At 37.7% G+C, this 72,089-nt stretch overlaps 1 protein-coding gene across 4 annotated transcripts; it reads right to left on the reverse strand.

The window, feature by feature from the left end:
- Window positions 1–30,642: 30,642 nt before the first annotated feature.
- Window positions 30,643–44,631, reverse strand: LOC136233070 (paired amphipathic helix protein Sin3-like 2). 4 transcript variants are annotated; one of them, XM_066022615.1, is made up of 24 exons: window positions 44,290–44,631; window positions 44,090–44,165; window positions 43,293–43,562; window positions 43,028–43,208; window positions 42,835–42,933; window positions 42,516–42,689; window positions 42,031–42,325; window positions 41,123–41,259; window positions 39,753–39,828; window positions 39,621–39,650; window positions 39,257–39,450; window positions 39,012–39,166; window positions 38,774–38,895; window positions 38,427–38,681; window positions 36,205–36,876; window positions 35,996–36,084; window positions 35,017–35,607; window positions 34,768–34,868; window positions 33,662–33,800; window positions 33,432–33,584; window positions 33,162–33,325; window positions 32,756–32,867; window positions 31,057–31,228; window positions 30,643–30,956 (listed from the first exon to the last, which is right to left on the reverse strand). In XM_066022615.1, the coding sequence occupies exons 2-23, from the start codon at window positions 44,161–44,163 to the stop codon at window positions 31,088–31,090; spliced, it is 4,224 nt and encodes a 1,407-aa protein (XP_065878687.1). In that variant the 5' UTR covers window positions 44,164–44,165; window positions 44,290–44,631; the 3' UTR covers window positions 30,643–30,956; window positions 31,057–31,087. The 4 variants fall into 4 exon arrangements, with proteins under 4 accessions (XP_065878687.1, XP_065878689.1, XP_065878688.1 ...); XM_066022617.1 differs by having other exon boundaries at window positions 30,643–31,228; window positions 39,765–39,828; XM_066022616.1 differs by having other exon boundaries at window positions 30,643–31,228; window positions 35,017–35,598.
- Window positions 44,632–72,089: the final 27,458 nt, after the last annotated feature.

The raw sequence follows: 72,089 nt of genomic DNA on the forward strand, positions 1-72,089 counted from the left end.
CCGCTTGGGCTCTCTCATTACAAAAATTATACAGGATAAGCAAATAGAGACGGTGAATGAAATAAGTACATTGGGAAGTGAAATCACTGCAGTTCTACTGGATGGACTGTTATACAATCAACCCTTGAAGGGATATGAAGGAGCTGGAGATGCTGAAGAAGATGAAGAAGCTGAGCAACCAGAAACTGAGCTTGAAGCTGAGCCTGCAAAAGATGTTGAGGCTCATGCTGAGTCACCTGAGACAGCTCAGCCTGAGAGAAGGAAGAAGAGAAAGGTTGTAGAAACCTGCTCCAAAGACATTCATGCTGTCCCAAAGAAAGTAAGGCTTTCATCAAAAGAAAAAGCTAAAGCTGACAAGGCTAAGGAGCAAGCTGAGAAAAGAAAGAGGCAAAAAGAGCCTGAGGATGAGGACGAAGAAACTCCAGAATCTCCTTTAATGAAAAAGAAAAAGGGTAACTCCTTAAAGATAGTGGAAGCTGTCCCACTAGCCTCTACTCAACCGGAAGGTCATGGAACTGACTAAGAAAAGGAAGCTGTAGAAGAGACTGGACAACATGTCGAGCACCAAGAAACTAATACTGAGCAGGAAGAATATCCCAATGTTGAGACATCTCCGGATGATGCTGAGCAGAGAGAGAAAGAAAGTAATGATGTTGAGGGTCCTTTTGAGCAACCTGTAGAAGAGGAGACAGTTGCTACTGAGTCCAGTGAAGGTATTCGAACTGACCATTCACCGCCAAGAGCTGAGACACGGCGAAGACTCAAAAAGAAAGCGCAAAAGCAAATTGATCTCATGGACGACTTTCCCATTGATGAGCCTGAAACTGACCTCTCTACAATCCAGTTCCAGTACTTCTCCAATGAAACTGAGTCACCACCAGAAAATCCAGTGGAAAAACAAGCCTCTGTTACTCAGGATGAGGAACAAGCCAAAAACCCTGCAGATCCAATTCAAGCTGCTCAAAGTAACACACTTCCTGTCTCCACTTCACCACTTCAAGATGAGCAGATTAACTTATCTAATCAAGTTCCACCCCCAACACAACATGTTGATGATTCAGCTCATCCAATCAATCAAAGTCCAGGTACCAATCAAGGTACTCAATCTGGCAGAGAACCAACTCCTCCACCACCATCAAACTCTGTACCAGCCTCTGAGAGTAATACATACTTGAATGCTACTGAGTCTGGCCGACGTGTCATTGCTTTTGCTCAGTCCTTGCTTCAAGATTTCCATACTACTCAAGCTGATGGTCACCAATCTACTCAAGCTGAGTCCTCCCACCTATCAGGTATTACTCAGCTTCTGAATGAACTTCGAGGACTAAAGGATCTGGTTAGCGTTATCACTGCGGTTCAAACTCAGCAACCAAATCAAGAGCAAATAGCAAAACTGACTGAACTAGTGCTTACAATGGCCACCCATATGAATTCTCTTGAAGGCAAAATTCACCAACTGTCAGAAGTCAATCCAGGGTATGTCACTTCCACTGAGCTTCAAAGCTACTTTGTTAAGCTAGCAGCGAAACTGACCACCTCTAGAGAAACTGCCAATCCTGAGTCTGTTACGTCTGCTGAATTGCAAGACTGTTTTACCAAATTGAATGCTGAGCTGACCAAATTAAGTCCACCCGGCAATGCTGAGTTTGCCACCTCTGCCGAACTTCAAAAATGTTTCACCCAGCTTCATACTGAGCTGACCAGTACACGTGATTTAGTATCCTCCTCTTCTCAGTGTACTATTGACCAATTAAGTGAAGCAGTCAGACTACTCAACATCGACAGAGCCCAGATGGATGTTGATCCCATCTCCAACACTGAACTCATGAGCTTTTCACAAGCTATCATGAAGGCAATGCGCATCAACAATGGCCAGCGCATGTTTTATGATTCTGCTTTGCTCAAACTGTTCCATCAAGCTTTTGGTCAGATCACAAGCTCCCTCACCTGCTTGAGCAAATCTCATGAATGCCTCCTCAGCATGATCAGTAGCTCTCTTCGGGTTCCTCGGCATATCCAAGACGATAGTGTGCCAGTAATTGATGGCTTGGGAACAAGCACCAAAAGGCTCCAGCGCTACTTTCAGTATCTCTCCTCCGCAGCACGGAATGAAACTTTCCTCTACAAACCCGATGATGGCAAAATGGGGGAGACAAGTCAAGGAGGAACTCAGCCTCAGCCTGCAGGTAATAATGCATCTGGAAGCAAAGGAAAAGGCATTGCTCACGCTGATCTCACAGCTTAGAGAAAGAAGAAGTAAAACCAGCTTAAGACTTAGCTTCTAGCTTAAGACTTAGCTTAATATCCCGTCTTTAAATCCTTGGTTGTTTGTTGTTTAGGTTAATATGTTTTTTTTGTTTTGTTGCTTAAACTCAATATAGCAAGTATTAGTTTTCTTCCTGATCTGACTAATCAAGTTTGAACAAACGAATCAAAAAGTTTAAACACATTAACACTAAAAATAAACTGAGAGACACCATCCTTCCAAAACTGAGTCAGTACACACAAATGTCTTAAATCTAATTAAATTAGATCTTGAAAGGTTTAGAATAAAGTTAAAAAAAAATGTATGCAACCCTTACGGGGGAGTCATATCAAAAATATCAATCAAGGGGTAACTTATAACTGAGTTCCGTAATTATGTATTTTGCCAACATCAAAATGGGGGAGTTTGTTGAAACACCTTTCCACAAGATTTTGATTTGACAAAATCATCCATGATTAAAAGGCAATAGATGCTTTGATTTAATTGTACTAATATGTTTGTTAAATATTGAGTGCAAAAATATATAAAGTAAAGACAGGACAAAAGTCAGCACAAGCGAAGTTGAGTAGAACGGAACTCAGCATGACAGAATGGAAGCTGGGTGGAGTAAAATTCAGAAGCAAAACGAAGCTGACTAAAGTTGAAGATTTCTTCAAGAGCGGTTAAACAAAACGGAGCTGACCTAGAAGGAACTCAGCATGAACGTTGAATACTGGAAGAGAACAAACGAAGCTGAGTGACGGTCAGGACAGCATAAAGGATCCGTTCACTAAAGGACAAAGTCTGCCAATCTTCTGCACCAATAATTGGAACCTCGAAGACACCTAAAAGACTAATTCCAAGAGTCATGGGATGTTGGATTATTGGAAACAGACAACTGGTACAAAAAGACAAACCAGACGCTAGAAGACAAACCTGACGCCTGAAGAAAACAGAAAAAGGGAATGGCGGTGCAGTCTGAAGCTGTCCAGAAATTGTTCCCCAAAAGAGCCATTTTGGTGTTAACGGCTAAGACATTTCAAAACGATCAAATCTACAGACTTCCTTCTATAAAAGGACAATCGATGAACTTGGATCATAACTGAAGCATCGAAAGAAAAATACAAAAGAGAAAGTTTCAAAAGCACTCAAATACAAAAAGGATCTTACACTAACTTTTCTATTCTATGTGTAAATGCTAGATTGATTTGTAATCATCTAAAGTGTTCTTTAGTTCAAAAAGAACAAGTCTGTGATCAATAGGAATATTGAGAGTGTTAAGCTGAGTGCTTAGCTGTAAGCATTTCAGTGGTAGAGAAATCTAGGTGCTGGGTTGTAGCACTTAGTAGGAGTTGAGTAGACGAATAGAGGAAGGTACTCTTGCATATTCAACTGCCTTGTAATTGGTTTGTGCTCTACCTTTAAAGAGCTCAGTATTGGATTCAAAAAGCCCAGAGGACTCTGGGGACTGGACGTATGAAGAGAGGCCGAACCAGGATAAGTGATACTTAGTAATCTCTAAACTCTCTCTTATAATTGCATGTGTTGTTTGCTTTATTTACTCAGCATATATAAATTGCCTAAGCTGATCTTGAGTAAGTAAGTGGTGCTGAGTTAGAAGCTGACCTCCAAGAGTGTCAATTCTTAACTCTCAAGAAAACAACTTTGGTCAACATCTGACTAAAGCTGTCCTGAGATATATCTCACCAAGCTGACCAAAGGCTAAGTTAATAAATTCTCAAAATAACTTCCTGTCAGCTTAATTAAAACGCGAAAAAGTTATATTAGTTCCTAACCCCCCCCCCCCCTTGGAACTAATTACCAGGGACCAACAAAACAGTCACAACACAAGTAAAACCCAGTTCGCTGCACCAAAATTAAGTAAAGCTGCAAGAATCTCACAAAAAACAGGAAAATCCCAGGACCACAAGAAAATCTCCAGATGCACCAACACCACCAATCGATTAGGATCCACCAAGGGAATTGAAAACTTACCAGGGATGAAACACGTCGACCGCTGGGATGAGCCGCCGTCGCCTCACTCTCACAGACTAGGTTGCAAAATCGCCGCCATCGCCGTCCTTTTAGCTTAAAATCCCAGTCACATTGACTTGTATATCCACAGAGACCTGGTCAATTGAAAGAAAGGGAATCGCAAGCCATTACAAAGAAGGAACACAAAGGTTGAGATCTTGCGCCGACAGAAAACTCTCACGCCGGAAACGCAACGGAGAGACCCATCTCAAGTTCAGGCGGCGGCTCCCTCTGCTGCTATTTTTTCTTTTTCCCTCAATCATTACTTTCTTTTAATTATTTCTCAATTAAAATGGTTAAGTTTATGGAATTTGCGCGCCAAAAACTTGAAATCTAAACGAGGCGATTGGTGAGGGACGCAAAGATTGAAAAAGTCCATCTTGGGTCTCTAGCACCGTTATAGAAACTTTGCTAGATAAATCGATTTTATTTAAGCCACCGCGAATGAATTAGAGATGGAAAAATAAAGGAAATTAAAGTGCGAAATTGACACGAGATTTTGTAAAAATTGGTATTTTATTGTTATGAATAAGTGTTTGAGTACATATATTCAAAGTAAAATAAAATAAAACAAAATTGATTACAATTGAATTAATTCTATATGGTTACTAACCATATAGATTAGTCAATTGAATTGAAAGACAAATAAATACATAATTGAAATGTAAAAATAAAATTGAAATTCAACGACAAACTCGGAGTCACAATAGCTATCTCGGCTGGACATTGAATTTTGATGTCGACGTGAAGTCACCGCGATCGGTTGGCATGAGTGGAACTGATTTAGAAAATTTCTAACTTGTAGTAGGCAAGAATGGGACAGATTCGACCTTTAACTTCGGGGGTACCGTATGAGTGCTTACGAACACGGAATCAAGTGAATCAAAAGGCTAAATTGAACTTCAGGACGTCAAGAACACATTGTAGTAGGCTAAATGAAGGCTAAAACGAACTTTAAACAGATGAAAATAGGCTTTGAAAATCACTGGACGAATTATACTAAGAGCTGGAAACAGATGTCTAAAACAATTTGGGGTGCAAAGATCAGCTTGTAAATGGAGTTTCTGGACACAGAATTGGGTGAATCTAAAGGCTAAATTTAATTTCATGGAGTCAGGAACAAATTTGTTGAAGGGATTGAAGGCAAAAACAGACTCTAAATAGATAGAAATAGGCTTAGAAAATAACTGGATGAATCTGAAAAAATTAATTTGGAAAGCTAATGAATTGAAAAATTTGAGACTTAGGAATGCTAAATTCAATTGAAAAAACTTGGAAAGAGACTATTAGAACTTGAATTAAAGCTAAAGTAAACTAAAAGAAGGAATTAAAACTAGAAAAAATGAAGAACTTAAGAACCAGTATTAAGAACTAAGCATTTGAGATTTGTGAGAGGATTTTGTGTGTTGAATGAGTGAATAATTATGAAGAATAGAGGGTCTATTTATAGTATTTTGAGATGACATTTTGAGTAATAATTAATCACCCGCTAATCCATATTTTTCTCTCTAATTTTGACCACTAACTTGTCACCTCACTAACTTCCTCAAACCACTACTAACCACCACTAACTTCCCTCAACTTCCATGCCACATCACCCCACTACCTTATGGTTAGAGAAACTTTTAAGGCTAGGCATAAGTGTGGGGATGGGCTAGACTTCATGGGTTAGCTCGTGGTTCCGTTCGGATGTGTTTGGAGAAGTCGGATGGACCGAAACGGGTTCCGGATGAGGAGTGGCCTCCAACTCGCCAAGCTGGAGGTTAGTTTATATATATGTTTTTTTTTGTTTTTTTTTCATATTTTTTTTTCTTTTATTTAGAAAAATGGAAACTATACCCTAAAATTACATATAAGCTTTCTATATATTTGAAAATAAAATTTATTTATTTTGGACCAACAATTGCATTGAAGATGCTCATTACATTTATTTACATTTTTCCAATTCATTCATTTTCCTTATATTTTTTTCATATAAAATCATTCAATATCAAGGAACCTTAAAAATTTACAGTCTTCTCCGGGTATAAAAATTTATCACGGGATCGGAGATATCAATTGGGGTGAAAATAGAAAAAAAAATTACCATTTTCATCTTTACTAAAAAAACGGGTAAATTACATATTAGTCACAATTAGACTAATTATTTTTAATTATCTAATATTTTAAAAATAATCTTTTAAAATGTGAAGTACATAAAAACCTAAAAGTGTTTAGCATCAAATAAAAAAACTGTTTTTTTAACCCAATAAAATAACGGTATATTTTGTTACAAAGTAGAATAAAAATTTAAAAATGATTAAAATGAAAATTTAAATGTAATTTCCTCTTGAAAAAACAAAACAGATGAGGATAATTGTTTCACCCATTCCCATGCCCTAGAAAAGGAAAGACATTCGATGAAATTAATGTTAGGGTTGAATGAGATATTAATGTTGACTAATATTACAAATTTCAAAATATGAATCAGGTCAACTTCGTCAAACATGGCGTCTCCCCCTCACATATATTCATAGTATTATTCAATAGAAATATATTATGGAGTATTATATATGGTTTATAACTTTCAAGTTGTTATAAAATATAATTATTTAATAAATATCTACCATATTAAATAGATATTTATCAATAATTATACACATGTTTACTATACCAGTATTCACATTTGATGATTATGATAAATATAGTTATAGCTATTCATTTATGCAAGTCCTCCATTATAAATAGACTTATTTTTTTATATTTCTTTTTTTTTTGAACCAGAAAAGAAGAAATCATATGGATGAAGGACTCGCGTCCATAACAATAGTGTTCAAAAGCCATTCCGGTACAACAGTTGAAAAGAAATCGCTAGTATTGGAACAGGAAGCCTAGCTACTAAATGAGTTGTACTGTTCGCTAAACGAGGAATAAAAGCTAATTTAAAATGTGGGTTGGATCCTAGCAACAATCGACAGTCCTGTATAATCATTCCGAACTCAGATATATCATGTTTACCTTCTAGAATAGCATCGACGACAAGTTTGGCGTCAGACTCGAACTCAACAGATGTATAACCCATATTAACAAGCCATATCAAGCTCGTACGAATAGCAAGAGCTTCAATGATGCTAGGTTCTTTGGTACTTGGGATAAAACTGCTGCTGCAGAGTAAGAAGGATCCCTTTTCGTCTCTGATTACCGCACCCATGCCGCTGCTTTTCAATTCTTTGAATATTGCCCCATCGATGTTATATTTGACAGAACCTGGGTTGGGTGGCCTCCATTTCTGAATCGATACCGGTTGTCTCGTAGCCCTGTTAGTCGAAGCCTCTCGGGTACCTGCTACTGAACTGCTACTCGAGCCCGGGTCATCCCTTGTTATCGGTCCGATGCGCGTCTGAGCTGTGTTGAACGACGCTAAACGCCTCTGCTCGGAACTGGGATCGAGTGTCGGCGTTTGTGCGTTGTTGGTGTCGTGGTGAATCTGCCCCTCTCTGGAGTGTGGCGATGCCGCTAGTGGTTTTCTGGGAGCCACTCGTTGTTGGTAAGCTGTCCAGTCTTGAACCGCCTCCAAGCCGGTCCGCCAACTAGTATCCGTCGGCCACCACCTCATGTGCCAAAGAACTCTGTTTCTATGATCCCAAATTGCTTTCAAGGCACAGCATATCCTGACAATTTTCACCTGGTTTGGGCCGCATAATTCTTGCAGGAGCCACTCAGCCAGATTCAAATTGCCCAAAATCGGAGAAAGAACACCTGCGATACGCCAAATGTCACCTGCAAAACAACACTCAGTAAATAAATGGTTATCCGTCTCCTCCTGCTCCACACAAACAGGGCATTCGGTTGTAATAGGAACTCTTCTCTGAGCCAACCGAGCTCTAGTTGGAATACATTTCGAACAAATGCGCCAGATAAACTGTTTCAGTTTAGGTGGAATCCTCAACCTCCACAATTTCTTCCAACCCTCCTGAGCCATATTAACATCACCCATACCCATACCAGCTAGGTAGCCTGAGTGCACATTAAAGTGCCCATCCTTTGACCAATGCCAGATTCTCACATCTTCCCCAACATTGTATGGCAAAATAATATCACTGATGGCTTGCACTTCAATTTCACTAAAGCACCCATTCAATCTCTCCATATCCCACCCTCTCCCATCCTCCAATAACAGGTCAGCAACTGTCAAGTTTTCCAATCCAGGGACTAAAAAGGAGTTTATGCAAAAGTTCTCTAAATTAGGTACCCAAGCATCCTCCCAAACCCTAATTGATCTACCATTCTCCACCCTCCATCTAATCCCTTTTTTCAATATGCTAAGACCCTCCCATATACTTCTCCAAACCATACTAGGATTATTGCCTAATTTAGAGGAAAGTAAGTCATCCCTAGGAAAATATTTAGCTTTGAACATTTTACTTACTATAGTATTTGGGAATTTTAGCAATTTCCATCCCTGTTTACCTAACATTGCCAAATTAAACACATGTAAATCCTTAAAGCCCATCCCCCCCTGAATCTTTTGGCATGCATAGTTTACCCCAATCAAACCAATGAATGTTTTTCCTCCCCTAAGGTTTCAAGCCCCACCAAAAGGAATTCATTAATTTTTGCACTTCATCACAGATAGATAAGGGTAAAAGGAACGTACTCATACAAAAGGTTGGTAAGGCCTGGGCCACAGACTTGAGAAGCACTTCTTTCCCAGCTTGGGAGAGGAATTTTAGACCCCACGCACCAAATTTCTTGCGCAATCTATCAACCAGGAAAGTGAAAATTCGACGTTTCGAGCGACCAATAAGGGAAGGTAATCCCAGGTACCGCCCAGTATCAAGCGGTGAACTCACCCCAGTATTGTTTTTATCTCAGTTCTCACTTCCTCTGACGCATTTAAACTGAAGAAGATCCCTGATTTAGTTAAATTCACTGCTTGCCCTGAAGCTGCTTCATAATCAGACAAGATCTCCATTACCTTCCTAGCCTCATCCGTAGTTGCCCCAAAAAACAAGAAACTGTCGTCAGCAAAAAAGAGATGTGTAACAGCCGGTGCCCTCCTGCAAATCCTACACCCAGAGATAAGCCCTTCATCTTCACCTTTCCTTATTAGTTTAGATAAGACTTCAGCACATAGGATAAAAAGATAGGGAGAAAGAGGGTCGCCCTGTCTCAGACGTCTTCCAGGTATTACTTGATCAGAGCAGTCTCCATTCACTGCCACTCTATACTTGACCGTTGTAATACATAACATCATCCAACCGATCCAGGTCTCATGAAAACCCATCTGAATCATAACTGCTTTCAAAAAGTCCCAGTCAACTCTATCATAGGCCTTGCTGATGTCAATTTTTAAAGCAACCTGACCGTTCCTTCCTCTGTTAAGTCTCTTCATAAAGTGTATGCTCTCAAAAGCCACCTGCACATTGTCAATTATAGACCTGCCTGGAACAAAAGCAGATTGTGTTTCACCAATGATCCGAGGAAGAATCTTTTTTAATCGATTGGCTAAGGCCTTGGAAATTATTTTGTATATGACATTGCACAAATAGATAGGGCAAAAATCCTTTAACATTTGAGGATTATCAATCTTGGGTATAAGAGCAATATTAGTATCATTGACCCCAATAGGAAATTCACCCTCTTGAAGCCATTTTGCACAAGCTTCACCTACATCAACTCCCAATGTATCCCAAAAGGCTTGATAAAAATCAGGGTTGAGTCCATCAGGGCCAGGGGACTTGTTGGGACTCATTGAAAAAAGGGCATGTTTAAACTCCTCCTGTTCAAAAGGGGCAATAAGAAGCTCATTTGTGGGGGAATCAATAAGTGTGTCAATAACCTGGACCGTATCTACCCTTGGCAGATTCGAAGCAGAGAAGACGTTCTGGAAGTATCTATGCGCAAGTTCCTTCAAATCAGCCTGACTTTCAATCACAACCCCATTCTCATCAATTAAAGAGGCAATCTGGTTCTGTTGTCTTCTTGCTTTGACATTTGCATGGAAGAACTGTGTGTTTCTGTCCCCCTCAGTCAACCAAAAAACCTTAGCCCTTTGTTTCCAGTAAATTTCCTCAGCTTTCAGGGTGTCATTAAGTTTTCTCTTGGCAAAGAAATAAGAGGCAATAGCTTCCCTATCACTGCTTCCATGTAATCTTTCCATTTGGATCCTCCACTTTCTGATCTGGCTTTTAAAGCACGTGTTGAAATCTTTCCCCTATACTGCCATTTTCTGAACACACAACTCCAATTTATCCTGAACTAGTCTACCTCCATGCCCTCTCCAGTGCCTTCTGACCAAGTTCTGAAACTCCTGCTCTTTAAGCCAGGATTCCTCAAAAAAGAATCTGTTTCCTCTTCCTTCTCTCCTCTCCCTCTTCAATTGAAGAGAAAGGGGAAGATGATCCGAATACCCTGTCATGCAAGATTTGAGATTGTAATCAGCAAACCTATTCAGCCAATTTGGTGAAGCAAAACCCCTATCAAGCTTTTCTCTCACCCACATCTCAGTACCCCTACCTCTTTCCCAAGTAAACGGATCACCATTCAGTTCCAGCTCACACAAACCACAATCGTCAATTGCTCTAGCAAATTCCTGCATTAAAAGGTAGGGGTAGCTAGCGCCCCCATCCTTTTCAGTACTGTTTAGGATGCAATTGAAATCTCCCCATCCTTTTTTTTTATATTTCTAAGATACATTTGTATTAAGAAATTTATTTTTTCTCTTCATCTAAATTCTAATTCTATTTATATATATATATATATATATAGGGTTAGGCTATGCTTACTTTGTTTTTAACAAAGTAAGTCTTACTTTGTTTGTTTTCACCATTAGATGAATTTTACACCCTATCATCCAATGGTGAAAAACACAAAGTAAGGATTACTTTGTCAAAAACAAAGTAACCATAGAATACACCATATATATATATATGAGAGATCAGGTATGACACATATCTTATGGTGTGACAATGACCAATTTTGTAATTAACCAAAAGGAGGTGGCAAATTTGTAAATAAAAGGAAAGAGAAAATTATTTTATTTTTTTCTTTAAAATGCATTTTTCCGACTTTTCCAACCTCGTTTTTCAAAAACTTTTATACCGTTGGACTCGTCTTAATTAAACAGTCATTTTAAGATCCATGAAGCAAGTAAAAAAAATTCCGGTGAACGGAATCCGGGTGGGCGTTTTCCGGCAAGAAAAAAAGTGTCCAGAAAATTCTCAAAACATTCCAGAACATGTAAAACATTATTCTAAGAAACTTTAATTCTTGGGTCGAAGCGAGATTTCTTACGGTTTAGTCCCAATAAAACTTTTTCCTTAATTTTATCCATTTTACATGCTTCAACAATTTGTTGGGTAAAAACTGTAAGGAATCTCGTTTTGAGCCAAAAATTAAAGTTTCTTAAAATAATGTTTTACATGTTTTGAAATTTTTTGATAATTTTCTAGACATATTTTTTTGCCTTACTTACGTTGTTCCAAATCAATGTACCATTTGTTCCAATATAATACTTATATTGTTCTAACAGAAAATTGTTTTATTTCTTTTCTTTAAAATACATTTTTCTGACATTTCTAACATCGTTTTTCGAAAAATTTTATACTATTAGACTCGTCTAAATTAGACAGTCATTTTAAGAACCCTGAAGCTCAAGTAAAAAAAATTCCGGTGAACGGAATTCGAGTGGACATTTTCTGGCAAGAAAAAAAGTGACCAAAAAATTCTAAAAAAATTCCAAAAAATGTAAAACATTATTCTAAGAAACTTTATTTCTTGGGTCGAAGCGGGATTTCTTACGGTTTAGTTCCAATAAAACTTGTTCCTTAATTTTATCCATTTTACATGCTTCAATAATTTATTGGGTCAAAACTGTAAGGAATTTCGCTTTGAGCCAAGAATTGAAGTTTCTTAAAATGATGTTTTACATGTTTTTGAATTTTTTGATAATTTTCTGGGCACATTTTTTGTCCTACTTACATTGTTCCAAATCAGTGTACCATTTGTTCCAACATAATACTTGCATTGTTCCAACAGAAAAATGTTTTATTTCTTTTCTTTAAAATACATTTTTCCGACATTTCTAACCTTGTTTTTCGAAATTTTTTATACTATTAGACTCGTCTAAATTAGACGGTCATTTTAAGATCCCTGAAACTCAAGTAAAACAAATTCCGGTGAACGGAATCCGGGTGGGCGTTTTCTGGCGAGAAACAAAGCGCCCAGAAAATTCTCAAAAATTCTAGAAAATGTAAAACATTATTCTTAGAAACTTTAATTCTTGGGTCGAAGCGGGATTTCTTACGGTATAGTCCCAACAAATTGTTGAAGCATGTAAAATTGATAAAATTAAGGAAAAAGTTTTATTGGAACTAAACCGTAAGAAATCCTGTTTCGATCCAAGAATTAAAGTTTCGTAGAATAATGTTGTATATTTTCTGGAATTTTTTGAGAATTTTCTGGGCACTTTTTTTCTCGCCGGAAAACGCCCACCCGGATTCCGTTCACCGGAAATTTTTTTACTTGAGCTTCAGGGATCTTAAAATGACTGTCTAATTTAGACGAGTCTAATAGTATAAAAAATTTTGAAAAACGATGTTAGAGATGTCGGAAAAATGTATTTTAAAGAAAAGAAATAAAACAATTTTCTCTATCATCTCTTTCATTTTATTTACCAATTTGCCACATTGCCCTTTTAAATTATCATCAAAACTACGTAGTTTTGATATGTCACACAATAAGCTCCTTGTCACAACTTAAGCCCTTCTCACGCTGGATCTCACCTATATATATATATATATATATGGGAGGGATCAAGTGAGAAGAGGACACTTTGTTATGTGAGAACTAGATGAAACGACGTAGTTTTGATACCTTTAATTAAAGATTAAATAAGAAAATGAGGATGGAGGAATTCGAACCTGGGTAAGGGCATAGGAAGAGTGTAGCGCCCACCATATACCACTGAGCCACTTGATTTTGTTTGTTCATTATACAATTCTTTTATTTATATATTATTAATTGTCTCTGATGCTAAAAAAAATATAATACTATATTTTTTAAATAAAAATACGTTTGCTTTAGTTTGTTCATTATACAATTCTTATTTATATATTATTAAATGCATCTGATGCTAAAAACTATATTTTTTAAATAAAAATATATTATATATTTTAATAAAATTTTATATTAATATTTTATTTATATAAGAAAATATATTTTTTAAAACATACGTTAGAACATATATTTTAACTTTTAAAACACGAACTATAAAGTTTAGAACATACGACATATTTTTTAGAACATACATTATGTTTTTTCGAACATGAGTTATAAATTATATTATAGAACAAATGCAAAAATGATCTAGATATCTACTGATTTTTTAGAAATTTATACTTAATTTTTAGAACACACACTATAAACTTTAGAACATACGTTATGTTTTTTAGAACATACGTTGTGTTATTTAGAATATGAGTTATAAATTATATTATAGAACAAATGCAAAAATAGTCCATATAATATTTTTTAAATAAAAATATATTATATATTTAATAAAATTTCATATTAATATTTTATTTATATAAGAAAATATATTTTTTAAAATATACTTTATAACATATATTTTAACTTTTGAAACACGAACTATGAAGTTTAGAACATACGACATATTTTTTAGAACATATGTTATGTTTTTTAGAACATGCGTTATGATTATATTATAGAACAAATGCAAAAATGATCAAGATATCTATTGATTTTTTTAGAACATTAGATTTAACTTTTAGAACACAAACTATAAACTTTAGAACACACGTTATGTTTTTTAGAACATAAGTTATGTTATTTAGAATATGAGTTATAAATTATATTATAGAACAAATGCAAAAATGGTCCATATATTTACTGATTATTTTAAAACAATATGCTTAATTTTTAGAACATCGTCCTTAACATTTTAAAACATAAATTGAAAAAATATAGAGGAATTAAATAAATAAGAAATTGGAGCATTTTCTTGGATTTATTTTTCTATTAATAATTCATTATTATGCACATTTCTTTTTTTTTCTATTAATAATTTATTATTATACACATTTATTTTTTTTTCTATTAACAATTCATTATTATGCAAATTTAATCGATATTAATAAGTGTATGCGTCAAATATTAAACAATAGAAGATACAAGGAGAATAGTATATTAAGCAGAGCGCGACATAATATATAAGTGAAATAATTGGCTTAGTGGTAAGGAGTATGGAGTGTGGGTATATATATATATATTAATCTACATATAAATATAGTTATAATTGATATTGCCGATTCTGTTTATGAATATTTTGAGGGTAAATTACACCCATGGCCACTGAACTTCATTTCTTCCCGGTATGGCCACTCAACTTTACACTTTTTAACACCGATGGCCACTCAATTTTAACTAACTTCTCAAAATGACCGTTAACAATCGTTAACGACCTCAAAATGAAAATATTCAAGAATTAAAGTTGTTCAGAACGTCATTTACTATAAAACCACATTTTTTATTTTCGAAAATCACATTTTTTGGAGCTTTCTCTCTCTACAAATTCACTTTCTCTCTCCTAACCAAACAACACTCAAATGACCTCAAAACGAAAATTTTCAAGAATTAAAGTTCCTTAGAATATCATTAACGCTTTAGATTTTTTATTTTTAGCCGTCAACGGTCGTTTTCAGGCGTTAAGTGGCCACCGGTGTTAAAAAGTGTAAAGTTGAGTGGCCATACCGGGAAGAAATAAAGTTCAGGGGCCATAATGTAAAAATGGGTAAAGTTCAGTGGCCATGGGTGTAATTTACCCAATATTTTGATGACCGATGTAGACTTTCTAGTATCTCAAATAAGACAGAGAAAAAGTCAGAGAGAAACCGTTGACAGGTGATCCCACTTCGATGATAAAATCTAATGAATATGGAGATGAGTATAGAGCTATTTGTGTATAATTTTTCACCCAAAAAGAATTTTTTCTTTAAATCAAATAAATCTCTAATTTTTTAAGTTTGTCTTTGAAATGTGGGGTAAATTTCATCAATGGTGTACAACCTTTACCTCATTTCACACTTTGGTGTACAACCTTCAATTTGTCTCACTAATATATACGAACTTATAGATGACCTCTCACTTTGGTGTATGACCGGTTAAAATGACTGGTCAATGCCTGGTCAACGTGCACCTCATCAGTTTTCAACTCCTAAAAGGTTAATTGACTCTTTTACTCTCTCCTTCTTCCTTACCCATTTTTTAATTTCTCTCTCTAGCCCCCCTCTCTCTCTCTCTCCATCTTTTTCATTTCTATTTGGGTTCAAATTTCTTTCTTTCTCTCTCTTCAAATTATTACTTTCTTTCTCTCTCTTAAAAAAAACCATAATCATAAAATAATTCAAATCTCTTTCATTTTGTCTCAGTATTAACAAACACTTTCCTATTTTATTTATTTTTTTCTCCAGCCACCATCTGCATATCAAAGCCACACAAGTCGCCACTGATCACCATCAACTCTTCCTTCGCAATTGTAGCTTACCCAATGTTCAGCCATATGATTCTTTCATCACGGGCGTTCAATCACATCTCATCTGGAAATCAAGACCAAATCCATGTTGGCGCGGTGGTCAGATTCCGGTGACTGGAAATTCCCTCCAACCTGTAGGCTCCACAAAACCAAAAATCATGATAATCAATGGATGTTCGAGCAATACCAAGTTTCCCCGAGTTGCCCCATTAGTCTTGAATCTTATACACGTCAAGGAAGTGATGTGATGAAGAAATTGGCAGCTTATGAGAACCTTTGACTGTTTAACTTAAATAATTTGAAGATTAAGCTTGTTCAAAAAGACAAAAAGATTTACTAGAAATTACCAATAATTGTAAATTATGTTCAACATTAATTAATAAATTGATATGATCATCGTTTTGAACAATTTTGACATTTAATGTTCATGTTATCCTGTGGAATTCCTAAAAGCTCTATAAACTTTACCTTGGATTATCTCATCTTCAAACTGCCTTTTAAAAATTAATCAGCAAAAAAAGGCCAAGCATCTTCGATTATTCTATTGACAAAGGTGTTTTTTTGCAGCCTCACCAATCCATCTCTCACTATCAATAATTATCTGTTTGTTGTTTGAATTTTTTTATGATTATGGATTTTTTTTAAGAGAGAGAAAGAAAGAAATTTGAACCTAAATAGAAATGAAGAATATGAAGAGAGAGGGGTTAGAAAGAGAAATTAAGAAATGGGTAAGGAAGAAGAAGAAGAGGGATAAAAGAGTCAATTAACCTTTTAGGAGTTGAAAAATGATGAGTTGGCGCGTTGACCAGGCGTTGACCAGTCATTTTAACCGGCCATACACCAAAGTGGGAGGTCACCTACAAGTTCGTATATATTAGTGAGACAAATTGAAGGTTTTACACTAAAGTGTGAAATGAGGCAAAGGTTGTACACCATTGGTGAAATTTACCCTTGAAATGTGTTAAAAATTAGGGTAATTAATTTATTAGTCCCTATATTTTGACAAAACACACTGTTTAGTCCCTGTATTTTCAAAAACACATGGTAAGGTCTCTAACCTTTTTCTCAGTGAACTGTTTAGTCATTCCGTCTGTTTGTTAGATTTTTTACCGTTTATGAATTCGGAAATGACTAAATTACCCTTTACTATTTACCTTCAAATTTCAGAAGAGGAAATCCAATTTAGAAGAAGAAACTATTTGTATGGAGAACAAGAAAAAGAACAGACCCAATGCTTACGAATTTGAAAGATTAAAAAGAAAATCAAGAAGAAGAACACTCAAAGTTGATTTCAGATGCAGTAGAGTTTAAAGGAAAGGAAAATAGAGGAAAAGAAGAATGCAAATCCAAATTGACTAACAGAATCTTCATGAGAGTCTAACGGCAGGGACTAAACAGTTCATCGAGAAAAACGTTAGGGACTAAATAGTTCACCGAGAAAAACGTTAGGGACTTTATTGTGTGATTTTTAAAATACAGGGACTAAACAGTATGTTTTTTCAAAATATAAGGATTAATAAATTAATTACCCTAAAAATTAAAATACCCTAAACTAATAGTCGATCCATGTGCTATTAAAAAAATTCCAGATAGACAAACTGAAAAAACCATTTTAGCGACGGATTTTTACGCGTCAAGCACTCCAAATTCATCGCTAAAATCGCACCCACAAATTACCGATGAAAATCACCGCATATTGTTAAAGTAAAACCTCTATATAGGAATACACTTGGGACTGGACTATCTGTATAACAATTGGAAGGTTATTACTAAATAGAGTTTGGTATAATAAAGTCTAATGCTCCTCCAGCCCCCTTAACTTGTCCAAATTGGTCATTTTACCCCTCAAACTCATCGAATGTTCTATTTACCCATTTAACTCCATAAAAATGGTATGTCTCACCCTTTTAACTTGTCCAAATTGGTCATTTTACCCCTTCACAACTCATTGAATGTCCTATTTACCCTCTTAACTCCATAAAAGTGGTATTTCTCACCCATTATGATCCTGTTTACGTCTTTAACTCCATAAAAATGGTATTTATTACCTATTTATAGTGCAAAATTAATAGGAATTATTCAAATGAATTTGAAAATATTTTTTTTTAATATCTACTTTTTATTTTGAAAAACATTATATGTAGGGATAAGGTACCAAAATAGGCCTATGGTTTTTGGGGAAGTATCAATTTAGGTTCTACGTACAAAATAGCACCAATATAGAATGTTTAAAAAAGGGTATCAATTTAGGCCTCGATAACGGATTGTAAGGGGTGAGAAATACCACTTTTATGGAGTTAAGGGGGTAAATAGGACATTTTATGAGTTGGTGACCTAAATGGACAAGTTGAGGGGGTGGAAAGTACCAATTTTATGGAGTTAAGGGGGTAAATAGGACATTCGATGAGTTGAGGGGGTAAAATGACCAATTTGGACAAGTTAAGGGGTTGTGGAAGCATTAAGCCTATAATAAAATTTCTCTAACACATATAATTTTAAATTTTAAATAATACCACTTGAAATTGGTTAAAATTATCATAGGCATGCATGGTTTATATATATTTAAAATTTCAATTTAGAGTTTAGGTTTTCAATATATAGATAATTGAAAGAGTTTAATGAGAAAATGTAAACATCAATGAGAATACTAAATATTTATAATTTCAAGTTGTAGTTTGGGTTTCCAACTCATAATAGTTTTTTTTTAATATTTTATGATTTAGTTTGAACTCTTAATATATATATATATATATATATATATATACATATAATTATTACTATATGGAGGCATAATTTCTAAAGGTGAGACTTGAAAAGTGTATAACAAATAACGTTTGAGAGGTTATTCCTATTTATAACCGGCCCAAGTTGGGACTGAGTTTTTTTTATAACAAAATAGAGGTTATTCCTATATAGAGTATTCCTATATAGAGGTTTTACTGTATTATGGGATTGCCACTTTTAACTGCACGGGAAGTTTTAATTGCTCCTATTCGTGATTTATTTATTTTTATATTATTTTTTTTTTTGTAGAATTTTTTTTTTTTTTGTATCTAATAAATTATTTGGGGCGCGAAATTTTTATACAAGTGTATACTCAAACTCAAAATGCATAAAACTTAACTCAAATGAAAGGATCTAAAGCAGAAGAAAACATGATTGGTAGATGATAAATTAGGGGTATTTGCTTTTATTCTTAAACCCCAAATCTAGTTTTATTGTTTAATACTAATAAACTATTATATATATTTTTTATAATTAAGTTAATTGTTGTAATATCCATATTGGATTCTATCTTACTTTCCATGCGTTTTTGGATACATGTAATGTTGGGTGAAACTCAATCAAAACCAACAAAAACTAACAAACCATGAACATTATACGTAAAAGTTACTAAACGTGTGTGAAAGTGACTAAAGTGGGTTTAAGTGACTGAAATTGGATCAAACCCAACCAAAATCAACAAAACATAACCAATATATATCATGTTAAAATCAATGAATGTGTATTAAAGTGGGTGAAAGTGGGTTAAAGTTACTGAAATTGAATGAAACCTAACAAAACATAAAATATATATCATGTGAATGTGACTAAAGTTTATAATAGTGATCGAAAGTAAGTTAAAGAGCAACAATGTTGACTGAAATTAATAGAAATTAGATGCAATCGAGTGAAATTAGATGAAGCAATTACGAAATTTTGCTAATTCGTTGAAGTACATTTATTAAAATTGAATTAAATGAGTTAAATATTATCTTTTGGCGGTTGAACAATTTATTTATTTATGCAAACACATGTTATGAAAAAATACATCTAAATGTCATTCTCTTTCTCATCCACGTAAAAAATATTAATAACTAATGTTTTATATTAATAAAGAATCAATTTCTTTATTAAGATATATTTGTTGATAGAAATAGAACAGTGAGAGAGAGAGAGAGAGAGAGAGAGAGAGAGGAAAGTCGAATTGTAGAGAGAGATAGAGAGAAGTCGGTTAGAGAGAGAGATTGTGATTGTGGTTGGGTAAATTCCCTTGATTAGGGTTTCATTGATAATAATGTATATGTATGACATGTATTATAAACCTAATATACTCCTGATAAGAACATGTATAATCCTACTATACTTTTAAGAGTATGATACAAGTATACCTCTATAGGTATTAGGAGAGTAATTATCCTGAAGATAATTAGTAGAGATAATACAGAAGATTATCTCTAACACCCCCCGCAAGCCGATACCGATCTTGAACTAATAGTCTGGAGTGAAGTCGCTCAAATCGTAGACTAGGGAGCGGCTTGGTCAGAATGCCAGCCACCTGATCATCAGTTAGAATGAAGCAAACGCTGAGAAAACCATTGGTGACTTGTTCACAAACAAAATGATAGTCAAGCTCGATATGCTTCGTACGAGCATGAAACACTGGATTGGATGTGAGATAAATAGCACCAACATTGTCGCACCATAGTTGCACAGGTTTTGGTATTTGAAAGCCCAAATCGTGTAAAAGCGATTGAATCAACAGAAGTTCGGCCGTAGCATTCGCAACTGCTTTGTATTCACTTTTAATGAATGAGCGTGCTATCGTTGGTTGCTTGCGAGTTTTCCATGAGATGATACTCTTGCCAAGCTAAATGCAGAAGGCACCCGTAGATCGTCTATCATCAGGACATCCACCTCAATCGCTATCAGAATAACAATGTACATTGTCAATGGGTTTGGATGACATCGTAATGCCATAATTCAGAGTGCCTTGAAGATACCGAAGGACCCTCTTAACACTCTTCCAATGTTCGTCCGTCGGGCAATGAAGAAATTGACATAATTTGTTAACATCAAAGGCAATATCAGGGCGAGTGAGGAGGAGATACTGAAGTGCACCCACAATACTGCGATATTCATCCCCAGATGGAAGGCTAGTGCCTAGTGATTTTGATAGCGTTGAGGTTGTCGCCATGGGTGTGGAGATCGATTTAGAATCAGCCATTTTGACCCTATCCAGAATGTCAGATGCATATTTGGCTTGGCATAAATGAATGCCTTCTTTGGAATATTGAATTTCAATGCCTAGAAAGTACTCGGTCTTGCCCAGATTGCAAATTGGAAACTCCTTTTCAATAGAACCAATTGTATTAATAATATGATCCGGGGTATTTCTTGTGATAAGAATATCATCCACATAACATAGTATATATGTTTGTGATTTACCCTGGTTGTGAACAATGAGAGGGTTATCTGCTAGAGACATTTTAAAGCCAAGAGAGACTAGAAAATTCCATAAACGTGTGAACCACTCACGAGGTGCTTGTTTCAGCCCATACAAGCTCTTACGGAGAAGGTACACATAGTTAGGTTGTTCAAGATCCCTAAAACCTTGAGGTTGTTCCATGAAAATTGTTTCTGATAGGTTTCCATGAAGAAACGCATTAGACACATCAAGTTGATTGATGAACCATCCATTTGCTGCAGCTACAGTAAAGACGATTCGAATGGTGGTTGCTTTAACCACAGGGCTGAATGTTTCTTTGTAATCAATCCCGGATTTTTTAGTGAAGCCACGCGCTATAAGTCGAGCTTTATATCGATCAACAGAACCATCACTTTTTCTTTTTGTTCGAAATAGCCATCGAGAGGTTATAATATGTCTTCCAGGAGGTCTAAGGACAAGTTTCCAGGTTCCATTATCAAGCAATGCCTTAATCTCCTCAGACATCACCTTACGCCATTCCGGAGATTTTGTGCTTTGCCAAAGCAAGTGGGATCAATAGTGCCATCAACATGCGAGAAAAGAAGTGCTTCGAATCTACCACGAGAATTCAGAGTAGTGCAGCGCAATTTCATGCCATGTCGACGAGGAAGCACATGTCTGCGGTGTCGTCGAGTTAGAACTCGAGGAATGCGAGGCATCATGCCCAAACCAGACACTGATACGGTCATAGAGCCAGGCTGCGGTGGTGCAGGAATTCGTTGATTGCTTGATTGATATTCAGGGGCAAGCGTCGGACGGAGAACCGTGGTGATGATGTGAGACATAAGGGCGTTGGATACTACCAATATTGACGCTGGGAGTTCAGGGCAGGGACGCTGCTAGAGGCGTCCAGAACGGCAGTAGATGCAGTGAGATTTTATGGAAGTGCATCCGCAGCAGATTTCGCGGTACCTGCAGCATCCCGACCATCAGTAGTTTCTGTAGCAGCCGTAGTGCAGGGATCATTGCGTGGAGAATCAGCAACCACTAGTTCGTGAAGCAGCCACGGGGCAAATTCGATGATATGCGAAGCACGAGGAGGTGAAGTTGTAGTGGGAGCAGTTGGGGAGTGAGAACAAGACACATGGAATATATTTGATGGAGGAGAAGAAGAAGTGGTTATAAGAGGTTGTAAAGGAATATTACCTGGATACGGTCCAAGTAGCGATGGAAGCTCATGAGTTTCAGCAGTAAATTCAGCGCTAGTAGTAGGTGACGATGCCATAGGTTGCACTGCTGGAAAGACGTCCTCCTAATGTCGAACGAATTTACATATGTAAATTCTTTTGGTTAATAGATCAAGACACAGTGCATCAGAGTGATTAGATGACGGACCTAAGTAAACACATAATTTAGAGCGAAATTCAAACTTGTGTCGATTGTAAGGTCGAACTAATGGAAAAATACCACTTCCAAAAATACGTAGAGATGAATAAGAAGGTTGTTTTTTGTGAAAGAGAAAAAACAGTGATTTATCACAAAGAAGTTTGGTAGGAAGAATATTAATCATATGCATGCTATGAATCATGGCATAATTCCAAAAACAAAGAGGTAGGGAAGCATTGGCCAATAAAGTAAGACATCTATCAACATGTCTAATTTTTCGTTCAGCAATACCGTTTTGAGCATGAGTATGAGGACATGCAATTTTATAAATAATACCATTTGTTTGTAGGAATGGTTGAAGTGCTTGAAATTCACCCCCAAGATCAGAATAGAAATTCTTAACTCTAGCATTGTACTGATTTCTAATCATGGCATAAATTTTTTGAAACATAACAGCAACTTCACTTTTATTTTTTAAGCAAAATAGTCATCCAAAACGACTGAATTCATCAATGATAATAAAAAAATAACGATGTCCATTAAAAGAAAGAACAGAAGCAGGGCCCCAAACATCCAAATGTAAATTTTCAAAGATGTAGGTGCTAGAACGCACAATTGAATGTAAAGAAGTTTAGGCTAATTTTCCTACAGGACAAAATAAACAACTACTAATTGGTGTTGTTGACACAAGCTTATTGTTCTTCAAAATTTTGCTAACTGTTTGATTCTGACAATGCCGCAACCGTGCATGCCACCGTTCAAAGGACACCTTCTTCCCTACTAGCGCTTCCTTTAAGCTTGGTGGAAGCACATAAAGTCCATCCTTACTCAGACCGCGTAACAGGATTTTCCCAGTTACTTGATCCTTGACAAGAAAATGATTAGGCCAAAATTCAAAGAAGCAAGAGTTATCTCTAGAGAATATTTGAATAGATAATAGTGATTTGGTTAGCTTAGGAACAAGTAAAATATCATTAATATTGAAATTATGAATTTTAGAGTGACCCAAATGAGAGATTTTCAAACCTTGTCAGTTGTCAAACTGAACTGTATCATAACTTGGGTATGTATGCATGAGTTGAAGTTGATGTGGATTAGCAGTCATGTGGTTTGTGGCTCCAGTGTCCGGATACCAGGGCTGGAGCGGACCATTAAAAGGATCCGTAGAAGTTTGCCATGCTGCATATGCATGTGGTCCAGAACGATGATGTGTTGCATACCCGTTTGGACGTTTACATTTGTTTGCCCAATGATCAAGATCACCACAATTGAAATATTTTCCACCCCTCCTCTTTTTATTTCTTTTTGCAGCAACATTAGGTAAAATAGTAATAGTCGATACATTTGCTTCAAGAGAATTGGCGCTGGGAGTGGGTAATAGGAATTCAGACTTTTTTGTTGTTGAATGAATCAACCCCTCAACCGTTTTCAAATTTCTCAATAATTCATAAAAACCAATATGCATGCCCTTTTGAGTGATGAGATTCTGGATAGATGATTTGAATGCCTCACCAACATTCTTGTATAGCAAATGAGGCAAGAGATGCATGGGATATGGGTTGCCTGCGGCAGTAAGGTCATCCAGAATGGTTTTTAATTTTTGCATATATTCACTAATTAACATGTCATTTTGTTCAAGTTCTTGTAATTCCAGACTTAATTGAAATTGCCTAGAATCGGTGATAATACCATAGGCTTGCTCAAACGCCACCTAAATACCCTCCTCAGTAAGTCTATGCAACAGTAAAGACATAACAATGTTCTCAAGATCATCCCAAACAGTGTAAGCAGGATTGAGTAGCAGATTATCAGGACCAGACATAAAACTACTTCGAGACAAAAAAAAAATTGGAGGTAGTGGATTGTTGCTAATAATATGCTCAAAGTAGTGATGAGATTTTAAAGTAGACATAATAGCCATTCTCCAAGCTTTGTCATTATGTGGTGTTAATTTTATATGAGTGGTTGTATGAGTGGGAGCTAGGCGAGTCATATGAATAGAATTTGTTGTGGAATTAGAATAAACAGGATTCATAGATGAGAAATGATGTTCATGATTAGGACGAGGTTGAAAAGTGGGACCAAGATTAGTAATAAAAGAATATGAAGCATGAGTATGTAATGAGGAGGGTATTTGATAACTATGGTAAGAGGGTGGGGGTCCAAAGCCAAGTCTAATAATTTGTTGAGAGTGATTACCTGGTGGAGGAAATAATGGAGGAGCCGTATGGTTCTGTCTAGTACGAGGAATAGCACAAGAATCCTTGTTATCAAATAAATATGTGGATGTTACGGATGATTGCTCTGGAGTAGTGAATGGAGACTCGAATTTCCATCCGAAAGAAGGCTGTAGAGACGAAGCGGAAGCAGCGGCCATTGTAAATTCAGTGCCAAAAGCGGACTGACCGGTGCCCACAGAAGTAGCCACAGAGGTAGCGACGAACGAAAAATTTCCAGCAGTGGCACCGTCGACCCTGTTGGACAGAGACACAGCGGAAGTGGCTGGTTGTGCAGAATCAGACTGATTTCCGATGGGCATCTGTGAGGGAATTGAGTCGGACATGGTTGGATCGGTTGTTGCTCTTGAGTACCATGTTGATAGAAACAGAACAGTGAAAGTGAAAGAGAGAGAGAGAGAGGGAGAGAGAGAGAGAGAGAGAGAGAGAGGAAAGTCGAATTGTAGAGAGAGAGAAGTCGGGTAGAGAGAGAGAGAGATTGTGATTGTGTAAATTCCATTGATTAGGGTTTCATTGATAATAATGTATATATATGACAGGTATTGTAAACCTAATATACTATTGATGAGAACATGTATAATCCTACTATACTTCTAAGACTGTGATACAAGTATATCTCTATAGGTATTATAAGAGTAATTATCCTGAAGATAATTAGTAGAGATAATACAGAAGATTATCTCTAACAATATCATCCAATATTAATCGTTAGTTGTCTTTCTTTTTTTAATTGAAATGAAAGCATAGTACATGTCACCATCTCTTTCTCTTTCGAATCTTACAACTTGTTTGCAGTATTACCTACTAGTAAGGTTGTAAAAAACGCATAAAAATTAATCGGAGATTTATTAAATTTGTATTTTATATTTTTTATTTATTAATAAATTGTTATAGAAATTCAATTAAAATAAGTATTATACTATTTAAAAATAATAAAATAAAATTATTTAATATAGAAAAACATGTATGTAATAAAAATATGCAAACATAACATTTCAATAACAATATGAACGAAACAACTGAAAAATAAATTATAATAAAACAAAAAAATAAATTCATAATAAAAAAATATTTTTATTCATCATTACTTAGGCGTCTAAGTGGCCTAGACAGAGCCCAGCCGGCTAAAAATCACTTAAAGAACAAAAACACTCAAAAGAACTATTCGGCAAAAATCGGGACGGATTCTCAATTTCGAAAACGAAATCTAACCAATCCATAAATGTGACACTGTGACATATAAGTACGAGATTACAATTTTAAAGAACATGTCTGTAATATATTCCAATAGGAATCCGATGAGAATGAGGTATGGACCCAAAACAGTTATGTCAAGTTTTCCATATGCTTTATTATTTTCGGACCAATTTACGGAGGTTAGTAATATAAATGTTTCAATACTTGCAAAATTTTGCTGTTCCTTTTAACTTGCATGGATTCAAGTTATCCTTTTTGTTCTTATTTTTGTTTATGTTATGATGAGGCATTTGAGCTTCGGGTGAGACCAAATTCGTATGATCAAATCGGACCGTCCAACTATTAGATTAATCACAACCTATGGGCATTATAGACTAATTGGAGGATCCAAAACCTACATAAAGGCTACAAGTAAATCAGGAAATGAATCTTTTCTCTTTACATTATATTTCTACCGATGGTTATCCTTACTAACTTGATCATCGGAGCTTACACAAAGGACCGTTCCCAGCGCAAGGAATCCAATTCCGATAGACTTATCATTTTTCAGTACTCATACCTCAATAATTAGTGTGGTGAGTGTGAACGACTAATAAGTCATTCTGCGACAATCTCTAAAAAATGGTAGGAACACCTTCTACCCATCGGACCTCCCCCCACAAAAGAAGTCGTTAAAACTAGCCAACCTCCCAAGTTGAAGGGAATGGACACGACTGTTGTCAACATCAACTTCGAGGACGGGATAACAGTAGAAATGGATTCTGAAGACGATTCTATGGACCCTATAGCAAGAATGGAGAACACCTTTCGGGATTTTCAAGCCGTTCAAATCTGGCATGCAAAAACACACGACAAATGATGGAAACTCAAAAAGCCATACAGGAAGATAATAGAAAGCTATGGAAACTCTTACGAGCCAAAATCCTCCTGCATAAGACCTTGCCTCCGTGGAACTGATCAGGATATCTAAAGGTAGCGACGTCCCCCATACGATAGGACAATCCTCAAATGAACACGCCAACATAGACAGTCAATAAGTGTCCAAAACAGTTGAAAAGGCCCCGATTGACCAACGGAAGAATTTGGAAGTCAAATTTTAGAGGTTCTTAACAAAAAAGCACTAAGTGGAGTCATTGGAAGAACCCCCCTAGTCCAACACATTATCGAAACCAGTTTCCCCAAAAATTAGTAAACCCCGCAACTACCGACTTATACAGGCATCGATGCCCAAATGAGAATTGCGCCACTTTTATAAACATGATCAATCTCTATTCCAATGAAGATCATGTCAATATGTAAACTTTTCTCCACAACTCTGGCAAAAGTAGCTCAAGAATGGTACAAAGGCATAAAGCCCGACTCTGTGGACTTATTTGACCTATTAAAAGACATGTTCGTTGCCTGATTCATAGGGGCGCTAAAAGCAAAAAGAATAAATTCAGACTTGAATAATGTGAAGTAGCGACTAATTGAGCCCCTATAGTGATATCTAACTCAATTTCACATGTCATTCCAAGTGAAGCCGATGAACTTGGAAGTGGTCATCAACGTCCTAGCCAAACGAATGACGGTGAACCTTACAGGCAGAAGTGTTATACCAACCCTCTCCAATCCTTCTAGAAGCTAATGGCCATCAGACAAAGCTTCACCCATTACGATGATAGCATATGACCCGTAGACTATGAGGAAGGAGTAGAAGACAAAGCCAAGAAAGAGCATATTCAAAGAGAGAAGGGAAAGCCAAGAAAGAGCATATTCAATGAGAGAAGGGAAAGCCAATGACTAATAAGAAGTAACCTCGAAATCATATTGTGGGACTGTCTGACATAGAAGTGTCAGTACTAGGTACGATCTCGCTCCCCCTCCTTTTTGAAAAAGAGGAGAAACTAATAGAAACATAGAACGATTGGATCGTGGTAGACAATCTCCTAACATATAAGATATAAAGATATCATATGTCGACTTCTGCTCTCAGGTATCAATGCTACCATCAACATCCACGACCTAACGATCACTATCCCCAATGTAAAGGGAATAGTTTGGCAATAGCTAAACTCAACCTTAAGCATTGGCAACATCGTCGATTTAGATAAGAGCAACGAACCAACGAAAATGACGATTAACAAGTAGGAGAGCAATGGTTTTAAGAAACTGTGGATATATCCAACGAATTAAGAGACATTCTATAGTGAGTTGAAATGTGCAATAACAAAGATATCCCATTAAAACCTATAAAGGCAAAAATCAACGAAACAAGAGCACGATCAAAATTGAATGAGGAAGATTTCAAAACCATCATTGAAAAAGAACCTCAGGATTTTTAATGTTGGGTTTCAACTTCAAACTCAGTTTAAGGGAGAATAAGGAACGACCAACTCATAGAGTCGAGACAGGAGTCATAGACAAAAGAGGCACGAAATGAAGCAAGATTGGAACTTTGAACGAACAAGACCAAGCATACCTTGTGTTTCCTCCCCAACTTTAACGATGGAAAATTGAAGAGATCCAATAGTGCGAATAAGAATAAAGAATTGCGAGCAACAACAACTTGAATTCGAGTACCAACAATCATCAACATCAGACAAAAATTTTGGTAAATCAAAGTAATTAAATACTTGAACAACAATGGAAGTGTTTTTACCTTTATCTTGTGAATAATGGTTATAATATTATTCTTTTCTTGATGTTTGGGTTCAATTGTGAATATTGATACAATTACATTTAATATATTAGGGTACCAACATTCACATTTTTATATTATAAATATTGTGGTATATCCTTTGTTTATTTTGCAAGGTGCAAATTTGAAAAGAGGCGTTTGAAGGGAAAGCTTAAAGTTTGAACAATGGCAAAGCATTGAGAATGTGAACAGACAAAAACTGAAGCAAATGTCGGGTAGTTGTTTGTGAAGGTTCCAATGGCAAGTCAAGGTTAAGGTCCTTCATCGACGTACTGAACCATTTAACCCCAATCATCGGGGACAACTCTAGTAGGAGAGGGGAGATTAGAGGGATTTGAACCCATAAAGACCCCATGATGGTATATTATGGTAGTTGTATTGAAAGACTTGATAGATTATAGAAGAAAATGGGATAAAAAAACCCTAATTCGAGAGAGAAGACTCGAATGAGGATCCTTAATAGAAAACAATTTTTCAAATTTCAAAAACTTTAAAGAATTAGTTTCGAGGAATGAGCTTACAATTGCAACACACAAAAAAGTTTTTCAGCCGAAGATATTCACGTTGCAAATTGCAGGAGCAACAGAGTGAGAGTTGAAGTTCAAACCATTTCAAGAGACAAGCAAACAACGTGAAAACTCAAGTAGAGTTGAAGTGCAAGCAGAGATCAGTTTGAAAAATATCAATGCACACAACATATACAGAACCTTGGTAGCAATCGATGGCAAAGTAGAACTCTCTAGAGGAGATGCATTAATCCTCAAAGTAAAGGGGAAATTTGTCAAGGACATTGATCTACTTAGAGTAGAGGAGAATGTAAGAAGGCAGTTTGACCATAGGCAAATATGGATACCGTGGTGTTAGGTCTCTGCCACCCCTTGGGTTAATAGTCGGTACTGACTTAAGCGATCTACCCAGTCTGTCATGAACAGTGAGAGTTCGGCATTCGATCTTTGTAAAAGGAGGTAGGTGTCTCCATAGAGTGTAACACTGTAGGCTCCGAGATAGCCCCAAGTGCATGCCCTTTATAGGGTAAAGTTTATATACAAATAGACCCTCTGAGACAGAATACCGACAGACGTATTGACGGAACACTTATAAGGGATAGATATCCCTTCGGCAGGAGTTGGCTGGTAGAGACTCAGGGAAGTCTTAGCGTCACACGAGGTTTTGGCCTGGCTCAGACCTATCCCCGTGACCCCATCGCCATGGGACACCTAACTATAGAGAGAAAGACATCTAGCCAAAGGAAATACATTGAGCATCAACTGAGCCAACCAAGACCGCACTAGTCATCAACACCTTGATAAAAAAGAATTGAACTCCATCTCTTTTTCTTCCTTAGTTTCCCGGTCAGATTACTTATTAGAAGTAAAAGCATCAAAATAATTAGAAATAACATGAGAATAAAAATCATTCCAAAAGGAAATACACAAAAACATTTTTCATAGCTACCAAGAGAAACCAAGCTGTGCTTGTTATTATGCTTCACTTTATAAAATCCACGAGCAGCTCATTTTTCTAACTAGGCCAAAATGAACATACATCAATAACAACTTTGGACTTAATCTTGCTCTTAGACTAGCAATTTCCTTATAAGAGTGTAGATATACCAACTGCTACTAATTAATACTAAAAATACAATTAAATCCCAATATCATAACAACGTATACATTTTGGGAAAGAACTTACTAGTAAGATGAATGTGTTGAGATCCTTTTGCTATAGCTCATTCTTCCCTGTCTTCCAGTTTATGCTTGTAAAAGACCGGTGGCGGATTTACTTCAGACTTCCAACAATCTGAGCCGGAGCATACACTATCTGCACTGCACAATCAACAATACATACATGTACATAGACTCTTCCCTATGTTTTGGGTGAGAGAACATGATTAGAATCCAAAGTATTTGGCAATTCTAGGTGCTTTCCTTGCACTGTAATTTCTAACTGAATTGTCATCTAATTTTACAAACTCAATCAACAAAAGAAACTGTATTCCTGAAATCTGCAAACAAAATCCGGATGGTTGTCCATGAGCTGGGAATCAGGAAGACTGTGAAAGAAAACTGGCAATTTTTTATATGGGTACCTCTGCCTATCACTTTACACTTTTACAGATTCAAGTAAGATCCACTATGAGAATTTGGTTGGGAAATTCATTTCCACAAACATACAAGAAGAGTTACAGATTGCTAAAGTGGAAAGAGAAAAAAGAAGAAAAATTCCTATCTACAAAAACATGAGGTCGATAAACAGATACATTTCTACAAAAATGTTGTCAACCAACCATATTTACACAATTAATGGCTCAATCACGCTAGCTTACAAGGTGTTACATAGCAGAGCTGCTAATGAGCCATTCTCTTTCTCAAGTCATCACTTGGCAAATTAGAACAAGTCATATACCTGGGAAATTGTTTCAAGAACATCTTTATACACTTGTCCCAAAGTGACTTCTATACAAGCAGAAAATGCCATTGTCAAGTCGTTCGTGTTGACGTAAAAGTATACAGAAATATAAGGGTTAATCTGATTAACAGATCAACTCACACCTACCTTGACTCCCAGAGCAAGGACATCAGAAATATCACGAATTTGATAAAAATCTGTGAAAGCGTTGTACTCTTGCTTGAACCTGATCATGACTTGAAGATTTCACGTGAGATAACTTTCTTTTTTTCTTTTTTAATCGAAAGAAGAAATCCTCCGTATCCAGAGCATATGAGATCTGCCAAAGTTGGTTGATATTTAGCAGTTGGAATTTTAAGTAGGGAGAAAAACAAATAAAATTCATGAAACACCAATAAAAAAGAAAGAATAAATGAATTAACTACAAAAGGATGGTGTGTTGTTATGAAACTATTTTAAAATTCTGTCGTTCAGAAAATATTGAAAAAAGAGCAAATTGCATACGTATACATCAAGCATAAGCATACCAATAAGAAACAACAGTTAAACCTTAACCACTGAAGAACAGAAATGATACAATTATCTATATGCAATACAATCAATTAAACTATCAGAGATGAATGCCAACATATTAGCTCAATGCAACATTCCATGGTTGCATTACTGTCTATCAATTTCAAAGCGAGTACATCAGCACAAAGTTTCTTCGGTTGAACAAATCAATATATAGCTACATATATTGGCATGTAATAATTATCATCCATAAAATGATATAAAAATCATTCCAAGAAACAATAAGGGATCTCTAGTTGGCCAAGTGAAACATGTTAATCCAGTGCTTAACTTGGGTGAAAAGTTATAACCCTTATCCCAGAACTTCAGACCTGCTGGATTATCTAGACCACAACAAGAGCCAAGATACATAAAAAGAATGAAAAGGCAGTGTTTGGCATAGAAAAACAAAAAGAATTGTCTCAATAAAATAAAATAAAATGAAAAGGCAGCGTTTGGCATATAGGGCAAATGACTAAAAAAACTTCAAACTTCCAATTTAATTGCAATTTTCGCTAATCATTTATAAAGTGTAACCTAGTATTTGGTATCAATTTTAGCTGAGCGCCAATAGAACAAAGTTAGGAGCACATGCACATGTCAAAAAACAAATGTGCTTATTTATTATAACTTTACATAAGCATATATATGGTAAAGAATGAAGGATAGGTGCAGAAGAGATGATGTAAACAACAATAGATTTTTTTCCCTTAAGTATTAGTTAATGAATAAATAATTTTTAATGGTTAACAGTTTTTGTTTTTATTTTTGATAATATAAGAATTGAAGATGCTAGGTTTTGAGTGCAGCACTTCTAAACTCTAAATATAATTTTATTAACACAATTTTCTTTTAAAATATTCAATGAATGAATTAAAAGGTTCTTAGCATTTACCAATTCGGAGTTAGGCAACAACTGACACTAACTCGAAAGGTTGCACATGATTTTGAGAAAATCAAATGGATTGATCATAACTGCAATATGACGAGGGTGTATGGATTTTCTTATCACTTAGCCAAGAATGAACTGATTGTGCCCGAGTGTTCTTCAGGCAATACAAGCATGAATTGAGAACATAAAATGTTCCTCAAACAGCAATTAGTCCTCTAGCACATCAAACCATTCCAAGAATAAGTTTCAGAAAATATAAATAAGAAAAAGTGAAATACGTAAACTGAAAGCAAATAACTTCTAGCAGGCAAATGGTAACATGCATTAGTAAATGCACACAATGGTTTGCAATAAAGAAAAAAATAATAAAAAATAAAAAGAAAAAAGAAAAAAGCAACACACCTTGTATGAATTACAGGAAACCTTGCACTCCAAACCATTGAATGTTTTAACACCTTCCATGGCCATGCTTAAAGCAGAGCATTCATCGAGGCTAGTATATTTCCGCTTGTTTCTGAAAATATCAATTAAAATAATATACATATACAAAAGAATGCAATCAATATGATATCCAAGTTCAGCAATGTATCTCTTCTTTGTAATATGATCAACGTGCATGTACAATTGCATATAGCTCAACCGAAGTAAACAAGGGAAAGAATGAAAAAAGCAGGAATTGCTTATAGATACTCATACATCTTCATACACTAGTCCAATAACAAAACTTTAAAAATAGTCTTCTCTTCTATCGGTGGAGAAAAACAAATGAAGTACTGAACTGTGAATATAGGAAGCATTATGTTGCTACCTCTGCAGTGAAACGCCATGTGATTCCTTTTTGCTAGGAAAAATGGACAGAAAGTCATTATGTAAATATGCTGCAAAATTAGGATCCACAGCAACTGCCAAGACATCAGGCTTCTCCGTTACATTATCCATCAGTTGGATGGACAAACGAGATGGAGCACATGCCTGTACAAAGGACCCAGAAAATTTTATGAACTACATTGCAGTGATGGTAAAGAAAAATGTGTAGGGAGAGGGTGCATATGTCATGTAGATAGGGAAAAGGACTCACAAATTCCAAGCGATAAATGTTCTCCTCATGAAGAAGGAAACGGGCATTATCATAATATACTGAGTCAATGAATTTTCCAGTTTTCCGGGTTTTTTCGTACTCATATAATTGAAATATTTTAGCGTCCATATCATCAGTCGCAACAGTTTGGAGCTGCAAGAAGAGCCATACTTCAGAATAACTACAAAATAACATTACTAATACATAAGAAGAGATTTTAGTAACCGAACCTGTTTGATCAATTTATATATTAGCTTATCCAGTGTGAATAATACATATGACTGATTTCCAATAATAGCTCTGCATTCATCCTCAAACTTGGAATTATCAGCAGATCCATCAAGCAAATTGTACAGTGCACTCATAAATCTGTGGTGTTTAAATCACGACAAAATAATTATGAACTAAACAAAAACTAGTTACAAACAAAAAAAAAAACTCAAACATAAGGACAAAAGAAAAATATTGAATTACTAAGTTTAAATACATTTATACACAGGATTTTCAGAGAAAATATAGCTACTTTTTCACAAGTAGAACTTCACAGTTTCTAGAAAGTCCTTTCTTCACATGATTTAATTATCTTCTTCATGCAGTAGATCTAGTTCTCAGACGCTGTGAACCACATGCAATCATGCCGTGCAGTAACAGAAACTATACTTTCTTTTAGGCTCTTACACAATAAATATACAGGTTTTACACTAACAAGTTGACCAGATCTAAGCTAAATGGAACTCGGATTGATAATGCCTCTGGAGTCGACCATTGAAAAGTTTAAGCTCGTGAGCCAGCTTGTTTCAAGTCTCTGGATTGACAGTGAAAATGAATATAGCCTCTCATAGATAATCTAATCCTAAGCTCATGGGTAACCATGAAAACAAGTATAGCCATTTTTGGTTTTTAAAGAATAAAAAAAGTTTAGTATAACATATACATATTCAATTAAAATCAAACACTAACACAGAGTCCAAATCTGGGTGCTTAGCAGAAAATATGTATGTTATTAGTAAAAATAATTCCTAATATTTTCTAAATAATCTACAAGCTTTCAAAATGAGTTAAAAAAAAAAAAAAAAACTATATTTTCCTCTCTTATGTAATCTTTTTTTATGTATATATACATATAATTATAAGACTGTATCCATATATTTTGTTATTTACATGTTCCCTCACGTTTTAGTTTATTTTATTTTAGAAATATTGTTTCCGTTTCAGTTTCCATGTAACACAGATTGACAGTATATAGTTTTGATGATAACCATTTTTAATAATTAAATACTATCTAAGCAGAAGCTTGATTCATTTGCAACCGCATTTACAGAAAAGGATAATATACCTGGCATATGGATTAAGGGAACAAGCATCCTTAGAAGTTCTCCATTTCGTTTCGCCGCAGGTTGAATTTGTCTTTGCTGATAAAATTCTTTCATAAAGAGTCTGGCATTAAAATAGAGAACAATATTAAGCACAGTTAAAGGTTATATTTAACTTCAGCACTAAAATACATTTTTGTTTCCAAGTATGGAGGAACTAAACATGCTATAATGATTAAAAGGGGAAGACGCATTTTAGTTAAGTTCCATACCTGATGAAGCCTAAAAAGCACATAGAAATCATCATTTCCATAGAATTTCCAAGACTGTTTCCTTTCTCCATCAAGTGAACTAGGTGAAACATGTCTCAGAAGAGGCTTGGCAGAAAACAGAAAACTTTCCGGTAATGGCGTGTCACCAAACTGTGCATCAGCCATGCCCTCGGCTTCACCTTCACTTTCAGGCTTCCCATCAGCATCATCATGTTCCACATCCTCTTCATGCTCTTCGCGAGAGCATTCATCTCCAGCAGACCCACTGCCAGATGCATCATCACTATCCTCATCATCTGCATCTGCTTCTACATCATTTTCTCCTCCAGTGTCTTGACATTGTAAATCTTCCATATTACCAGATTCATTCTGCCTGCTTTCAACGGTGTTCTTTCCTTTGGATATATCCTGGACAGCATTATCTCCATAATTGTCCTCCTCAAAGTCACCATTGGGGGATAGTTCACCCTCTTCCTTTTCCATTTTGGAGGGTCCAGTGGATTCTTCATGGCATCTGCTAGATTTAGTGCTATTCATCAACACTTCAATAGCTGGCAAAGCAGATTTAGGACCAGTTCCATCCTGAAGCACCTAAACACGTTTTTTTATTGGAAAACAGATAATAATCTGGGGGAGGGGGGGGGGGGGGAATAAAATGTAAGAAAAAAAAAAAAAGAATCTTTGTCATTCAAGTAAAGAGGCCAGTTCTACCATCAACGGAGGAAAACATAAAAGGGTACAGATAATAGAAGAAACAAGATTTGAGACCAACTGACGCAACTGCAATCAACTAACATGAAAGGAATCTAAAATAGGTACTTCTAATGGAAATCAAATTAATAATCAAGAGGAGAAAAAAAAAACGAAAATGATAATAAAAGAAAGAAGGTAGGAAAGTGGGGAAAATGGGGTGAACAAACCAACACATTTACAGCCATGGAAAGAAGGACCTGAACTTGTAAGCAGTTTAAATACGTACCTCTGATGAATTTCCAATTTCTATTGGAGCTTTAAGTTTATGATTCTCAAGAGTATCAACACTGGGCATGGAAAATGTTGAACCAGCTCCTTAAGATACCAATGACATTGCAACAGAATTATCAGAAGATATTACAGAGATCACTAACTAATAATAACCAAATGCCAAGAATCATGGAAAGACATTAATCAAGTGATGAAGAAACACACCTCCCCCACCGATGCTGGTTCTCACATGACTTTGTGCTGCTCCTACAACATGTGATGATTTGGCATCAGCTACTTCCTGAACAGATGCAACTTGTGGATCAAATCCAGATATTCTGTCTCTGACATCTGTGTCTCTTTGCTCTCTTTCTGACCCCAGGGTATTACATGTCAGATCATCTTTACAAACACGACTCAACTCATGTAAACTATCTTTAACCGAACTATCCCCATTTTCCACACTTGGCCCACAAAAGCTTGCAGGTTCTTGTGAAGGACTTTCAGCTCCATTCTTAGAAGATTTTGGCTGCTTCCCATTCACTAAAGTATGCTCAGCAACAGTTCCTGTTATGCTTGATGTGCAACAATTCATAGCGGGAGGCGCAGATTTCCTGTCAACTTTAGAGCTCTCTGTGGCATTAGCATGAGAAACAATGCCAAGCATTGGCTCCAAAAATGTAGTCCAGAGCCTCATAATTTTGTTTGATTGTTCTTTTTGGAAAAGCTCTTCACATGAATACTGGACAAGTTTGTACAAGTCTTCATGAATGCTCATATCAGAGAATTCATACTGCAAATGTGGAAAAACAGGTTTTCGGTTTCCAGCAGCAAAGGCTAATAGGACGTTATCCTCCTGTTGCTTCTCTTTCAATTCCTTGATCTCAGACACCAGTGCTGTATTTTATATTAAAAAGGCAAGCGAGAAATGAATGTTCTGATATAAAGAAGAAAATACAAGATACAAGCACTGATATAAAAAAAAAAAAGAAGCACAAATAGCAATTCTCTGTAGTACAAATGTGCTTTAAGAGTATGTTACATACAATTTATAATCTAAATTAGGTATGCTTCAATATTGTATAAGCTTCTTTTCGATTATTTCACTTGATAACAAAGCTATTATTTGAAAAGGGTAGCATGAGTAAAAGAAGCATGATGATACAAATTAATCTTAGCACTTAACTGGAAATTCCTACGTAATAAAAAAGTAATCAGTTAAACCTAGGATTACTAACCAAATCATCCTTCACTACTCGGTAGTTTCTTCATGTATAACATGCCTTTGAACATTTTACATTTGTTGCTGTAAACTGAGCTGAACAGATCAAACTGATTCATCTCACAAACAAACTAGATGGGAAACTGGGATATAGGTTTAGTTGAACAAAGTTGAATATGCTCCAGTCAAGAATTACGGAAAGAAAGATCAGGTTAATACCCAACCCAAAATATGTTCACAATTAAGTTAACCAAGCGAATTTATGATATTTGCTGCATAGTTCTCTCTAGCATAGTTGTTAAAGGCACAAGGCGCTAAGGGGTCCTAGAGCCTAGGCGCAAGGCTCAAGCGCGCTTGATGAACAGCAAGCGCAGAAAATGAAAAAAAATAAAAAAAAATAGATACACAATCTAATTATCAATATTTGAAACTAATGTCACTAATACTCTATTAGTAGTTAAGCCAAAAGTTGTGATGAGCTTAAAAACACACTTACAACCACACAAACAAGACAAAACCACATAAAAACATAATATTAAACGTCAAAATACCAAGTAGACAACAGAGACTAAGATACTTGAACTGCAGCAGACCTCTGCTGGTTTCTTGTGTCGCACTGCAGAAGGAGCTCCTCTCCTTCATGTCTCTTACTCTTCTTCCCTCCCTCGTATTTTACGTCTCTTCTGATTCTTTTTTACCTAGACCTACAGTTTAAATCTTCTTTTTTACTTAAACCAACGGTTTAGATTTAAGTTTACTAAATCGGACAAATGGTTGAGATTAATCAACCTTTTATTTTACTGAGTAGTAAAAAATATAAAATTAAAAACCTAATCATTAATCAAAACACAGAAGAGGAGCGCCTGAGGAGAGCCTGCAAAGCCCTGGCAAGGCGCACAAGGTGAGAGTCTTTTAAACAGAGCCTCGCCTAGGACTTATTAGGCGCACAAGGTGAGAGCCTTTTAAACAGAGCCTCGCCTAGGACTTATTAGGCGCAGGACCTTGAGCCTCACCCGAGCTGCGCCTTTAACAACTATGTTCTCCAGTATAGCTACAATACTTTCTATAAGTCTACACTTCATGGAAAGTATAAACATTAATGTCCATGCAAGTGAAGGAACAGCCATTTGCTCTAATGGGAAAAATATATATATATAATGAAAGATGTATGCATGGAGTACAGAACTATGAAACTGGTTGCATTTCAATATTAAATTGGACCTACCTCTTGTGCTCAAATTCTTTGAATCTTGTTGCTTAAAATAGAAGCTCCGGTGATCCAGTGATTTGAAATGATTTTTCACATAAATTTCAGCCCAGACCTTGTTAAAATCTACTCGACACCTTGTCCATTCTTCTTGTTTTTGCTTTAAGCGAGTTAATATAACAGGCAGAGCAATTGTAGGGTTCTTCCGCAATATATCCATGACATCAAGACCATGGTCACCATATAAACGCTCTATGCACCTCAAATTTAAAACTGCAATACAGAAGCAACAAATATAAAGCTCAAAATGAAGTTAAATTATACTCTTAAATGTGGGCTACTATGTAATCAATCCCAAAACTAACCAGTAAAATGGTCTTCGATATTGAATGGAATGTCTATTTTATTTTCATTGATCGTGTTTAACAATTCCTCAGCGCGTTTAGATGTAGATGTCACCGACTCCAACAACATGTCCAGCTCAAATCTAACATGTAAAGATAAATTTAGATTCCAAAATTTCTTTGGAGATCCAGAGAACTCACAAAATAAAAATCAGGATAATAGAAGAAAACAAGACTCGTATACAGTAAAGCATTTCACCTATCATCTTCACATCTAAACAAACTTTCTTCATATTGGTTTCTGCGCATATGTTTAAAAGAGTAATCCTCACTTCCTGAAGTAACAGACACCCAATTATCATTTAATACTTGAGCACCAAGTTCTGATCTCTGACTTGCTGAAGCTATTGGGTACTGCACAAAGGGACAATTACCAAGTCAAACATCACTAATGAACTAGTTAAAATATCAAAAAGAACAACATGCCTGTTCTAGATTTCATACATCATCAGGCAGAAGCCTGTAGCTGGGAGTACAACTTTGACAGTTAGAAAGGTCAAGCTCTTGAATAGATTTTGCCAGATACTTCTCCCTGTATCTTTCCTTATCTTTAGCTCCATCCAGATCACGCCTCAGCTCTTTATCTTTGTCTTCCACTTTTATTGATCTGGATGCATGTCCATCAGTAATTGGTGATTCTACAAACAATAAACAAGCACCATTATATTTTGCGAATCAAGATAAATGCAATGCCATAGCATCATCTCAAAACAATAACAATAATAATGAAAATAACCATATCAAGAAAGTGATGAGCTGACAGTTTTATATAAAGAATAGAACAAAGAAATATAATTGACTGACATACTTTTATTCATAACCCCAGCAAGGAAACCATCTGCATGAAATAAATTAATTAGAAACATTGGGGAAAGCAGTAGCACATTATGTGAAAGATAAAGCAAACAATTTCAACAAAACAGTAAATTTCAACAGTTACCGATATTCTCACATCGCTCAAAGAAATCATTGAATTCCTCCATAAGATCAGGATATTTCCCAAGCAAATCTGCAACCTGAAATGCAAATATATATGTTTTGAGAACTAAATGACTTTAAAGTGTGAACCTATCTTAAAAAATCAAGCAAGGAGCCCAATCATAATTACTTTCTCAGGTCAAAAATGTATGAAGTATCAGTGAATAATTCAAGTTAATACCTACATACTGCTTGAATATAACTGTTCAAGATTCAGAATGAGGTCAGCTCAATTAGTTTGAGGTCCTATCAAAGGAAGAACTGTAGATCTCTTTAATTGTTTTGCAGAACATTACTGACATCTGAACCATTGTTCCATAATCTGGGTTAGCTGACCAGTGACCACCATTAACACTGCTGAAGCAACTAAAAGAAAAAGTATATTCTACCGGAGATCTGGAACTTAATCAATCAGTTTAAGCCTAATATTCTAATTCTGAGTACCAGTAGTGCAAGTGTATAAATTCCTATGAAGCACCGATATGGGTACGCATACGGGTTCGGGTACGCGTACGGGTACGGCAAACGGCATTTCTGAAAAATATGAGATACAGGTACGGCCGGGATACGGCAAATTTTATATATAATTAATAATATATATATCATTTATAATGAAAATTCAAAAGATACATAAATATATAAATCACAAATCATATTCATAAAGTCATTATAAAAACACAAATAATACTCTCAAGTCATTATAAAACCACAAATACCAGCAATCTTGGATTATTTCATTTTAATCCTTCTATTTACTGAGTTTTTTTTTTTTAAAAAAACCTTATACTTTCAAAAATTTTTTAAAAAAACCCCTAAAGTATCCCCGAAGTATCCCCGAAGTGTCCCCGGCGTGTCCCGCGTATCCCCTCATTTAAAAAGAAAAAAAAAAAGGGGATACTTCCCAGGCGAATCCCGTACGTATCCCCGCGAATCCCCGCACCCGGAGTATCGGATACGCGTACGGTGACCTCCGGGAAGTATCGGTGCTTCATAGATAAATTCAGCAAGTAACAATGAAACATTCTAGTTTAAGCCTAATATTCTAATTCTGAGTACCAGTAGTGCAAGTGTATAAATTCAGCAGGTAGCAATGAAACATTCTAGTGATTACATATTTTTGGGTATACTGAACACACAATAATGTTATCATATATCCTTTGTTATATATTCAGTTCTCACTTATGAACAGCTTATGCACTTCCACTTCTAACTCTATAAAGTCACTCATCAACTGACATAACAGTGGAAGAAACTTAAAAGAAATGCAAGGGCTTCTTTAAATAAAGTTTCTCTGTAAAAGACTGGAGCAGATTCAAATGGTATATCACATACCAAGTTTTGCAAATCATTCTTTTTTATTATTCCATTGCTGTAAATATTAAGGCACTTCAGAAATGCCTGGTAATCATCCGAGCTGCCCAACTTCTCCTTGACCTTCTCACAGAACATGAATCCTTGATTATACATACCTGGCATAAGATTGTTACAGTTTGATCAGTTGGAGACATCCAGACATGTCAACTATTCCTTCATCAATGGAAGGAGTTATTTACTTACAGGATATGAGCAAATCATTACATACTTAATATGCAAGAGATATGCAATCTAGTTATTTCAAAACAAGACTGACAAATAACATTAACAAGCAACCTGTGTAAGAACGCCATGCAATCTTCAGCATCTAGCACTGTCAGGTGACATTATATAAAAAGATAAAACTGTCTTTATCAAATATAGACAACTGAAAATCTAAAAATGACCAATGTTCATCGCATTTTAAGAATATATATCATGTTTTCCAGATAGGTTTATTTGCCAATTCACAAAAAGGTTAAGTTAAATGTAGTTTCTTGTAACAGTGATCTTAAAAGATTCATGAGAGTAAGTTTTGTGGCATCTTTCCTGGCGTTGAAACACAAGTAACGCACTAGCAAGACCTATTCAAGCAAAAAAATATTAGCATTGGATAAATACATGTATACCCTCAAATCCTGTGCACAACTGCAAGTCAGGAAATCATTTTACTAAATGCATACTACTAAATCCAAATGCATGTCAAAATAAAATGCCTTTTTGAACCTTTTGGGCAATAGAAAGCCATAGCGGTCACACCCACACTAGAACATTAGTAAAACATGTCTTTTCTGCGACTTAGAACCAAGAAAGATTGCATAATTCGACTAAATGTAACATATAATTAAATACTTCAATATTTTTAAGGATAGGATATCTTAGCTTACTCTTCAAATTGTCTTTGTCTTCATAAGAAGAAATATGAGAGTCCACTCCAAAACCTTCAACCCTTCGGGCAGCTTTCCTTTTGTCAGGGAAACGCTGGGAGCTGAAGTCCCTATTGCTATCATGTTCAGGCTCCCTATCATCTTGATCACGATTTCTCCTATCCCTGTTTTCCTTCTCAACACGCCTTCTATGTTCTTTTTGGACTTTCATCATTGCCTTGTCATCATCCAGCTCAGGTCGATCAACACTAAGATCACGTTCAACATGGGAAACAATCCTATCCCGTCGACGTTGCTAGAAAACATATAATTTCCTCAACATTAACAATCAGTTAAACAAAGGTGATGACTTTTCATTTGTTTGAGGTAATCCAACAAATTGGCCATTCTGATTATCATAATTATAAGAAATAATGACAATCCACCAAGCCCAATCATCATGGATATGGAAGAAGGGGGAAAAGATCCATAATAATTGCGATTACCTTGTCCAAATGCATTTGCCGCAAGGGTAGCGTAGTAGAGCTCCGTTCATTGTACCGCTGAATAGAAGTTCGGCCGTATTGTGCATTTTGGGTTAACGGTGCCATTGAAGTATTTGGTAAAAATCTAGTGAACTCATCAAGCAAATCTGGATGGTCCTCAAAGAGAGAAGCAACCTGAAAGATAAATTAATAAAAACAACAAAATATACCTTGATGTTCAGATAATAATTAAAAAAACCCTTCCATGAAATGCACTTAGACATGAAGATCAATAAACATAAACAATCAAAGGTGACAACCAAAAATTCTGTATCTTTACCTCACTGTAGACCTCATTTATGTCCTTGTGCTCTTTCCGATACATATTCAAAATGTCTAAAAATGACTTGTACACATGTTCATCATTTTGGAAACGTTTCTGTAAGTGAAAATTCAATGAGCGAAACTCAAGAGTCAAGAAAAGACATCTACCCTTCAAAATGAAACAAAGGACAATTTAATTATTTTGCTACCTTTATTTTGTTCACAAAACTGATAGCTTCTTCAAATTCAACTGTTTTCTTTGGTTGAGCTTCATTCTCATCAAGCGTTATTTCATATCCTTTGGGTAAGAAAGTGTTAAATCCAAAGATTAAGTTGTTATGACCCTTGAATAAATCTTTCACTCTTGCAATGACACCTGAAGTGTCAGTTCTGTGAAAAACATAGAGAAGCATAGATCAGTTAGCAGTTAAAGCAACATCAGCCAATAAAACATGATAGGTTTGAAAAGCTAACCTTTGGGCCTTGAAATCTTTCATGACCTCCAGAAACATGTCATATTTGTCCTTCTGGTCCTGAAACATGTCTTTCACTTCCTTGAGATATGTTAAGGCATCTCTTGTAGTTAGTTTTTGTGAAGCAGTACCAGTACCAGTACCAGCACCACCATTGCCACCTCCTCCTCCACCTGCCCCACTCCCACCGAACCCAGCACCTCCACCTCCGCCTCCACCACCACCACCCCCTCCTCCTCCACTACTTAATGGAATGTGTGACTGCTCGTAGCTTTGTTCCCAGAAGAATTTGAAGGGGAAAAAGTTATTATCATATTCATGATAACATTAACACCAAACGGAAAAATTCTTCCCAACCTAAACCGCTATAAACACTATTTTCTTTTTCTTTTTTCTCCTCTCTTTTTCAATATTTTATTCCATAATTATGAAAGGATGTATTTAATGGTATAAGATCATATAGATGCAGATTCAACTCAAATAAAACTATAATACTCCTAGAGAAACTTCCCAATAGATTCTCCCAGAAAAAGCAGAACTATCGTGATCAGTTGAAGCATGATGGAAACATATACTAACAAACCTAAATGATATCTGATTTACTTATCTAATACATGAAATATAAAAGCATTACAGCCAAAAAAAATACCGAATATACCTAACACCACCAGCGTGATCAAATGTCTCAAACATTATGAATAGCCACCAAGTAAAAATATAAACAACGAAACGAAAAACAAATATTTGAAAAGCTGTAAGCAACAATAGAGAAGGAAGTAGAACAGTTAAGAAACTCACGATTCTCCACGAGATGAGGTAAAAGGTCGTTTAAATTGCGGACCTAGATAAACATCATCCCTTATTCTCTTCATACCTACAAAACAACGAAAGCAAAATAAATGATATAAATATAGTTTTCGTTCAACAAGTAATCCTTAAAACTGAAAAGTAAGGAAACAAAATAAAATCCGTTAATAGAAACTAAAAAAGGAACTCACTTGTCCTTCTTCCTGTTCTCTTACGAAGAGTGAACCAGATCTCAGAGGAGAGAAAACGAGAAGCAGGAACTATGCTATGATTGATCGCATAATTGAAAAATATGCACGCCGAAAAGAAAAGAGAAGAGAAAGAACAGTTTTTCTTCTGTGTAGAGGCTATAAATATGATATTACGTTCAGAAAAACAGAGGAATTGGTTACAGAGAAATAAATGATGCAAAGAGAAACGGATTTCATTTAAGCTGGGGGGAGGAGAAACGTAAAAACCAGATAGAAATCTGAAGTCTGGTTTTCGAAAATCGGGGAAAAGAGATGGCTTGTGTTTGGGGATTTTGCATCGGATTGTTCTAAATTCAGAAACGTAGTTTCGTTACCTCTGTTTTTTTTCCTTTTATTGGGCCTTAATTTGTCACTCTGGACACCGTTTGTACATTGTCCGGCCCATTCTTATTCCGAGCTCAGATCTGTTCTTCGTTTTTTCTGAGCTAATTACGCTAAACGCTCTTTTTAATACATTTGTTTACCCTCCATTTGACCCAATATTTTAACTTACCATAAATTTTTTAAAAGTTCAAATTACTCGTTATTTTCCAATTGCATTTAATATTCTTTATTTTTAGGGTTAAGGTGCAAAAATACCCCTAACGTTTTGGGTCAGGAGCAATTTTACCACTAACGTCTAAAATGGTGCAATTTTACCCCTAACGTTTGTAGCCAAGAGCAATTTTACCCCTAACGTTGGTAATTTAGGTCAATTTCAGACACTATTATAAAACACATATATTTTTGTTCATTATTTTGCACCAATTGCATATCAATTCATTCTAAAAAAACAGGATTTCATATTTTTTGTAATTTAATAATAGAATTGGAGATTAATATTTATAAATTCGGTGAATTTTTTGAATTTTTTGTCTAATTCGTACAAAAGACAGTATATTTTTTTTTCATATTCCAACATATGTTTATGATTTGTTACTGATAAAATGACGCAAATATGAAGTGTAGATGATAAGATTCATGACCGAGAAGACAGTTTGATGAATTATTTCTGAAATTGACCTAATTTATCAACGTTATAGGTAAAATTGCTCTTGGCTACAAACATTAGGGGTAAAATTGCACTATTTTAGACGTTAAGGGTAAATTGCTCCTGACCCAAAACGTTAGGGGTATTTTTGCACCTTAACCCTTATTTTTATTAAATTCTATTCAATAACTCTTTGGTGCCGTTTGGTTCGCGGAATAGAATGGAACTGCTATTCCAAAGGAATGGAATAGAAATTCTTTAGGAATAACTACAGGATATGGTCGGTGGAATAAGATATGATGGAATAGATAAAAAAAATTATTCAAAAGATAATATTACCCGCAAATATAATTTCTTATTTCTTTTAAAATTTTAGTTATTATTAAAAATTATTCAAATATTTAATATATATTATTTTAAAAATATATAAAAAAACAGAAAAATGCGAAATATGAAATACGGAAAAAGAACACGAACAATAGAAAAATGAAAAAAATTGTAAAAACACGAAAAAAGAGAGGTAGAAAACAGTAAACACAAAATGTAAAAGCGCAAATTAAAAACACAAAAACAAAAGAAAAAAACGAAATAAAAGTGGAAAATGGTGAAAACGCGAAAAACATATAAACTTGTTAACACACAAAAAAAACACGCAAAAACACAAAAAATGTGCAAACGGTAAAACACAAAAAAAAATGTGCAGACGTGGAAAGCTATGAAAACGCAAAAATATAGAAAAAAACCCACGAAAATAAGAAAATGTAAAAAAAAAACACAAAACATAAAAAACACGAAAATGTAAAAAACAAGAAAACTTGGAAAAATATGAAAAACAAGAAAAAATGCAAAAAAAAAAAGTGCAAAAATTTGTTAAAAACACTAAAACGTGAACAAAAAAAGTGCAAAAATTCGAAAATCATAAAAATCACGAAAAGTAAAAAATATATTAAAAACATGAAAAAGGTGGAACAACACAAAAATGTGAAAAAAGCGAAAAATTTAAAAAAAATGAAAACACGAAAACGTGAAAAAACGTTAAAACATGAAAATGTGAAAAATGCGTTTATAATGTTTTTTCATATTTTCATGTTTTCGTGTTTTTCAAGTTTTCTTGTTTTTCGTGTTTGTTCACATTTTCGTATTTTTCACGTTTTGTCACGTTTTCATGTTTATATACGTTATTGTGGTTTTTTTGCATTTTTTCGTTTTTCGTATTTTCATGTTTTAGTTTTTCTTTTTTTTCCGTTTTCGTTTTTTTCGCGTTTTTGTATTTTTCGCATTTTGTTTCTTTTTTTTGTGATTCACGTTTTTTTATGTTTTTTTGTATTTTTTTTACGTTTTTATGTTTTTGTGTTTTGGTTGCATTTTCGCATTTTCATGTTTTTCACGATTTTGTATTTTAGCATTTTTCGTGTTTTTCGTATTTTTCACGTTTTTTGTATATTTCATACTTTGTCACTTTTTCGCGTTATTCATGTTTTGTGTTTTTTCATGTGTTTATTTTTTTGCTTTTTCTTGTTTTTTTTTTGCATTTGTTCATGTTTTTTTATGTTTTTGCATTTTTTTCATTTTCTCGTGTTTGTAACGTTTTCACGTTTCATATTTTTTGTATTTTTTAATGTTTTCCTTAATTTTCTATTTTTCACGTTTTTTTATGATATAAATTATGGATTCGTCAAAATTTATAGGATTTAAGAAATTGGCTAGAGAGAAGATTGAAGATTTAATGGAGGATAATTTTATAAATTACAAAATACAATATTAAGAATAGATTATTCCTTAGCTAAATTGAAGAATAGCTATTCCATGAAAACAAGGAATAGGGATTCCATGGAATAGTTATTCCATCCAAAAAAATTCAATCAAAGGTGGGAATAGCTATTCTTTAGGAATAGCTATTCTATTCCCACTCTATTCCGCGAACCAAACGAGCCCTTTATTCTTATCTAATTACATTCAATAACCTCATATTTTTTCCAATTATATTTAATAACTTCAACACTCCAATTTGTTCAGTGAACTTTCAAAAGTTCCAATTTATTTATCTATTTCACATTTTTATTTTGACACGTGGAGATCACTTTGACACGTGACAAACAGTGGCGGATCCAGGATTTGAGGGAGGGGGGCAAAACTCTACGTAAAAAGAATTTAGACAAAAAATGCAAAATTGTTCAATTTTTGTGACGAAAAATGCAAAATTGTTCAATTATCATGCATTATTTTCATGATTTTTTTGATAAAAAACATAAATTTTAATGTTTCCGACTCGTAATCATCTATTTCCAGGATTCTCAGGTTGTTACGCATCAAATATCCCTAACGTTTTGGGTCAGGAGCAATCTTACCCCTAATATCTAAATTGTGCAATTTTACCCCTAATGTTTGTAAGCCAAGAGCAATTCTAAAAAGGATATAATGTTTTTTGTAATTTAATAATAAAATTGAAGATTAATATTTATAAATTCGGTGAATTTTTTGAATTTTTTTTGTCTAATTCGTACAAAAGACAGAATATTTTTAATATTTTTTCTTAATTTTTTCACATTCCAACATATGTTTGTGATTTGTTACTGATAAAATAACGTATGGTGTGAAGTGTAGATGACAATATTCATGACCGAGAAGACAGTTTGATGAATTATTTCTCAAATTGACTCATTTTATCAATGTTAGGGGTAAAACTGCTCTTAGCTTCCAACATTATGGATAAAATTGTACCATTTTAGATGTTAGGGGTAAAATTTCTCCTGACCCAAAATATTAGGGATATTTTTGCAACTTAACCCTTCTTTTTGGATTTAAAAAAAAAATCTTATGGGATGAAGGGGGGCAAATGCCCCTTTGACCCCCTTCTTATTGAAATGGAAAGTGTTTGAGAGTTATCTTAAATAACTCTCAACCAAACAAGCTTAGAACCTAAAATTTGAAGTTTATTCCTTTTGTAAAGCTTAAAATTTTATACTAGGATATACTATGAAAGCTTAGAATTTTATAGAAAATCATATCGCATTTGATTTTCTATGTATATTTTTTGTAAAACCGATTGTACATATTAATTCGTAGACCGTATAAACCGCTTATGAAATCAATCCCTGAATATTAAGTTAAAAATGCTTTCCACAATCGAATCTTGTCAATGCATTGATCATTTAAATATGTGTTGGCCTCCATCGAGTACATTGGATTATCTTCGTGAGGCAATGGCTAGAGGTAGTGGTTAAGTCTTACCGTCAGATTGGTGGTTGGGCTTAACACGGGTCTCTAAGGACTTTTTCCGACCGATGAGATGTGTCAATCAATTCATCTGAAGCGACAGTTACATATGATGTAATCGGAAGGGGCTTTCCTACCTAAATAACCAAGACTTAGGTGTACATGCTCAATTAACTAAGTATAAGTGAAATATGGATCTCAATCCACTAATTAAGTATATATTAACATGAATTATTTTAATAGGATATTAACATTTAGTGGGGGAAGTAAAATACTTTAATTTAATCAACTTTATTTTAATTCTATGTAGATCAATATGCCCACTACAAGCACATTCCCATTACGATCTATCCTTGAGAGGGACAAGCTGAATGGCGAGAACTTTTTTGACTAGTCCCACAACCTCATAATAGTTCTCAAGAAGGAACCGAAAGGATATGTTTTCCCTATATCATTAGGTCGAAATGCCAAAACTACATTGTGGAAACCTATGAGAGGCATAAAAGGATTCAACGGACGTCACATGCCCCATGCTGGCCACTATGGTCCTTGATCGGCAGAAGCAGTTTATAGACTAAGAGGCTTTTGAGATCATGGGACATCTCAAAGAGATGTTCTAGGAGCTTGTGCATCAAGAATAGTTCTTAACAACTAACGCTCTCAATTCCTGCAAGATGGCTCTGGGTACTATGATGAGTACCCATGTTCTCAAGATGAAAGGGTATATTGATACCCTTAAGAAGCTTGAGTCATTGATCACACATGAATTGGCTACTGATCTCATTCTCGGGTCCCTACCTGACACTTTTGATCAGTTCGTCCTTAATTACAACATGCAAGGATAAAGAATACTTTTGATGAGCTCCATAGGCTGCTGAGCAGTCGATGAAGAAATCGATCCTAGTCATGTTAGTGTAGAGAGGACCTTCCTCTAAAGCTAAAGGAAATAGCAAGGTGAACCCTGAAAAGGGGAATATGTGTTAGAAATTCTAGACAGTTAATTAACTGAGTGCAGCGGAATTGCGGTTTAAAAAAATTTAGAATCCTTGAATTCTGAATCTTTGTCAGTTAACTATTGATTGAAATAAAACTGTTTAATACCAAGGAATTAAAACTTACATGTTCTGTCTCTTCTAGAGACTGTTGCAAAATCAACAAAGCAGGTGATCTCCACAGTCTGATGCATGAACACCTCTAGAGATGGGACCGATGCTAGTCGAAGAACGGAACGAAAGAGATGAGGGAGGCCGAAATTCCTATGCTAGGAATGGGGCAGCTGAATTTGCTATGTAGGATGGGGTTAGAGTTAGGTTTTTATTAGTTGTGGATTTATAGTCCTAATAGAATTATGGTTAATTGATTAATTACAAAGTTAATCCAAAACTATTTTAATTACATAAATAAATACCAAAAGAATTTATACTATGCAATTAATTATAGTTTGATAATTAATTGATGAGCCTTATACATTGGTGAGTCGAATGTTCAAAGCTAAATACTACCTTGGGAGGACTTTCTTTACATCCAAATTGGGCAATAACCCCAGTTTTGTTTGGAGAAGTGTTCGGAGTTCAATTAATTTACTGAAAACTGGCCTAGGATGGTGTATTGGCATAGGAGACCAGGTTGTTGCCCACCAGGATACTTGGATTTGGGAAAAGGATAAATTATGGATTGATCCGGTGGAGAATCGGGCAGCCAGGGAGATGAAGGTTGAGGAGCTGTTTATCCATGGATCTAGAATCTAGGATCGTGGGAAATTGGAGAGGAGTTTTGATGGGGAAAAGGCTAAGGTTATTGGGGCCATGAATATCCCGTTCTCAGTCAAAGATGATAGACTCATTTGGCATTATACAGCAGATGGAGTGTATTCTTCCAAGTCTGGATACAATTTACAAGCCTCAGCAAGAAACAACATTGGGAAAGTAGCCGACTGGAAGGCATTGTGGAAGTTGGAGATACCTCCCAAAATTAAACTATTTGCATGGAAGCTAATGTCAGGTATACTCCCTTTACGACCTAGACTTGCTAGCAGAAGGGTTCCTATAGCAACTAATTGTCTATTATGCCCAAATGATATTGAACATGGTTGGCACTTGTTTGCTAGTTGTGCATTTGCTAAACTATGCTGGGGTTCAGTTGGTTTAGCTCCACCAGGAGAGGAATAGGAGTATATCGAGGAGTGGGCGCTCAATACGTGTGCCGAATCATAAAAGGAAGTCATACATAAATGTATTATTGTACTTTGGGCTATCTGGCAAGCTAAAAACAAGATTTTATGGGACCAGGATGCTTGTAGGCCTGATGTGATAACAAGATCATCCCTGCGACTTGTTGAAGAGTGGGAGGAGGCCCAAAAATCCAAGAATAGGGAGTTGGGAATGGTAGGGGGTGCGGGTGAGATAAGGAGAAATGAAGATGAATGTGGTGAGGCTAGGTGGAGCCACCACGGGGTAGTGAAGAGAGGAGGTGGTCTGGAGCTTTTGAAATTAACAATTTCTGTTTTGCAGGTTCGGTGGTGTGTCGATGGCATTGCCTCGAAACAGAAGCTATAGCTGGCAATGTCGGGCATATCGGAACTTCGGTTGTGGGATCATCCCGCCGTCTAATTAGAATCGGAATCCCTGGAGTTTCTGATGCACAACAGAACAGGGATGTCGAAGATGTTTTGTTCTATGGACAACCAAGTAGTACTGTTTTACCAATGTCGGAAGAGGGAGGAGCAGATCCAGAGGTTCAAGGGTGGCCACGGTAAGGTGTAAGTGATAGATTATCATCAATTCCTAATCGGATCCCGCCACCGTGTAATTACCTGAAGTGCAATGTTGACGCCACAATTTTCAACGAAGATGGAGCTATTGGTGTAGGAGCTATTCTGCGACTGCATGGGTAGGTTCATTCAAGGCTATAGTACACACAAGTTGGGTGTGGTATCGGTTAAAATGGCGGAAGCAATGGCACTCAAGGAAAGTTTGGGTTGGGTTCTTTCTTTAGGTTACAGCTCAGTTATGGTCAAAAGCGATGCAAAGGTTGTGTTGGATTCGATACGAACACAACATTGAGATCTCACTGAGTTTGGGCAAATTATTCAAGACATTAGAGAGTTTCTTCATAAGCACCCAAGTTTTAAGGTGAAGTTTGTTTTAAGGTTAGCGAATGGGGCAGCTCATGCTATGGCACGAAATGCCCGTTCCTATGCTAATTCTTTCATTCATTGGACTAGTCATGTATTCATTCGCAGCATTCTGACTCGGGATGCTTCTTTCTGTTATTAATATATTACGTTTTTTCAAAAAATAATAATTATAGTTTGATTAAATTTAATTATCCAAATAAAATAAATCACACTTGATAACTACTGGTGAATTTCCGATCAGCTTCCTTCCCTATGGGGGCGTCGTTGGGTTCGACGGGGGGAAGCTCCGATGCCAAAGTCAGTATGGAAATGGAGAATAAACTATATTGACAAGGTAGGGTTTAAGAGAGAGAATGAAATGTACCTCAATAGCTTGGGATGTAAGCTATTTATAGTCATGAAGTCGTAACTCCTAGTAACTTGAAAGTCTCCATTAATGCCTCATTAATGGTGGTTACAGATCTCCTTTAAGCTTGGCCGTTAGCTCATTAAAGGACCATTAACTGCCTTTATTGGGAACCGGCTTAACCGTTTAACGGGCGGATCGAGGCATGATGGCGGGTCTCCCATAGGTTTGAATACGGACCACGCGTGGCAGAGTCCAAGTGATACGCCATTCGGATGACTTGCTTGATACGCCATCGCTTCTCAGACTGTCCTAATACGCGGCCGTTTTGGCAAAGATCCTCTTTGATCCTTTAGATAATATCTCAATGTTATCAGAAGCCCCCCCCCCCCCCCCGAAGTTCCACCAAAGTCCTTTAGGGCTTTTGCGCTTCCTTGCACGCCGCCATGATGAATCACATTTATGATCACTCTATTCCAGGCCATTCATCGAGCGACAGGTGTCCTAGGCGCGCTGCTCGAGGTAGGAGATGATATCTTCCTCAACCTCTTTCTTCTCTTTCCGATTTACTTGCTATTTTCCTCTCATTTCGTTCGAGTTTCCTCAGAACATTTCTCGGCATCAGGAATCTTTAAAGCTTCCGATTCTCATGTAAGTTAATCTTCCCGCCTTTGTTTTCTGGGTTTTTTTATGAGTTCCTCTTCTGGGTCTACTACTGAAATTTTTAATTTGACCACCAATTCCCCCAAAATTAGTTGGACCACTTCTTCCGAGAGTTTTAGTTCTTCTGAATGTATACCTAACTGTGATTTTACCGAGTTGTGTAATACGGTGAGGGAGAGTAGGAATCGTCGAACCCATTCGTTTAGGACTCGAAATTTTCCTGCCGCCGTGACTCATATTGTTCCGGCGATAGATTCTAGGAGATTTTCCGGAATGGAGGCTTCGTCTTCAATTCCGATTAGGAAAAAAGCACCTCGAGCAGAGTCTACTCCGTCTCATATGAGCGTCGCGGATCTAGCTGATTTAGCGAATCGTTATCCGTGGATCAAGGATTACGAGACTGAGTTGGCGACTGCTCACCAGCGACCCGCCTATCCGCCCGTCGGATATCTGTCTGTGTATAGTTGTCATGTAGAGAGAGGATTCTGTCTTCCTTTTCCTAAGATGATAGCGGATATCCTGGAGTATTTTGGGATCACTGTCTGCCAGCTGCATCCAAATGGTTGGTTGGACTTGGCTTTAGACTGTTATCTAGCTTCAAACCTGGGGGTAATCTGTAATCCTCGAGTCTTCCGGTCTCTTCACAAACATACGAAGCGTAAATCCGAGTCTTTCTATACCTTCGCCAAATTCAAAACTTACTCGCACTTCTGTGGTAAGATGTCAACCGTCCATCTCTGGGACGAAAGATTCTTTTTTGTTAAAGTGAAAGAAGGTGAACCCCTGGGATTCCCGTCGGTTTGGAATGCCAAACCTTTGCATATGGTTTGAGATCTACGTATACTGACGGACATCGATGAGAAGGTGGCAGATCTCATGAAAAGCATCAAGTCAGATGCTTGGACATACACCGATGCTTTGGAATTCATGATGAATGGTATTCCTCTGATCCGTCGTGAAGAGGACAGAATCACCTATGTGAAGTTTACCCAACTAGATAAAGGTAAGTTTGTTTCTTCTTTGAACTTTGATTATTTCATTGTTCCCTTGTCAGGGGTTTGTCTAAGGCAAGTCGCGCCCTTGTAGAGATGCGTAGAAAATAGAATGAGCTAGAGGCCCAAAAAGATACGCAGGTGGCGGATCCCCATAAGAGCGCTGGGAAGCGTCCTGCTGATGACGTTGCGGATCCCCCTCTGCAGAAGAAGAAGAGATATGTTGCTTCCGGTGGAGGAAAGTTACTGGCGGATGCCATGAGAGATGAGAAGCCGCTGACAGAACTAGAGCATGTATGTTTGTTTTACCGTCTTTTCTTTTCCTATCACGGATCCTAATTTTGGTCTTTCAACTCTTGCACAAGTGATTAAGCCTGATTTGGGCGGATACTGGCTCGCCAAATACGGTTATAAAGGGTCCCTTCGGAATGAGTCGGTCATCAATGACCTGGACAAGTCCCTTGGTCAACTTGGCGAAGTGCAGGAGAGCCAGAACAAGTTCTCTGGGTCCGCCCATGCCAAGATGGGAAAAAGGGATCTCCTTTCGGTGAGCTTTTTTTTATCTCACATTTTTGGATGAAAGAGTGATCTCCACGAGGAGGTTTGTATCTTACATCGTCTCTTGTTTTAACAGGCGTATACGCACATGCGTGCCATGGAGGCGGATCTTCTACAAGGGGTGGCGGATAAGGCGACTATAAAGAGGCTGGAGAAAGAGATTGCCGTTGCCAATACAAATGCCGCTTCCGCCATTGCTCTTAACGAGAGAAAAGATGCAGAGATCCGTGATCTAAAGGAGAAGTTAGAGGAGATGGAGAATGATGCTAAGAATCACGAGGATGCTTTACAGAACGTGGAGATCCTAGTGGGAGAACGTGCTTATTATTATGGCGAATGGATCATGGCGTATGTTAAGCTTTTCCACCCAGAGATTGATTTTGTGGACCCAGAGTACCTGGTCCCCGAGGTTGAAGATTGCCTAAAATATCACAAGATCCCCAACGTTAAGGATTTCATCTGCGATCAAATTTGGAAGAAGCTAAGCGGATCAGCTGAGGAGATCAAACCTGTGGTGGATCTTGAAGCGGAGGACCTTGGCGAATCATCTCAAGGGGCGGGCGACAAGAGTAGTGATGTGATAGATTGTATGGTTCCTTAAGAAGGAACTATTACTGTAGGGAAGGAAATTCCTCTAGAAGGCGCATCTGTTGAGAAAGATGCTAAGGAGGATACTCCTGTTTGAATGTAATTTACGTACAATTTATTTTAATCCTTTTTTGCAACCATTTATCTTTACTTAACGCTTTATATCCTTTGGCAAGTAATTTTATAGGTTTTAGGATTTATCTTGTTGGTTCGAGGTAGGTGGCCAGCCATACCTCGGAGTGTGAGCCTTTTTTGAAGGCTTGAAGCTTTTATTCCTTTAGAGGAAGTTAAGCTGCCTTAGGCGATCGATTTTCTTCCTATCTTTGAGGTGAATCGATCTGCCACTAGGACTTAGAACTCTTCTTTGGAAAGAGTGTGAGAGAGTGTAAAGATCTCACGTCTGAGAAATGTTCTAACTCTATCTCTGACGATGATCAATTGTTTCCTATCTTTGAGGTGAATTGACCCGCCGCTGAGATTGTCCTCCTATCTTTGAGGAGAAAGTAGTCATGCCATGATAGCATTTATTCTTTTTGTGGGAATGCGTCTTGTTGCCTCCCCCATTTTTGAATATGGAATATTTAGATTACTGCAAAAAAGTACTTAAAGAAAGAATTTGCAAGATGAAAATTTTCTTTTATTAAATGGCGACTCACCTTATTACAACGAATTGGTCTTATGTGTGAGCCTCGTTAAAACCTTTAATAAGAAAAACCACATGGGATAAAAACTTACTAAAGGAAAAAGAGTACTCAAGACCTTGGTTACATTTTACTCTCTGGCGAAATACTTGCGGAGGTTCTGAATATTCCATGTCCGTGGCAGAGTGTTCCCCTCCATATCTTGGATTTTGAAAGTGGCAGGTCCAATTTTGGTGACTATCTTGTACGGCCCCATCCAGGTGATTCCCAATTTTCCTCTGCCTTCCAAGGATTGGATTTTGTCCGCCTTTCGGAGCACTAGGTCCCATGGGTTCAGATCCACGAGCTTGGCATGTTTGTCGTGATAGGCTGCAATCCTCTGTTTGTAGGCGGCCATTCGCACATACACCTTCTCCCTTCTTGCTTCCAATTGGTCAAGACTTTCTTTTAACCTTTGGTCATTCCTGTCTTCACAGTAAAACAAGACTCTGTCACTAGGGACCTGGATCTCGATGGGGATCACAGCTTCAACACCATATGTGAGGGTGAATGGTGATTCTCCAGTTGCAGTTCGAGGAGTGGTTCTGTATGCCCATAGGACATTCATGAGGTGATCCACCCACTTTTTATTATGCTCCCCCAGTCTCTTTTTATGCCCTTGACAATCGTTCGATTTGTTACCTCGGTCATCCCATTGGATTGGGGGTAGTAAATGGAGGCGAACCTGTTTTGAATGCCTTGGCTTTCGCAGAATGTTCTGAACTCTCCACAATTGAACTGCATCCCGTTGTCAGTAATAATTGTGTGGGGAACTCCGAATCTTCCGACTATGTTGTCTTTGACAAACTCAACCATCCGTTCTGCATTTATAGATGAGACAGCCTCGGCCTCTACCCACTTCGTAAAGTGATCCACAGCTACTACCACATACCTTCTCTGTCTTTTGGTAGGAGGGAAGGGACCAACAATGTCAATTCCCCAAACTGCAAAGGGTCGCCCCTCGATGATGGGCTTTTGAAGATGCTTAGCCGTGTGAGATTCATTTGCATGAACCTGGCAATTGTGATAGGATTCTACCAGCCTCTGAGCATCAAGTTCCGCCGTGGGCCAATAAAATCCCGCCAACCTAGATTTCTTCAAAATGGAGGCGGATGCCTCATGGGCCCCGCAAGTACCCTCGTGTAGCTCCTTGAGGATCTGTTGTCCTTCTTCCATCGTGACACATTTCAACCAGGGATGTCCAAAAGATTTTCTGTACAGGCCATCATTTATTATGGAGAAATAAGCTACTTTTCTTACCGTCCGCCGAGCTTCCTCTTTGTCTTGAGGCAAAGTTCAATCTGTAAGATATTGGCGGATCGGTGATCTCCAATCGCTTTCAACCAAGAATGTAAGGAGAGATATAGTTTCTGAGGCAAATGCCGACATCGTCTTAACTTCGAACGGGCATCGTAGGTCCGCCCATTGCTCCCTGCTAGAAGCTAGTTTACCTAGATGGTCAGCTTCTGTGTTTGATCCCCGAGGCACATGGACTAGCTCCCACTTGGTTTCCTTGATCTCAAGGTAGCTTAGCAGTTTTTTGACCTCTTCTACATATTTGGTCAGTATGTCATCTTTCACTTCAAAGTTTTTGATTACCTGGTTGACCATTAGCTTGGAATCGCAATAGATCACGATCCGCTCGGGTGTAATCTCCTTCAACAGGTATAGCCCCAATATTAAGGTCTCATACTCCGCTGCATTGTTTGTTGCGGGAAAGTCTAACTTTGAGGCATAATGCAGTTTTATATAATACGGCCCCTAGATCACGATGCCTATCCCTGCACCTCAACTGAAGAAGCCCCATCAGTGTACATCGTCCATTCTTCAACCTTGGATTTGGGGAGATTCATGCCTTCTTCAGTGAATTCATTCACAAAGTCCGCCAAGACTTGGCTTTTCAAAGCGGATCTGCCTTTATAACGGACATCAAATTCACCCAGGCGGATTGCCTATTCCATCAATCTCCCTGAAGTTTCTGGCCTTTGAAGTACTTTCCTCATGGGTATGTTAGTGCGGACAATGACTGTATGAGCCTGGAAATAAGGTATGAGGCAGATCGAAATGGTGACAACGGCCAGTGCCATCTTATCCAATTTTGAATCTCGTGTTTCAGCGTCTTTTAGAACTTTGCTCACATAATAGATTGGATACTGTTGGTCCCTTATAACGTAACAAGTTAGTTCCAAGGGGGGGATAGGAACTACTTTAAATTTTAATACGTTAAGGCTGACTTCTTTTTCTTTGAAAAAGGATTACACAGCGCGCTGAGTAAATTAAGACACTAGCTTAGTCAACTGGTGACTAAGTCAGCTTCTTTCTTTGAGTCAGGAGATATCACTTAAGTCTATTCCTGAACTCAGATACTCAATTCAACACAACTCAGCGTGACCTCTTTACTTGGTCAGTTTTGTTTAAGCAAGCAATATATATATTAAGGAGTTTAAGGTTAGAAAGATGTTACTCAGCAGATTTATCCAGGTTCGGCCTCCAAGCCTACGTCCTGTCCTCGGAACACGTTCCGAGCTTTCGAATTCTCTACTGAGCTCTTTAACGGTAGAGCATCAAACCTTTTACAACTTAGAAGCTGAGTATAACAAGAGTACCTTCCTCTATACCTCTACTCACTCCTAATCTCTCGCTGAGTACTATAACCGAGTACTCAGCCTCTCTTTTCTAATCTCTAGAAATGATAAAGATTTGTCCTAAACAACAATTGCTAAGACACCTTAGATGATTGAATAATCACTCTAGACTTTTACATGAAAGATATATAATTTGGTGTAAGAATTTGCTTTGCTTTTCTTCACAGAACTTTGAGTAGATTTTTGGTCAGCGTAATGGCTTGATCAAGTTCTGTGTAGAAATGAAGCAACTGAAGGGCTCTATTTATAGAGACGTCTGAGGCATCAGTCATTTCGAATTTCGAAATAACCATTGGAGGGAAACGGCTTCCTGTCGTTGTCACTCAGTCTTACTCAAAGCTCTCGGCCAATCAGATTTGAGTATCTTCTGTCCTCGGTCAGCTTTTAGTCAGTTCGGCAGAATGTCTCTCCATTTATGGTAAGGTCAACTAGACAGCGTCCTGTGTCTTCTGAACTTTACCCAAAGTGGAAACACTTTATCTGGAAGTTGTTCTTGCTCTGTTGTCTTGTACTCTTTGTCGATTCAACTCAGCAGCTTCATTCCGAAGTTGTTCAACGAAGGTCTTCTAGATCCTTCTCACGCTGAGTTGCGTTTTGCTCATAACGACAGCGTTTTGCACAAGCGGGCCGAGTGGTCTTGATCTGTTTGACTTGGGCTTTGACTTTCGTATTGGGCTTTAAGCCATTTAGTCTTTATGTCTTATAAACAATTTTAACTCAACATTGAACAAACACATTAGTGTAATAAATCAAAGCATTTTAAACTTAGTGTGTTTAGAATATATTTAATTTTACTTAAATAATTTTGTCAAATCAAAATCACGTGGAAAGGTGTTTCAACAAACTCCCCCACTTTGATGTTGGCAAAACTATTCAGCGAGGAACTCAGTGTTGAGCTCCCCCATGATAGTTGACCTATTATTACTTAGCAAACTCCCCCGTCAGGGTTGAGCTGCTGACTTAGTTTTACTCAAGGTTTAATCGAGTGAGTCTAAGGTCAGTTTTCAGATATAGGTCAGCTCATGGAACATATTCTATTTTACTCAGTATTAAGCGGAAGGTGTAACATAGAGAGCACTGAGTAATCATTTTGTTCAATGGGTCTTATGAGACAGTGTTTATAAACATACAAGACAATGTCAAACATATTATCAGCATTGGATACAATCAACAAGTATTATAAGCATTAAACGTAGTTGATGTATTTGAAGATGCATAATAACATAATACTCAGCATCGTATGAAATAACTCAAGTTAGGATAAAAGATGCAAGTATTGTATTGAAATAAAGTAGTCAGCATACAGAGCAAAAGATGAGCATAAAAGAACATAGAGACTACAGACTAAGTACAAAACTAAGCTAGCTAGCCCATTTCTACTTCTTTTTCTTTTGCTTAGATTGACTGCTTCTAGGAGCCTCCTGCTGAGTTCTAGTTTGTTCTTTCTTCCCCGTTTTGTCAGCATCGGGAGGAGCAGGAATTCTAAAAGAGTCGGTTAAGACTGCGGCGGTCAGTACGGCGGACAGCTCCTTAAGTTTGTCGGCACTTTCATTAATGTCGTCAAAGACAATAACGCCTTCATTCAAGACCTTTAACCAGCTTAGTTATTGAGTCCTGCTTGGGCTGATGTGATTGAATTGAGATCATATCACTTAGCAAATCCTTCAGTCCTTTAACCTCATTTAAGAGCTGAGAGACTTGGGACAGCTGAGTTGATGCATTGCCACTAGACCCAGCAGTAGGTTCAGCAGTTTAATGAATGTCCTTAATTAATGACTGCACCGAGTTGATGAGTTTTCTACCAGACTCGGTGGCATGCAGATAGCTGAGGGATCCTTCATCAGGTTGCCTAGTTTCCTCAGTATGACCAGTTTGTGGTGGAGTCAGAGTGATGACGTGGTCAGTGACTGGAATGGAGTTTTCAGTCTGCACTTGGTGTTCTGGAAGAGATGGTTGATCGGCAGGAATTATGGTTGGTGAAGTAGTAACCCTAATGGATTCAGTGCTGACGGGGGCAGGAATGTTCTGAGTCAGCACAGTGCTTGGAGCAGCAACATTGATGAGAACTTGCTCGATTTGGCTTGTAGAGTTAGCGGAAGCATTTAAGTCGGCTTGTTCCTTTTATGAAGAAACAGAGGCTTGCTTTTCAAGAGAAGTTTGCTGAGAAGAAGGGGTTTGCTTACTGAAAAACTTCAGCTTAAGAGAAGAAGGATCTTTAGTCGGTTTTTGAACAGGGAGGTCAATGACTGTTTTCTGAGTTGCCTTTACTAATCTTCTTCTGCGAGGAGGAGTGGGATCAGCTTGGATAGATTCTCCTGAGTGAGAAGGAGAAGTCTCTTCTTGATCAGCATTGGGCTGGTCAGTTTGTTCTTGTACTTCATCTGCAGCCAACTCAGTATTAGTTGGGTCAGCAGCTTCCTCTTCACTCGCTGTCACTTCAGCGTCATCCTGATCGCTGTCTTCTTCTTCTTCTTCCTCATCATCCTGATCTGAGTTATCTAATTCTTCTTCCACCTGAGTGATGAAGTGATCATCCAGTTCCACATCATCTTCTTGATGCTCAGCTTCAGTTCCTTGACACTGTGTGAAGTGAGAATCACCTGGAACAATGATGTCAGTGGGGATAGCATCAATTGGGGTCAGCTCTGAAGACTTCTTCTTCTTCAGAGGTTGCTCAGCTTCCAATCTTTCCTCAGTATCAGGCTCATCTTGCCTGCTTCTCTTCTCAGCTGACTTAGGTCTCTCCTGACCTTTTTGAGCAGCTGACTTTAGCTTCTTGGCCTGAGGATCAGCCTTCTTTGAAGGAGTCCCAACAACTTTCCTTTTTCTGGCAGTTGGAGCCTTTGTCCTTTTCCCCTTCTTTGAGACAGTTGTCTCCTCATCAGCCTCATCAGCATTTTTGCCTTTCTTAATCGGTTGGTTATACTTCAAGGCACGCAGCGCAGCAGCTGTGATCTCAGAGCCTTGGGCCTGAGTTTCCTCGAATAGATCAATCTGATGGTCTATGAGGATTCTGGTTATGAGTGAGCCCAGCCTTAAAGTTCCTGTGCTCCTCTGGAAGCCAGCGATTAGGAAAACTGGCATATTGATGGGCTTGTAGGTCAGCATATGCCATATGAAGCATTGCTCAAAATTCGTCGCTAAGTTGGTGCAATTAATCTTGGGGTAGATGTAATTGGTCAGCAGGTAGTGTGCCATCTTTTGATGCTGACCCATTGAAGAGCTTGAGATTTCTCCAGAATGGCCAGGGGGTTTGCAGAAGGTGGCTACGTACCCAGTTCCTTCATGATCACCAGTTCTCCTCAGCTTTGTTCCCTCATTCTTCAATTTCAGCAAATTGGCAAGGTAAGTAGGGTTGACAAAGATTGTTTTCTCCTTTACCACGGTTACCAGATAGTCCTGGTTGTCGTCAGCAACCCGCAAATTGTGGTAAAATTCCCTTACTAGGTCAGGGTAAGTTGGGTCTCTAATGGAGAACAGCTCCGTCCACCCATTCTTTGATATCCATTCACAGAATGGTTGCTCGGTTGTTACGAAAGCCTCAGAGAACCATCTAGAGAAGTCTATCTTCCACTCTCTGACGTCTTCGAAAACCTTAGTATAGGTTCTTACTTTGGTCGGCTTTCCATTGGAGGAAGTGGCTTGGCCAGCTTTCCCTTTGCTTGGTGTGGTGGCCTTAGCCGATTCAGGTAGAGTTGTATGCTTAGAAGGTTCATCGGAACTGGTCTTAGGGTGACCGACACCGGAGATGTTCACTGAAATCTTAGTCATAGCTTCAGAGAGGGTTTTGGAAGTCTTGAGAGTTTTTAGAGAGAGAATGCTTATGCCTGAGAGTTCGGTAAGTGTAAAGTGATAAAAATGGGGATTTTCCCATTATTTATAGCGGTGAAGAGTGGATCTTATCGAATCCATGTGTCAGTTTTGCCTTGGGATTATCAACCGACAATGATCCTGGCTTTTATGACACATTCGGCGCATACGTCATCCTAGGTGGCTATTCGCGTGCTCTAGCATTAAATGCAACGGATCTTATACTCAGCGTTTAGAATACTAAGCGTTTTATCTTCTGAGTGGTCAGTTTTATGCAAAAGGATGATTTCTCAATTTGAAATAACTACTCGGTGCCAATGTTTGCTCAGTATGTGATATTCATTCATTCAGCATTAATCACTCAGCATACATCTATTCACTCAGCAAATAATAGATCACTCAGCATGTTAATTCACTCAGCATGAATATATATTAAGAGCTGGAATTTACTGAAGAGGATTAAACATACCAATGGCTTCTCTCAGTATGCTGAACTGTTCATGAGCCAGTGGCTTTGTGAAGATATCCGCAAGCTGCTCATCTGTTGGGACGTAGGTCAGCTTTATCTCACCCTTGAGTACATGGTCTCTAATGAAGTGATGTCTTATGCTGACATGCTTCATCCTGTTGTGTTGAATTGGTTCTTTGATAGATCAATTGCACTTTTGTTGTCACATTTGACCTCAATTGTCTTTGTTTGAACACCATAGTCTTCAAGTTGTTGCTTAATCCATAGGACTTGAGCAACACAGTGTCCAGCAGCAATGTACTCAGCTTCAGTAGTAGATAAGGCTACTGACGCCTGCTTCTTGCTGAACCAGGATACAAGACAGCTTCCTAAGAAGTGACATCCTCCAGAGGTGCTTTTTCGTTCAAGCTTGTCTCGTCTGTAGTCAGCGTTAGTGTATCCAACGAGTGTGAAACCATGAGTGTTGGGATACCATAAACCTGCGTTCACTGAGCTTTGCAAATATCTAAGGATTATTTTTACAGCTATGTAATGAGATTCCTTAGGGTTAGATTGATATCTAGCACAGTAGCATACTGAGAACTGAATGTCCGGTCTACTTGCTGTTAAGTAAAGTAGAGAGCCTATCATACCTCGATACAATTTGCTGTCTACCGACTTACCATTCTCGTCAGCGCAGAGGACAGTGTCAGTGCCCATAGGAGTAGATATTGGCTTGCAATTTTCAAGATCATATTTCTTTAATATCTCCTTGGCATATTTGGCTTGACTGATGAAGATGCCATTTTTCCCTTGTTTGATTTGAAGTCCAATGAAGAAGTTGAGTTCTCCCATCATTGACATTTCAAACTCAGTCTGCATTTGCTTGCTAAATTCCTTGCACATTGACTTATTAGTAGCACCGAAAATAATATCATCCACATATATTTGAGCCAGCAGGGTATCTTTACCCTTTCTCTTAATGAATAAGGTTGTATCAACTTTGCCTCTGACATAGTTTCTAGTCAGCAGGAAACTGGTCAGCCTCTCATACCAAGCACGTGGTGCTTGCTTGAGGCCGTACAGAGCCTTTTTGAGTTTATAGACGTGGTTTGGGAATTTACGATCCTCAAACCCTGGAGGTTGATTAACATAAACTTCCTCGTTTATAACTCCATTAAGGAATGCACTCTTAACATCCACTTGAAACAGTTTAAAGTTCATATAACTTGCATAAGCGCATAAAATTCTAATAGCCTCTAGCCTTGCCACTGGGGCAAAGGTCTCACCGTAGTCAATACCTTCTTGTTGACTGTAGCCCTGAGCTACAAGTCTTGCTTTGTTCCTGACTACATTTCCTTGTTCATCCAGCTTGTTGCGGAAGACCCATCTTGTTCCAATGGTCTGCTGACTCCTTGGATGTGGCACTAACTCCCATACATCGTTTCTTCTGAATTGGTCAAGTTCCTCTTGCATTGCGCTCATCCAGAATTCATCTTCCTCAGCATCAGCGAAGTTTTTAGGTTCCTGAACTAAGACGAAGGCTATGTTGCTGAGGTATCTCCTGAGTTGATTTCTTATCATCAGGGTATTCTCAGCGGCATCAAGAATGGCACTCTCTGACTGTCCTCTTGGTATCCTTATCTCCTTTGGTAGATTGATGTCTTGTGTTGTCTGTGTTTCAACAGTCTCTGCAGGTATAGATTGGTCAGTGAAAACAATTTGAGGTTCACTTTTACCTTTGGTCAGCCCTTGAGGGAATGACTCAGCGGCTGTATCTTGATCAGCGGGTACTGAGTGTGGATCATCCTCGGTCAACGGCAGATATCTTCCTGCAGGGTTAGTTTCGTCGAACTCAACATGTACTGACTCTTCTAAAACTTGAGTTCGTTTATTGAAAACTCTGTATGCTTTGCTGTTTGTTGAGTAGCCTAAAAAGATAGCTTCATCAGCTTTTGAGTCAAACTTAGCTAGGCTATCTTTGGTGTTTAAAATAAAACATTTATAGCCAAAGGCACGAAAGTATCCAATGTTGGGCTTTCGTCCTTTCCAAAGTTCGTAGGGGGTTTTCTTTAGTATAGGTCTAACAAGAGCCCTATTGAGAATATAGCACGCTGTGTTAACAGCTTCTCCCCAAAAGTACTTTGGAAGCCTATGCTCACTCAGCATTGTCCTGGCTATTTCAACCAAGGTTTTGTTCTTCCTTTCAACAACCCCATTTTGTTGAGGCGTCCTAGGAGCAGAAAAATTATGGTCAATGCCGATGGCTTCACAGAATTCAACAAACTGTTGGTTTTTGAATTCTCCACCATTATCACTTCGGATGTGAGCCAGTTTTAGGTCTTTATCATTTTCAAGTTTTCTAACCAAATTTGAAAATGTCTCAAAGGTCTCATCCTTGCTACTCAGCAAGATGATCCACGTGTACCGAGAGAAGTCATCTACAATGACCAAGGAAAATCTTCTTCCACCCAGACTCAGCGGCTGGACAGGACCAAAGAGATCCAAGTGTCGTAACTCTAACGGACGCTTAATTGAGACAATATTTTTAGTATGAAAAGATTGTTTGGTTTGTTTTCCAGCTTGGCAAGCGTGGCATAGTTGATCTTTTTCAAATTTAAGTTCTGGCAATCCCTCAACCAATTGCTTTCTTGCTAATTTGGCCAGGAGGTCCATGCTTACATGACCAAGTCTCCTGTGCCACAGCCAGGAATTTTCTTCCTTTGAAACTAAGCATACAGTTTTTGAAAACTTTTTCTCCAAGTTCAGCATGAAGACATTATCAATGCGAGGGGCAGTTAAAATTAACTCATTAGTTTTACCCTCGTATATTTTACATCCAGTGTCATCAAATATAACTTTTCTCCCATTGTCACATAGCTGAGCTACGCTGAGTAAGTTATATTTGAGTCCGCTGACTAGGGAGACTGACTCAATAGTAGGATTACCTCCAATGGTTCCTGACCCTACTATCTTACCCTTTTTGTTGTCTCCAAAACTTACGCTTCCTCCTCGTTGACGCTCAAATGTGATAAACTGAGTTTCATCACCCGTCATATGCCTCGAGCATGCGCTGTCAATATACCACATCTTTGACTTCTCAGCACATCTTAAGCTTACCTGCAATGTAACTAGTTACTCTTAGGTACCCAATTCCTTTTGGGTCCTTGCTTGTTAGGTTCAACAGGTAAAGCATCATATTTTATTTTATGGCGACATACATGAACAGTATGGCCATTCTTTCCACAGAAGTCACAGCTGACCTTCCGTTTAGGATTTCTCACTGACTGGTCAGCACCCCAGTGCTGAGCGTGCCAGCACACCTTTGTGGTGTGTCCTTTCTTCCCACAGAAGTCACACTGGACTTTTCGCTGAGGATTCCATCTCTGCTGACCAGTACCTCGGTACCGAGTATTCAGAGGAATATTTCTTTTGTTTGGAACCTTTAGTTGGTTCTGGATAGTTGTGACGTCCTTTCTCAGTTTCTTAGAATCTGATTGGACTTCAAAGACAGACTTATATATGATCTCCATGTTATCATGCAAAGTTGAGTTGTCCTGAAGAAGGAATCTGAGGTCACTCAGGTTGACCTCTTCAATCTCATCACAGCGCCTGCTGAGTGCTCTAACTTTCTTATTACACTTTTTGACAAGTGTGTAGAGATCACTCAGGGCATTAACCATTTCATTTCTGAGATGGGGTAGTGATATTACCTTATTTGATTGCTCCTCGTCATCAGATGCGATGGAGGGGTCAGCATGCTCAGAGATGCACAGCTCAGTAAGTTCGTCAGCCATAAAATAGATCTTTGCTGACTCAGCGGCATCAGCTTCTGATGATGAAGACTCATCACTGTCGCTCCATGTTGCCACCATTGCCTTTTTTCCGTTCTTCCTTTCATTCCTCAGCGTGGGGCAGCTTGACTTGATATGACCAGTTTGATGACATTCAAAGCATGTAATGGGCTTTGAGTTGTCCTTCTTGTATTTGCTGTCGTTGGACTCAGCTTTATACTTATCAAACTTTCTGTAAGGCTTCTTATAATATTTGTCATTCTTTCTGAATAGCCTTTTCATCTTCCTGGTGAACATAGCCATCTCCTCATCATCTGTTGAGCTCCCATCAGTGGAGTCAGCTTTCATGACAAGAGATTTTTGCTTCTTGTCTTCAGACTTTTCCTTCACCTCAAAATTCTTCATTGAGATCTCATGGGTCAGCAGTGAGCCGATGAGTTCATCATATTTGTAGGTGGTTAAGTCTTGAGCTTCCTCAACAGCAGTCTTCTTTGCTTGCCAGTTTTTAGGAAGACTCCTGAGAATCTTCTTGACTTGTTCTTCCTCAGTGAAGATCTTCCCAAGTCTCTTGAGCTCGTTGATGATGTTTGTAAACCTTGCATTCATGTCAGAGATTCCCTCATCATCGTTCATCTCGAACAGCTCGTATAGTCTCATCTGCTGGATCACCTTGGACTCCTTTACTTTGTTGGTTCCTTCGTAGGTGACCTCCAGCTTCTTCCAGATCTCTTGCGCTGACTCACAACCTGATATCTTATTATACTCTGCAGCATCAAGCGCACAGTAAAGCATATTTATAGCCGAAGCGTGATTTTGTAGCTTATTGAGATCATCATCTGTCCATTTGGCCTCAGCTTTGACAACTGTTTGGCCAGCCACAACTTCAACAAGAACAAACGGGCCTTGGACTATTGAAAGCCATGCACTCATGTTTGTTGCCTGAATAAAGTTTTTCATCCTATTCTTCCAGAAGGTGTAGTTAGACCCGAAGAATAGGGGAGGCCGAGTAATGGACAGCCCCTCAGGTAAGATCTGAGTTGTCTGGTTTCCTGGGAGAAACCGAGTGCTGTTTTCAGCCATAGTGGGGATCAGTTCAAGGTAGTTAAACCTTTAACAGTGAGCTTTTAAGTTCTGATACCACTTGTTGGTCCCTTATAACGTAACAAGTTAGTTCCAAAGGGGGGGGGATAGGAACTACTTTAAATTTTAATACGTTAAGGCTGACTTCTTTTTCTTTGAAAAAGGATTACACAGCGCGCTGAGTAAATTAAGACACTAGCTTAGTCAACTGGTGACTAAGTCAGCTTCTTTCTTTGAGTCAGGAGATAACACTTAAGTCTATTCCTGAACTCAGATACTCAATTCAACACAACTCAGCGTGACCTCTTTACTTGGTCAGTTTTGTTTAAGCAAGCAATATATATATTAAGGAGTTTAAGGTTAGAAAGATGTTACTCAGCAGATTTATCCAGGTTCGGCCTCCAAGCCTACGTCCTGTCCTCGGAACACGTTCCGAGCTTTCGAATTCTCTACTGAGCTCTTTAACGGTAGAGCATCAAACCTTTTACAACTTAGAAGCTGAGTATAACAAGAGTACCTTCCTCTATACCTCTACTCACTCCTAATCTCTCGCTGAGTACTATAACCGAGTACTCAGCCTCTCTTTTCTAATCTCTAGAAATGATAAAGATTTGTCCTAAACAACAATTGCTAAGACACCTTAGATGATTGAATAATCACTCTAGACTTTTACATGAAAGATATATAATTTGGTGTAAGAATTTGCTTTGCTTTTCTTCACAGAACTTTGAGTAGATTTTTGGTCAGCGTAATGGCTTGATCAAGTTCTGTGTAGAAATGAAGCAACTGAAGGGCTCTATTTATAGAGACGTCTGAGGCATCAGTCATTTCGAATTTCGAAATAACCGTTGGAGGGAAACGACTTCCTGTCGTTGTCACTCAGTCTTGCTCAGAGCTCTCGGCCAATCAGATTTGAGTATCTTCTGTCCTCGGTCAGCTTTTAGTCAGTTCGGCAGAATGTCTCTCCATTTATGGTAAGGTCAACTAGACAGCGTCCTGTGTCTTCTGAACTTTACCCAAAGTGGAAACACTTTGTCTGGAAGTTGTTCTTGCTCAGATGTTGTCTTGTACTCTTTGTCGATTCAACTCAGCAGCTTCATTCCGAAGTTGTTCAACGAAGGTCTTCTAGATCCTTCTCACGCTGAGTTGCATTTTGTTCATAACGACAGCGTTTTGCACAAGCGGGCCGAGTGGTCTTAATCTGTTTGACTTGGGCTTTGACTTTCGTATTGGGCTCTAAGCCATTTAGTCTTTATGTCTTATAAACAATTTTAACTCTATATTGAACAAACACATTAGTGTAATAAATCAAAGCATTTTAAACTTAGTGTGTTTAGAATATATTTAATTTTACTTAAATAATTTTGTCAAATCAAAATCATATGGAAAGGTGTTTCAACAGATACTGCTGGCCATCCTCTTCCCTTATCATGACTGTACAAACTGCTTTATCTGTAACAGAGACATACATGTAAAGATTCTCACCTTTTAATAGTCTGCTCATCAGAGGTGGTTCCGTGAGGAAGCGTTTGATTCCTTCGAAAGCTTGCTTACAATCTTCATTCCACTCAAATGCTTTCTGTTTTTTTATCACTTCATAGAAGGGTAGGCATCTACGAGCTGAACATGAGATGAACCTGCCCAAGGCTATGATACGCCCATTAAGACGCTGTACCTCTCTAACATTTTGTGGCGTCTTCATATCCAGAACAGCTTTAATCTTGTCTGGGTTTGGGCTCACCCCTTTCTGGCTGATCATGAATCCTAGGAATTTTCCGTAAGTCGCCCCAAAGGTGCATTTCTCTGGATTCAATTTAATGTTGTGCTGACGAAGGACCCCAAGGACTTCCCTTATGTCATCTGCATGCTTCTCCACGGTGGTACTCTTGATGATCATATCATCTACATAGACGGAAAAGTTGTCACCTTTTCTCCCTTCGAATATTTTATTCATCATCCGCTGGTAAGTTGCCCCTGCATTTTTTAGTCCAAAGGGCATGACCTTAAAGCAATAGGTCGTTTGGTGTGTCACGAACAAAGTTTTGATCCTATCAGATGGCTCCATCGGGATCTAGTGATAGCTCGACTTCACATCAGTGAAGGAATACATGGCGTGTCCCGCGGTTCCGTCTACTAAGATATCAATACATGGTAGAGGGTAGTTGTCTTTGGGACAAGCTTTATTGAGATCTGTGAAATCAATACACATGCGGTATGATCCGCCTGCCTTCTTGACTAGTACTACATTTGCTAGCCATTGCGTATAAATTACTTCCTCGATGGCGTCCGCCTTCTTGAGTTTAGAAATCTCTTCCTCAATCACCTTTTGTCTCTCAGGACCATGATTCCTCCGTTTTTGTGCTATCGGGACCGCGTCCTCGGCGATATTAAGTTTATGAGTAATCACATCCGGACTAATCCCTAGGAGGATCTCATCCTTCCATGCGAAGAAATCTTCCGACTCGAGGAGAACCTTTGTAATATCTTCCTTAATCTCATCCTTTAGCCCTCTAGCGATTCGTACCTGTTTTCCATTTGCCATAAGAAACATTTTTGTATCTCCCAGGGCCATTGTGACAAGTTCCTCCTCTTCATCATCCTTAGACTGGGGGCGAATTGTCAAGGATGCCGAATATGTCTCCTGAGCAACTATTTGGTTCCCTTTGACCATTACTCCTCCCTTGGCAGTAGGGATATACATGGTTAAATGGCGAATGGATATGAGAGCCGCCACCTCTGAGATGAAAGGCCGTCCCAAGATGACATTATAAGCCAACTGACCATCTATAATGGAGAACTCCAGATCTCCCTTCCAGACTTGATCTTCATCCGCCAACTCGCATTCCAACATTACCTGCCCTTTTGTCTAGATTGTGTGTCCTGTCACTCCCAGGATATCTATAATGGTGGTCTCCACCTGGATAGGATCGATCTTGAGTTTGGCGAATGCCCCTCTCGTAATGACGTTGCAGGAACTACCAGTGTCAATCATTACTCTTTTCATTTCTCATCCTTCCACCATCATGGTGATGACCAGAGCATCCGCGTGAGGGGGAACCTCTGGGCCTACATCCGCGAAAGGGCGGTTGAGTGATGTCCTGTCAAGAGCAGTGGTTTTTGTCTTCTTTAGTGCAGGTTGATATCCTGGTCCGCCCGCTATGACATTAATGACCCCTTTCGCCTTCTTTCTCGGATCATCTCTTGGTTTATCACCGTCTACTTTCTTGTTATCATTTTGGACGAACATGTCCAACTTTCCCCTTTCGATAAGCCTTTCTATCTCTCTGGCCAACTCCCAACACGCATCCGTCTCATGACCATTCCTCCTGTGGTACTTGCAATAATTCTTGGGGTTTTTCCCCGTGTTGGTGTACTCCCCCCCTTTTAGTTCGGGGTATGAAATGCTCCGCTTGTGCTGGCTGTTCTCTATCCACATTAGCACTTCACTTTTGGAGGCATTTAATGGTGTAAACGACGGCGTGTATGCTGATTTGTTCTTAGAGCCTCTTCGCCTACCTCAAGATGACGAATCAGGGAGCTTTTCCTTGCCCCGTCTACGAGATTCGCCTTTGTCTCTCTTGGGTGGAGATACAGACTCTCTGCGGATGTCGTCAACCTCCATGAAATCCTTGCATCTTTCTATCAGCTCTGTCATATTTCTCGGTTTGTTTCTGATTAGATCTTCTTGTAAGCTTTTACATTTTGTGTTCTTCACTAGCGCTTCCACCGTCATGGAGACATCCACATCAACAATGCGGATACATAACTTGTTGAAATTGTCGACATACTCCCGAAGGGGTTCATTCTCTTTTTGTTTCAACTTAAAGAGCTTTCGCGATTTAACCACTGGAGGAATGCATCCGACGAATTTTGCACAAAATTCTCGATTTAACTGATCCCAGCTGTCTATCGATCCTGGGGGAAGGGACTGGAACCAGTCGTAGGTAGGACCTTTTAGCGTAGTGATGAACATCCGATAAAGCACTGCCTCACTGGCCCGATTAAGGCCAAGCAACATGCGATACTTCCTTGCATGGGCTTCGGGATTATCCTCCCCGGAATAGACTTGGATGTTGGGAATCTTAAAGTGCCTCTTAGTTTCTTCGACGTCGATCCACGCAGTGAAGGGAGAATCACGGTTGGCGAATGGGTTATGCCTGGCATTCTCTTCGTTCTAACGGCGTATCTCGGCTCTGATCTGCTCCGCGATAGAACCTTGATTTTCCCTAGGACGCCTCTTACTTGGAGGTCTACTTTGAGAAGACGAAGAGCTGGAGTCAGATGATGGATCTGATGGTGACTTTCTACCACCTCCGCCACATCCTCCTAGAGGAGCTCGCCTATTTTCTCCCTAGTTTGGTGGCGGCTGTTGCCTAACCTGTCGAGGTGACCTAGCTTATCGCTCACTTCTCCTTCGGTCAGATGATGGAGGAGATCTACCTCGCCGGGGTGATCGACGCCTGGGGTGGGTAGGGGATCGAGATCGCTCCTTTCCATGCGTCTTTTTACGCTTCTTGTGCCTCCGACCCTTCTGTCCACCGATGGTGATCCCAAGGTTTGCGGTGCCCCTTGGGAGAGTTTGATCATTCCTTTGACTCCCTTCCGGTATCTCAGAAAATAGCCTTCGATTCAACGGTTGGCTACTGGAAAGCGCTGGATTAACAACTGTGGAGTCCGCAGGTTGAGAAAGAAAAAATGACGAGTCACGAGCATTGGGTCCTATAAGAGTATTCTGCCATTGTGATGACGTAGGAACTGGTGGAGGACGACGGAGGTTGAATGGGGGAACTGTCATGTAAGACCTCAGTCGACTC

Source organism: Euphorbia lathyris, chromosome 6 (genome assembly GCF_963576675.1).
Source record: "Euphorbia lathyris chromosome 6, ddEupLath1.1, whole genome shotgun sequence".
Taxonomy (NCBI): domain Eukaryota; kingdom Viridiplantae; phylum Streptophyta; class Magnoliopsida; order Malpighiales; family Euphorbiaceae; genus Euphorbia; species Euphorbia lathyris.

Coding starts and splice junctions, on each gene's coding strand:
- LOC136233070 (XM_066022615.1), bottom strand. CDS start 44,163: ATGAAGAGAATAAGGGATGATGTTTATCTAGGTCCGCAATTTAAACGA. Junction 42,690..42,834: donor TAAATGAGGTCTACAGTGAG/GTAAAGATACAG, acceptor TTTATCTTTCAG/GTTGCTTCTCTCTTTGAGGA. Junction 33,801..34,767: donor TCCCTTAATCCATATGCCAG/GTATATTATCCT, acceptor TAAACACCACAG/ATTTATGAGTGCACTGTACA.